The 72,089-nt window shown below is 34.5% G+C and overlaps 2 long non-coding RNA genes, 2 pseudogenes and 1 gene segment (V, D, J or C); 1 reads left to right on the top strand and 4 right to left on the bottom strand.

The window, feature by feature from the left end:
* Positions 1-13,574: 13,574 nt before the first annotated feature.
* On the bottom strand, positions 13,575-21,525 carry LOC125271646. The segment is given in 5 exon segments: positions 13,575-14,385; positions 14,599-14,901; positions 15,174-15,491; positions 15,999-16,301; positions 21,330-21,525. Coding segments are annotated over 5 exon segments (1,371 nt in total).
* A 10,148-nt stretch (positions 21,526-31,673) lies between these two features.
* On the top strand, positions 31,674-32,771 carry LOC125271656. Its single transcript, XR_007185686.1, has 3 exons — positions 31,674-31,738; positions 32,246-32,371; positions 32,485-32,771. It is a non-coding gene; the product is annotated as an uncharacterized LOC125271656 (long non-coding RNA).
* Positions 32,772-36,835: 4,064 nt separating this feature from the next.
* On the bottom strand, positions 36,836-62,835 carry LOC125273092 (annotated as a pseudogene).
* LOC125271654 lies at positions 44,932-46,965 on the bottom strand. 4 transcript variants are annotated; one of them, XR_007185685.1, is made up of 4 exons: positions 46,923-46,965; positions 45,908-45,989; positions 45,673-45,748; positions 44,932-45,533 (listed from the first exon to the last, which is right to left on the bottom strand). It is a non-coding gene; the product is annotated as an uncharacterized LOC125271654 (long non-coding RNA). The 4 variants fall into 4 exon arrangements; XR_007185683.1 differs by lacking the exon at positions 46,923-46,965 and adding an exon at positions 46,149-46,298; XR_007185684.1 differs by lacking the exon at positions 46,923-46,965 and adding an exon at positions 46,153-46,291.
* Positions 62,836-69,222: 6,387 nt separating the features above from the next.
* On the bottom strand, positions 69,223-69,965 carry LOC125271652 (annotated as a pseudogene).
* Between the last annotated feature and the right edge of the window lie 2,124 nt (positions 69,966-72,089).

Genomic DNA, 72,089 nt, shown 5'->3' with positions numbered 1-72,089 from the left:
AACATGCTGTCTTATATCTTTGGTATATTCTGTCAACAGATGCTGTTCTTCTCTGCGGTCATCATTGTGCCATCAGACACAATGAGAAGCTCATCAGAACATGAATATAATGTGTAATTTGTATTTGTGTATAGAGGGTCACCATGGTCCAATATTTTTTTTTTTTTTTTTTTTAATGAAAAACATGGTAAGTTTTGCTGAATCTAAGTTTAAATAAAAACTATTGGATTTGTCAATGAAATATGTCTCTTCATTAGTGATGTTCTTATATTTTATTTATTTTAATGGCCTTGAAAACAAATGCATTCAACTTTGGGAAAATGTGTTAAACTGTATTTAAATAGTAGCACAACTGTATTGTGTGAGATTATGTAATTCAAAGTACAGTAGTCAACATTTGAAGCGGATCAAAAAAGTTAGGACAACTTTGATTAAAGGTTTTGATCCGCTTCAAATGTTGACTATTATACAAAGTATAAGTAATAACAAAGTGTATTGTTATTAACTGCAAAGTGTGTAATGTTTAATATTTGGAATAAGCCAAAGGTACTGAGCATACAGTATATACTATTACCTGTAAAATAATATATTCAGTGTATATTGCTTGTGTTTTCTGAAGACACTCGTAATTATTTTGTAATGTACTTAAATCACAAATAAAGTGTACTTATAACACAAAGTGTACTCATAACAGAAATAAAGTATACTTATAACACAAATAAAAGTATACTTATAACAGAAATAAAGTATACTTATAATACAACGTATATTATAACAAAAATATATACTTTTAACACAAATAAAGTATACTTATAACACAAATTAAGTATCACTAATCAAGCATGTAATTAGTCCCTACACAGACATATACTTAAAGTGTACTAAGTATACTTGAAGTTGTTCCAATTTAGCACACATAAGTATACTAAATATACTTAAAGTTGTATTTTAATACTACTTAATTTCAACTTAAATATACTTAGTACAAAATTAGTTGTTTCAAAATAGCACACTTTAAATGAACTAATCATTAACACACTTGAAATATACTAATAATTAGTCTTGCTGCAAGTATACTTAGTATACTTTTTTTTCACTAGGGCAGTCGGCGATTGGCTCTTATTTAGAAGGCGGGACTTATTCCGCCATATTGCGCGTTACACTTTCTCCCATTCAAAACAATAGGAGTGACACGTCTTGTGTTATTTTATAGTCTTTGGTGAAAATTAGACTGGAAGCCCTAGTGAAAAAAAAAGTATACTTTATTGTATTTTAAATATATTCCCTTTTTCTATAGTACACTGCAAATATACTAACAAAAATGTACTATCATTAAATATATAAAAGTATACTAGTATCATATTTTCACAATGCAACTTTTAACACACTTTAAAATAATTGTACTTTAGTATATTTTCTAAAAAATATATTTTAGAAAAATATACTTTCAGTTTATTTTTTAAAAGTGTATTTATTTGCACTTTATAAAAATATATTTGAGGTATATTTTAACAGTGTGCTGAAAATGATCATTGTAACAATGCACTGAAAGTATATTTAAAAAATACATTATTTAATATCCTGAAGTTGTAGTGTATCTAATGTTAAATTTGAGTATATTTTTTAAGTTTACTTCTTCATCCTTGGAATTCGTATTATTACTTGTGCTATTTATTTCAGTATGAATGCATTACAAGCCCATTTAGTATATGCAGTGTAGCCTATACAATTTTCAAATATGTGTAAATGTTTATTAAGTTTACACTGGCAGAATCATTTTACAATCGTACACACAAATCTATATTAAACAACACACCAGCAGCACAAGTAATGGGAAAAAATATGTCGAGTGGTTAAACTTATCGGAATTCAAATGTCTCTTCAACTTGGTCTGTGACCAATCAGATTTTGTTGCTCACTGCCTTCAGCCAATCAGAGTTGCTGACGTTACGGTCGTCGTCTGAATCCCCTCGCTCACCCAGCTAACACACGACGTAACAGTTACGTAATGTATTCGTACTTTTTGGTAATTTCATGACTTACTAACTGACAGCGTAACTACAACGTCGCATGCCAGTAATTTCATTACCTTCAGATTACCATCTCACAACGTCGTCAGTACGACCCCCTAACGTTATAAGATTACCAAGGACGTTCCAGATACGTACTCTATACGTAATATATTGGTAATTCCATGACTTACCAGTAACGTAACTACAACGTTGTATGCCCGTAATATAATTACCATCAAATTACCATATCACAACGTCATCAGTACGATCTCCTAACGTTATAAGAAAACCAAGGACGTTCCAGATACGTACTCTATTCGTAATATAATGGTCATTCCATGACTTACTGGCAACGTTACAGTAACGTCATGTGCTGGTAATTTCATTACCATCATTTACACGTTCTTTATATGTTATTATTACCAGAATTTGCCATTTAAAATGTGTAATTAAATGTCAGACACAAGACTGAAATGTCCCTTAAAAAAAAAAATGTTTCTTTTCACCAAGTCAGAATATGGATAACTGCTTTTTATATATAGTGACGTGACATACAGCGCGCGCAAATGGAGTGCGTGCACGCCCACAGTATGTTGACAAGAGAGTAAAGTTAATTTTTCTGAGAGAATAATTTATTTTTCCGAGGTGACAACGAATAAATGGCTTTTATAAAAATGTATAAAGTTAACTTTGGAAAGACGCAAAACCTTTTTTTATTGTTATGGTTACATTAGTGCTGGTGGCCGTTAGAGTTGCCATGGCAACCGGGAAAACATTCAAGCTGCTGGAGAGGACAGCGTCGACGTTTCTCCGTGTTTCTCGTCAGTTTTATAGCAATAAAGTTCAACAACTGCGTCAGACTGGTTAAGTAACATTACCCACAGTCTACCTTAAGTACTTTATGTTAATATTTTTACCTCTGTGATTGAACGTCTGAAATATATGTTGGCAAAATGTTACGCTAGCATATGTTTTAATACTGAGTACAAAACGTCTTGAATGCTTTTATTTTATGTTTCGCTGTAGGCGATATGTTTTATAGTTTGGGTGTATTTTATTATTTTTATTTGGATTTTTGTTCATGTTCTGTGTGTTTTTCAAAATAAATGAATTGAATTCATTTTGAGTCTGCATTCATCGTTCACAGCTGTTGGAATAGCCTTTAAATTAGTTTGGGCTAATGAGGACATAAATTAGGTTAAACTACTGCATGTCCGCCCATAGAAAAATAAATAAATATAAAAATTACCAACTGATTACCAACACACAACTATTGATGCACAACGTTGCCACGACGTCGCAGTTACTAACTGGCAACGTCACAAAGTTACGTTGTGGCAACGTATCCGGGAATTTCACTTTTCCGGTTGCCACAACGTAACTAGTTACGTCGCCACGATGAAAGTTTGGTCACCAAATTACGTTACAGTTACGTAACAATCACGTATTTTGGTTAGTCAGTCAGATGAAGCATAATCTCGCAATGTATAATTTATTTAATAAAACACTGAAAGCGCAATACATCGCTCAATCTTGGGGATTCTGACCAGTTCAATCAAGTGACATCGCAGCCTGACCGTGATGGCGACGACAACCGGCTGATCTAATGGCCTACGCGATCCTGAAAGAACCGGAGAAAAGTGCTGCTATTGGGAGGTGAGTTGTTGTCTACCAGTTAACAAACTTTATTTTATTTTCTTTAACAAACGGAGAGCGATATTTCGGCTTGATATCTCCTTTTTGAGTTTTTGTGTGGTGGTTTATGGCACATATTTGTATGCAGCACCAAAACATTCATATGTTTGGTCAATCGGCCCGTATTCTGTACGATATTAATTCATAAAGTGTTTTATGCTTGACTATGTACCGAAAACAATATCGACATGCCATTCTGATACAGTTCCCTGCTGCTAATCCTCATTTACTGTTCAGAAATAGTATTGGTTCAATGTAGGATTTAGACAGATTATTGTAAACGTGAATAAAGAGTTGAACATGCTGTCTTATATCTTTGGTATATTCTGTCAACAGATGCTGTTCTTCACGAGTCTCTGCGGTCATCATTGTGCCATCAGACACAATGAGAAGATCATCAGAAAATGGAATATAATGTGTAATTTGTATTTGTGTATAGAGGGTCACCATGGTCCAATATTTTTTTTTTCTTTAATGAAAAACATGGTAAATTTTGCTGAATCTAAGTTTAAATAAAAACTATTGGATTTGTCAATGAAATATGTCTCTTCATTAGTGATGTTGTTACATTTTATTTATTTTAATGGCCTTGAAAACAAATGCATTCAACTTTGGGAAAATGTGTTAAACTGTATTTAAATAGTAGCACAACTGTATTGTGTGAGATTATGTAATTCAAAGTACAGTAGTCAACATTTGAAGTGGATCAAAAAAGTTAGGACAACTTTGATTAAAGGTTTTGATCCACTTCAAATGTTGACTATATTATACAAAGTATAAGTAATAACAAAGTGTATTGTTATTGACTGCAAAGTGTGTAATGTTTAATATTTGGAATAAGCCAAAGGTACTGAGCATACAGTATATACTATTACCTGTAAAATAATATATTCAGTGTATATTGCTTGTGTTTTCTGAAGACACTCGTAATTATTTTGTAATGTACTTAAATCACAAATAAAGTGTACTTATAACACAAAGTGTACTCATAACAGAAATAAAGTATACTTATAATACAAATAAAAGTATACTTATAACAAAAATAAAGTATACTTATAATACAACGTATGAAGAGTTCAGATGCAAAAGCCTCTAAGTGCCATCTTCAAATTTTCTTCTAAAATGAGCATTTTTATCAAGCTCGTACGTTTAGGTTCAGTAATTTCACTTTAATGTCAATTAATAGGTAATTTTCATTGAAATTAATGTGAATTAACTGAACATAAACATGCAAGCTTGATAAAAATGCTCATTTTAGAAGAAAATTTCAGATGGCACTTAGAGGCTTTTGCATCTGAACTCTTCGTATATTATACCAAAAAATATACTTTTAACACAAATAAAGTATACTTATAACACAAATTAAGTACACTTTAATATCACTAATCAAGCATGTAATTAGTCCCTACACAGACATACTTAAAGTGTACTAAGTATACTTGAAGTTGTTCCAATTTAGCACACATAAGTATACTAAATATACTTAAAGTTGTATTTTAATACTACTTAATTTCAACTTAAATATACTTAGTACAAAATTAGTTGTTTCAAAATAGCACACTTTAAATGAACTAATCATTAACACACTTGAAATATACTAATAATTAGTCTTGCTGCAAGTATACTTAGTATACTTTTTTTTCACTAGGGAGAGATGGAGAAAAGTCCTTTCTGTGCTGGTTTAGAAAGGTATAAACAGAAAATCAAAATATATATTGGACGTGATCTTTATGTTATGAAGATGAGCAACTTTTCCACTGAACTGAAAGACTTTCCTGCCATCGAGGAGGTATGTGAAGCTGCCGTCACGCCGTGTTCAGTTCTAGTCTGGGTTTGTTTATATCGCGCTGCCTTTCTGCTAGTGAAGTTAGAGGAGTATTTTGATTTTCTGATTTGATTGATTTCTGATTTGATTGATTTTTTATTGTGAAAAATATCGCCATTGTAGGTTATTTATGCTGAATCGAGAATTGCAACAGGAGCTCACATCATCGTTTAAAGAAAAAAACTGGACGGTGTAATAGGCTACAATTGTTGCCTTTTATACGTGTAAAAACACACTAAAGGGGGTCGCACACCGGACGCGAAGCTCGGCGCCGCGCCGCGCAGCGCCACGCCGCGTCTAAAGCCGCGCACACACTTAACGATTGTAAGGCGATTATGAATGTAAATTGATACATATGACTGATCGCGCTCAAACGCGTCCAGTCGCGTTCAGTCTGAGATTACAGTCGGTGTTCAAATTCCATGTGTGAGTATTTAAATCGGCTTCAGTCGCAGGAAACAATCGCTTGTATGTTCAGCACAGTCTTAGAATGTTTTAGCTAGTCGTTAAATGTGTGCCCGGCTTAAGGTATCTCACACCGGACGCGCACATTCTATACGCGCGAGCTCAATTTTGAATCGGCTTCTGACAGAAGAGCTGCACGATGAGTTCTTAATTTATTTATTATTTATTTTTTTATTTGTATTGAATAATAGCTGACTTTTGAAGGTTCATTAATGAAGATCACATTATGTCTGTTATTGTTTTGTTGTATCGGTTGTCTAGGCAACTATGTTACATTGTAGCAATATTATTTAACTAACGTTAACTAGCTAGTCCGAGTAAAAACGTTAGCAAAACAAGTTATTTCGGTAACACTTTACAATAAAGTTTCATTTGTTATCATAGTTAATGTATTAGGTTAACTAACATGAACTATGAGCATTTGTTACAGTATTTATTAAGCTTTGTTAACTTAATGTTAGTTAAAAAACAGTTGTTCTTTGTTCATGTTAGTTCAGTGCATTAACTAATGTTAAATACAACTTTGATTTTAATAATGTATTAGTAAATGTTGTAATTAACTTAAACAAGGATTAATAAAGGCTGTATAAGTGCAGTTCATTATTAGTTCATGATAACTAATGTATAATAATATATAATATATTTAATATTTCGTATTTTGTGGGGATTCCACAGTACTAAAGAATATTAACTTCTAAATTATGCAGTATTCAACAGACATAAATACATTATATTATATATTTATCCAATGTAGACTATGAAGGTTTTTGAATGCCCTGTTTTTTATGTCCTCCTCAAACAGATCAAATATTGACGGACAACAAAAAAACTGCTGCACTGCTACTTTTACGTCGAAGACTGAAAAATAGAGGCAATCGAATTTGCCTGTGCTTTGTTATTTCGCATCACTGAGGTTAGTGTATGGAAAAATGGCACAAAAGAGCAAAATAATATATTAGAAAGGGCTACGTTTATTATACATTTTCCCCAAATATGTTTAGACCTTACTCAAGCTGTTGAACTCAGAATGTAAAACAAGTGTATCTTGTAGCACACACTCTTAGCCCGGATTTTATATTTACTTAAAAAATATAATTACAATATACTTAAAATATTTAAGTTTGGTTGCATTACTTATAAAATATAAGTATATTCTACTAATTTGTGGGTGTATTTGAATGTGTTAATAAATGTAAGTTAAATGCACTTAAATTATTAAGTTTTTCTCCTGGCCACCCTAGTGAAAAAAAAGTATACTAAGTATACTTGCAGCAAGACTAATTATTGGTATATTTCAAGTGTGTTAATGATTAGTTCATTTAAAGTGTGCTATTTTGAAACAACTAATTTTGTACTAAGTATATTTAAGTTGAAATTAAGTAGTATTAAAATACAACTTTAAGTATATTTAGTATACTTATGTGTACTAAATTGGAACAACTTCAAGTATACTTAGTACACTTTAAGTATATGTCTGTGTAGGGACTAATTACATGCTTGATTAGTGATATTAAAGTGTACTTAATTTGTGTTATAAGTATACTTCATTTGTGTTAAAAGTATAATTTTTTGTTATAATATACTTTGCATTATAAGTATACTTTATTTGTGTTATAAGTATACTTTTATTTGTGTTATAAGTATACTTTATTTCTGTTATGAGTACACTTTGTGTTATAAGTACACTTTATTTGTGATTTAAGTACATTACAAAACACAAGCAATATACACTGAATATATTATAGTATATACTGTATGCTCAGTACCTTTGGCTTATTCCAAATATTAAACATTACACACTTTGCAGTCAATAACTATACACTTTGTTATTACTTATACTTTGTATAATATAGTCAACATTTGAAGTGGATCAAAACCTTTAATCAAAGTTGTCCTAACTTTTTTGATCCACTTCAAATGTTGACTACTGTACTTTGAATTACATAATCTCACACAATACAGTTGTGCTACTATTTAAATACAGTTTAACACATTTTCCCAAAGTTGAATGCATTTGTTTTCAAGGCCACTAAATTAAATAAAATATAAGAACATAATGAAGAGACATATTTCATTGACAAATCCAATGGTTTTTATTTAAACTTAATATAGATTCAGCAAAACTTACCATGTTTTTCATTAAAGAAAAAAAAATATTGGACCTTGGTGACCCTCTATACACAAATACAAATTACACATTATATTCCATGTTCTGATGAGCTTCTCATTGTGTCTGATGGCACAATGATGACCGCAGAGACTCGTGAAGAACAGCATCTGTTGACAGAATATACCAAAGATATAAGACAGCATGTTCAACACTTTATTCACGTTTACAATAGTCTGTCTAAATCCTACATTGAACCAATACTATTTTTGAACAGTAAATGAGGATTAGCAGCAGGAACTGTATCAGAATGGCATGTCGATGTTGTTTTCGGTACATAGTCAAGCATAAAACACTTTATGAATTAATATCGTACAGAATACGGGCCGATTTGACCAATCATATATGAATGTTTTGGTGCTGCATACAAACATGTGCCATAAACCACCACACAAAAACTCAAAAAGGAGATATCAAGCCGAAATATCGCTCTCCGTTTGTTAAAGAAAATAAAATAAAGTTTGTTAACTGGTAGACTTCAACTCACCTCCCAATAGCAGCACTTTTCTCCGGTTCTTTCAGGATCGCATAGGCCATTAGATTAGCCGGTTGTCGTCGCCATCACGGTCAGTCTGCGATGTCACTTGATTGAACTGGTCAGAATCCCCAAGATTGAGCGATGTATTGCGCTTTCAGTGTTTTATTAAATAAATTATACATTGCGACATTATACTTCACCTGACTGACTGAGCGAGGGGATTCAGACGACGACCGTGACGTCAGCAGCTCTGATTGGCTGAAGGCAGTGAGCAACAAAATCTGATTGGTCACAGACCAAGTTGAAGAGACATTTGAATTCCTATAAGTTTAACCACTCAACATATTTTTTCGCATTACTTGTGCTGCTGGTGTGTTGTTTAATATAGATTTGTGTGTACGACTGTAAAATGATTCTGCCAGTGTAAACTTAATAAACATTTACACATATTTGGAAATTGTATAGGCTACACTGCATATACTAAATGGGCTTTGTAATGCATTAGTCATACTGAAATAAATAGCACAAGTAATATAATGAATTCCAAGGATGAAGAAGTAAACTTAAAAAAAAATATACTCAAATTTAACATTAGATACACTACAACTTCAGGATATTAAATAATGTATTTTTTAAATATACTTTCAGTGCATTGTTACAATGAACATTTTCAGCACACTGTTAAAATATACCTCAAATATATTTTTATAAAGTTCAAATAAATACACTTTTAAAAAATAAACTGAACTTACACTTCAAGTATATTTTTCTAAAATATATTTTTAGAAAATATACTAAAGTACAATTATTTTAAAGTGTGTTAAAAGTTGCATTGTGAAAATATGATACTAATATACTTTTTATATATTTAATGATAGTACATTTTTTGTTAGTATATTTGCAGTGTACTATAGAAAAAGGGAATATATTTAAAATACAATAAAGTATACTTTTTTTTCACTAGGGCACGCCTCCTTCACACTGGTTTGCGGCAGGTAATGACGCCATTTTGTCGTGGTGTGTATGAATTCAAGGAGCTGTTGATGAGCAGTTGGAACATTTGTTTTGGCTGTTCTACAGACATTTTTTCCTAACATTTACCTTATAGTTTTTCACCAAAGGAGAAAATCACAATTTTTAAGTTACCATCATCGAGGGTCAGTGTTTGTTTTAGTTGAGCTCTTGACCCTTGACTTTTTAATATTAGATTTTGTTTGGGCAGTTTTAACTGTATTAAAACCAACCAGACAAGCAAAGTTAAAAGATGATCAGGTGATGTTGGGTATGTTTTCACATAATCATTATTTCATCTGAATCACTAAACTCATTTAGAGCCCAATCTCTGAGTTAGATTTACATTATTGATTACAGCAGCACTGTGATTCTACAGCGGAGGATCAACTTGTACAATACAATTTTTTTTTTAAAGTTGTCCTTATCACAAAAAAAAAAAAAAAAAATATATATATTTTAGGCACACACAGACATCAAGAATCAGCCTGTGAATCTCAACGACGGTGACAAGCAGCATGTTCTGATAAACAGATCAACTCTGAACATTAGAAAACAAGCTACTAAAAAGTCACAGAAAAACAGCAAAATTGAAATAGTGAGAATAAAGAAAATTACTAAGACAATTCAGCTCATAATTTATTCATGCAGCAATGCATGATGGGAGGCATGGATGAATTTTGATTGGTGGCAAGTTAACTTGCTTAGTACATTGAACTTAAATATACTAGTTGTAATAACTACAAAGTAATTAATATTACAAAACATTTTAAGTTAAATGAACTCGAATTATTAAGTTCACATTACTTAATCATTACTTAATTTTTTTAGGGCAACCAGTTTCCTCAAATTTTTTAAGTAAATTCAACTTATCCGGGCTAACAGTGCAGGGTGAAATCAGTATGTACATTGACGATTTGAGGGAAATATAATATAAATTTAATATAAAACCTTGAAATGGCGCTCTGTGGCGCGGCAGGATTTTGAACAACTTCCTGAGTCGTAGCTGGGCGCCGCGGACAGGCGCCGAATGTCGCCGCCGGTGTGCGTACTCTCATAGAAAACAATGTGTTCGAATTTTAAAGACGTGGCGCGGCGCTGCGCGGCGCCGAGCTTCGCGTCCGGTGTGCGACCCCCTTAAGGGAAGCAGGCTGAGGAGGTGACGGGAAGACGCCTTATATCAAATCTAATAATGTCACTGATTCTGATTCCCTATCACTCAATAAAATAATCACATTGCTGACTGTTTTTGAAAGTGTTGTCTTTGTTGTTGAATCGACTTCTGTCAGCTTGGTAAACATTTATTTATTTGGACATTTTCTACCATATGAATTTTGAGTTTTTGATGAGGATATATAGAAACATCACTCCCTGCCCTCCAGACTCATTCACGCTGCTGCTGTGACGTCATGTGCAAACAACCTATTGATAGTATTTTGACAGTCATTGTGCTATTAACTATATTTGGACAGAAAACTAGTGCTGGTGTTTTGAAAGAATTATTGTTAAAAAAACAAAAAACAAAACAAAACAAAAACAAAGGTAAGCAGTGAAAAATAAACCGTGGTATAGAATGAATAAAATAAATATTTAATTGTTGCAGTCTTCAGTTTTAAATTTTAACATTTTGACATTTCCAAGAATTAATAGTCATAAACATGAACGCAGTTTCACTTCAGCAGGTGTGAGGTGAAAAAGAGGAAGAAAGAGAGACCTTGAATACACAGATCTAATTCTGACATTCTGAAATTCCTTTGAGAGAACTTAGTCAAAGTAAACACAAGCCCACCACATTTGCATATAAGCAAAGCAAAATGACTTCAAATAACTGTAAAGGTTTCTTATAACATTTCAAATTCTCAGCAAATGTTTCAAACAGCATAATTTTGAATTGATCACAAAATGTAATTCTAGTAAATCTTAAGTATTAGTAGTAATGTAGGCTACACATAAAGATGTTGGGTAACACTTTATTCTAAGGTGACATATTACACATTACTACATATTACTATGTAATAACAGTAAATTATGCATAATTACAGGTAACTAACCCTAAACCAAACCTTAACCCTAACCATAACTCTATAGTAAGTACATGTAATTAATTAATATTACTCAGTACTTATTTGAGTAGGTACCATGTAACTATGTCACCTTAAAATAAAGTGTAACCAGATGTTGTTACAATTAAATTAATTTTTTAATCAATTTTACAGCATTGCAAATTGTTTTGAATTGTGTAGCTCATCAAGCTTAATTGTTATAAAATGCATATGGTTGTTAAGTTGATTTTTGTTTGGTGATATTAAAACGTTTCCTTGAGTGCTCAACAGTTTGCAGCTGCTCCTCTGCTTTGGTGATTCTCAATCCCCAGAGACAAAATATTCAAATACAACAACCGAAAACTGAGAGAGAAACACATCTCCACTGCAGCAGTACCCTAAATTAAAGCTTTTCTAGGAATATGTCATTTGTGTGTAGTTTAAATCAGTCTTAATTTAAGAACAACTGAAAGAACAGAAATGTTTTAATTAAAAAAATGTAAAAATGTATTACAAATCTTTTGGTGATTACACACACTTTTTGATAAGGAATAAACATATCAACACTTAAGTCATAAAAATGTTTATTTTTTCCCCCTTGCTTTTAAATAATAGGCCTAAGATATGTTTTTCAAGAAAATACTATTTCAGTCTTTCTTCAAATTTCACAATCCGGTTTGTGACTTGCCATTTCTTTGTAATTAATTGTGGAATTTTTTATTAGCAATCTCAGAATGGAAAATGTTTCACCATTTGTTTTTCAGTGTATATATATTTATATTAGTAATACTCTCACATTGTATGTTCTGAAGGACCTATTACTGTAACATCTACTGAAACTGCAAGTCAATGTCAATTGTGAGATTAAATATGTGAAGGAATATAATCTAGATAGCCTGAAAGAGTACACATAATAAGACTTTATTGATGAGTGCAAACATTGAGTATATATTTGTCAATTTCTTCAAAAATGTGTGTATATAGAGACACATTATGTAGATTCGACGTAAGAAACCTTGGAGTTTTCAGAAATTCTTTTGAAAAAATAATCACTGCTTCATCTAGAAAAGAAAAACAATAATATAAAAAGACTTTAATTACATAATACAATCCAAAGTAAAGTTGTTATATATGTAACTATCATCATTTAAATGTCATGTGCTCTATTTATTGATATTTGGGTTACCCTTAAGAGGCTGAGTACAGCGCTGTAGGTCAGAGAAAAGAGGAAGAGGAAGATGAATGAAGTGGCAGTGGACCAGAGACTTCTGAACTCATCCTCCTCCAGAGCATCATTATTACAGTTCAGAGCAAAACCCTTCTCTGGTTCAGGTGGCTCCCCTGGAAAAGAAAACATGTACATGGGGCATATGAACAGTAAGCACATTGTGCAGTCCATATAGATGCAAGCATAAATCACACATGCTGAATTTAAAGTCCAATACTAGGCTTCTAGTTAGTGCATAATTAAGCACATGGTGGCCACATGCATATGTGTGCTCACACACATTCATTTGCACACACAGCTAAGTATGTACACAGAAGAGACAAACATTTAACATTGTTATCTGATACTCATTGTTTTTGCATTATACCATACACTTTATAAAAATATTCTCAAGCACCCCCCCACCCAAGTAACTTCACCTCAGACATTAACTAATACTGATACATATAAAATAGTACACATAAAGTACCCATAAAATATCATACATCCTTACAAAACATCTGAATGCCTTATTGATTGTAAATATCAATATTTACTCTCAATATTACATAAGTAGCTTTACTATATATGTGCAGAGTCAAAATATTCTCATTTATCTAAACACTGTTAAAACAGGACCAGACAGTGAAGCATGCAAAGTTTCTGATTATAATAATGAGAGCTGGACTAAATCATGCAAAATTGCAAACACATAGATTTATTAAATGTCAATCCAAAATTAATTATTTTGGATTTGAAACATAGAACATGAAACTGTTATATCGAACGACATGAAACGACTAACAGCAGTACAGTAAGCACAGGACAAAACATAAATGTGCAATTTTAACAAAAGCATCACACTCACACAGGTCAGATTCATTTTTTTTTTGCTCTTGAATACTATTGATTTTATCACATTATGGTATTACAGTGATTAAGTTTTTGTTCATATTTATTTTCGTGCAATAACAAATTAAGCATAGTTTTGAGTGAAATTTGGCTTTGAAGTTTGACCCATGCAGTAAAGTGATGGAGGCAGAACAATGCACAAAAAAACATCAAAGATACATAATCTGACAAGTGAGCAACAGGGAGCATAAGCATTGGAAAATGTACAAATGAACAGATAAAAGTTAGTTTGTATAATCAGCTGGACGTTCTGGACATTTACTTTGGCTTGTTGAAACTTGTAATGGAGCGCTTATATTCCCCTTCTTGGCGTGTTTGACTGCGCAGGTGATGGTGGTTCGGGGGTCCTCATACTCTTGTTTTGACACTGTTAGGATGCTGAGAACCGATGTGGAGCTCTTTCGATGAATAGGAACACTGGTTGTGGCCTCTTTGTAAGGATTTAGGCCCACTTTCCACATGATATAGACATCGCCAAGTTTAGGGCTTGTGACCTCACACACCAGAGAGACATGATCTGTGTCTTTGTTACTATCAGGTCTGTAAATGGTAACATTGGGTGTCTTTTCATCTGAATTAGAGGAAGTGATAAAAATTCATTAAACAAACAGAAGAATCAAACTACAATGAATAACAATAGTGCATCAAGACGGTCTAAGCATTTTGACAGCGAAAGCATTTCAAATGGGTTTGCAGGCAATAAAATTATTTCCAACCTTTCATCATTCATAAATGCACATTTGAGCCACAAAGTCAGATATTTGAAAGATTTAAACTGAATTACCTCCTTTATTACAATGGATTTCCTGCTTGATGTTTCTGTCACTGATGGTGCAGGTGACAGTTTCACCATTAAACCATTTATTTGTATCAACTATGATTCTGTGGATTTTAATATACTGTGAAATGTCCTGAGAAAAGCTGACACTGCCAGGCCCCAGCGTGACTTCATTATTCTTCACTTTGCACAACACTGAAGCTTCTTTCACTTTTTTTTCATCTCCAGAAACAACAGCTTGCAAGACAACTGTATTATTGACAAATACTTCACTTTCAATTGGTGGCTTCAGTGTCAGTGTTAATTTAGCTACAAGGAAGCAAGAAAGAAAATTGGACTTAATTAGTACATTTGGATCTGTTAATTGGGATCAGCTTAAAAGAATATATCTTTGTGTGAATTTGAAATAGAAGTTCGTTCATTCATTGCATAGGATCTATGTACAAAAGGCAGACTGTAAAACTGACTGCTGCACATCTGTTGCATAGATTTAGGAAGAGAGGTAAACATAAAATTAATAAAGAAATAGAAACAAAAAGAAAGCTTTTCAAAGCATTCACAGTCCTCAAGAGCAAACATACCTGTATATTCGGCCTCTCTCTCTTGTTTTCCCATCTTGTGATCGAACTCGCATTTGATTTTGGCACCTGTCTTCCATTCTTCAGCACTGATTTGCAAAATGCTCGTGGCGCTATAAAAGGTTTCTGAGCCATTCTTCTTACTTGCGTCATAGGTGTTTATTGCATTTGTCACCTGATTTTCATCCTTAAACCACTTAAATGAATATGTTTTAGGCGAAAACTCTTGGGCTAAACACAAGAAGGTTGCTTTCCCATTTTCTAATTCCTTTTTTGTAGGTACTGTTAAGTAGACAGTTGCAGGCAGATCTGGTGGTGGGACTGGCAACATACAGGAGAAAGCAGAGAGGAGAGGACATGAAAAGCACAAGAAAATAGTGCAAAATGCTTTATTAAGCAAAGCACATAGGATGCACCTGTAGTTGAGTTTGAACGTCAATGTTAAATGTTGAAGCCTATTTATATTTAAATCATGTTTTATTTTATTTGATAAAACAGGAAGAAATCTCATATGCTGTTGTATTCCCTGGCATGAGGTCAGAGAAAAAGCATTTCTGAAAACATAAGCCTATTATGTGTTTTTTTTCTGTAGGCTAGTGTAAACATTCACTGTCATCAGATTTTGATAAAGGACAACTATTTGACAAGCACAAAAATATAACAGCAGGTTCATTGGCATTAAACAATTCAACCAAAGAGTGTGATAAAATGTCCATTCAAAAATAGCTTCCACGAAGAAACATCATCGTAATCTTGACCCAGCAGCAAGAGAGACACATGAAGTAGCGACAATGTCCAATGTAAAACGATATCATTTTAGAGACTTACCTGGTCTAGTTATCGTATCTCGTACAGTGCCAATCGAATTTGAAGCTTCACATGTGTAAGAGGTTTGAGGTTTCCATTCGCTTTTTTTCACACGCAGATGGCTAATTTTGGTATAGTCTGGGTCACTCCCGAACGCTGGATAATGCACGAAATCAGTCAGCCCTTTATTAGCGGGATCCTTCCATGTGAAAGTAAGCAAGTCCGCAGGGGAGAAACCTCTTGTCACGCAGCCGATGGTGAGGAACTCAGTATCAGAAGAACACTGAGACAGGGCGAAGATTGACTTCGGCGCAGATGTTTGACCTGTAGAGACATTACATATTTCTCAGACAATATATAGGCTACGACCTATATATGCACTGCTTATTTATTATACAGTTATATTTCAAATGAACTAATAAAATAAAATACATAGGCTATACTATTGATTGAGATGTTGATCAGGGCTGGATTTCCCGAAACCTTCTTAACTCTACGTCGTTCTTAAATTCTACCTTAAGCGGTACCTTAACGTTAATACGTGTTTCCCGAAACGTTCTTAGTTAAGTGTACCTTCTGTAAGTCATACTTTCGTAAGGTTGGTCTGGAGCACTCTTAGCTATACCTTATCACTGTTGGCAGTCAATACAGGGAGTGCAGAATTATTAGGCAAGTTGATTTTCTGATCATATTTTTTTTCCAAGCACATTTTACCATTTCCAATCCACATCAATCTTAATAACTCCTATTAATATTGTTTTTAATCATTTATAAGTGATATTTAATTGTTCATGAAGGCTGGAAATGAAAAATGCCTTATATTCAGGTGTGCAGAATTATTAGGCAAGTTTTCTTTTACAGGCAAAATGAGCCAAAAAAGAGATTTAACTCAGACTGAAAAGTCAAAAATTATTAAATACTCATGAGAAGGACACAATACTAATGCAATACTAGAAATTGCAAAGTTAAAGCATGACCAAAGGACAGTCAAAAATGCTCATTGGGTCAGCGGGGTCATACAAAAACAGGTGGAAAAGAAAAGACACGTTAACAGCAAAATAATTAAGAATTAAGGTGAAGAATTAAGTGTGAAACCATCAGGAACCCTTTAGTCTCCAGTGACACCATTTTCCAGAACTGCAACCTACCTGGAGTCTCCAGAAGTGCAAGGTGTCAGGATCTCAGAGACTTAGGTTAGCTAAAGAATCCTAAAAAATGACCCGCTCTTAATAAGAATCACAAGCTGAAGTGTTATAAAATACATGAAGACTGGGTTTTTATAGGCCTTATAGACACACAGATTTAGAGTGACTCCTGAAGGACCAGCACCACATCCTCTTGTACCACTGTTTGAAGAATTTATCTTCCAGAATCTGGCAGTAAGGTGTGGGAGTTCACCTTTAGTCCATCTCTTATCCTGAAATGTCCATCTTGCAGAGATGGACTAAAAATGATCTTCCAAAACTTATTGCCAGATTCTGGAAGATAAATTCTTCAAACAGTGGTATAAGAGGATGTGGTGCTGGTCCTTCAGGAGTCACTCTCAATCTGTGTGTCTATAAGGCCTATAAAAACCCAGTCTTCATGTATTTTATAACACTTCAGCTTGTGATTCTTATTAAGAGCGGGTCATTTTTTAGGATTCTTTAGCTAACCTAAGTCTCTGAGATCCTAACACCTTGCACTTCTGGAGACTCCAGGTAGGTTGCAGTTCTGGAAAATGGTGTCACTGGAGACTAAAGGGTTCCTGATGGTTTCACACTTAATTCTTCACCTTAATTCTTAATTATTTTGCTGTTAACGTGTCTTTTCTTTTCCACCTGTTTTTGTATGACCCCGCTGACCCAATGAGCATTTTGCTGTCCTTTGGTCATGCTTTAACTTTGCAATTTCTAGTATTGCATTAGTATTGTGTCCTTCTCATGAGTATTTAATAATTTTTGACTTTTCAGTCTGAGTTAAATCTCTTTTTTGGCTCATTTTGCCTGTAAAAGAAAACTTGCCTAATAATTCTGCACACCTGAATATAAGGCATTTTTCATTTCCAGCCTTCATGAACAATTAAATATCACTTATAAATGATTAAAAACAATATTAATAGGAGTTATTAAGATTGATGTGGATTGGAAATGGTAAAATGTGCTTGGAAAAAAAATATGATCAGAAAATCAACTTGCCTAATAATTCTGCACTCCCTGTATGAATATAATTCTGAAGCTGTAATACACCCAGTGTTCGACTGGGATTATGGCAAAGAATAAAATGCAAAAAAAAAAAAACAAAAACAAAAAAAAAACACTGCTAAATTCAAAATGCTTTAGCGCTGATCCAGAGAGAGACTCGCGCTCCGCGCTTGTCATATAGGCTATCACAACTATTCAGTGTTTTTAACCTCATCAGGTTTATTTTATGTTTCAGACATTTAAATACACATTTGAATTAAGTAGGCTACTGCATAAGAAGACATTTATAGTTTGTTAAAATCAAATTCCATACACTGATGTCTACGGAAGCTGCAACAATAACCCTTTCAATTATATAATTTGACGAAGTGTTTTATTAATATCAGATACACATTGTGTATGAAACAATAACGTTTTCACTATTCTTCTACCAGTTCACTGGCCACATACTTTTATGTATTTCGGAGAAGATTTCGTATATCCGACAGCTCTGAATTGCCGTGCAAACTCATCGCGCGACAAAATACATTCACTTCCACATATTTTACAATCAGAATATATAATACAATTCATGATAGGCTATAGTTAACAAGTTTGTGAATATTTTGAATAAAAAAATGAAAAAAAAAAAAAAAAAAAAAAAAACGAAATGCGATACCTACATGCCGCTCCAACACGATCACATGAGAATGCGTATCAATAGTAGGAGTTTGTAATCTCGTAGAATATATAGGCTACGCCAAAATGAGCCATAAAGTGCGTATCATATGCACGCGAAAAACTGCGTACCATAAGCACGCCAAAACTCATTTTGGCGTATATATTCTACGAGATTACAAACTCGTACTATTGATACGCATTTTCATGTGATCGGGCTCGCCTGTCTGCTGCATGACGCGTCTCCAAGGAATTAAAACTTTGTTCTAAATAACGGTCGCCTTAAACTCACGCTGATGGGGTCTCCGCGCCCCCAGAATATAGACAAATTACAATATATATTTAGTTTGCAATTTAAATTAATTTTATAACATCCCATGAGTCCTGATAAATGCAATTTTCTTCTTCTAAAGTGCTTCTTTTTTATAAAGACCACTGATTTCTCACATAACGCAGTGAAGCAGCCCCTGATAGAGTGAATTATCGATTCTCGAGCCATCGATATCAGCCAATTCAGCACCGAATTAAAAAATAATTTGAATGAAAATGCCAACCTTTTGAGAATTTGAATTTGTAGGCTATAGCATTTTATAACATTGAACTATTTCAACTATTTCATTTTATAACATTCAACCAATTCAAAAACAAATAGCGTAAATAAACAATGCAAACAAACACATCTCGCACTGATAAAAAGTTTTTCTTTTATTTTCATTGTAATTGCAATTATTTATTGAATAGTTTCTGCCAAATACCTTCTTTTAAATCTTAAATTGCCCTCTTCAGGCATTGACAACTTTCTAAATCAGTAAGCAACGCCATTTATTATTATTATTATTATTTTAGTAATATTTGGATGCAATCAATAATATAAAATATAATGCGTTATATTAGGCTGTGTGCCGCAAGTTTAAACGCGCCATAGACGTTGCAGACTTTTATTTATGCTCTGGCTGTTTTCAGTGTCTAATATTTGAGCAAATTAAAGCAACACATGCGAGAAGAATGAACAATGAGACAAGTTGTTTAAGAATAACTACTATTATTGATTTTTGTTTGTTTTTAGCAGCTTTATGCCTACAACAAAATTATAAAATTATGTGGTCTTTTAAATTGTCAAGTGAAAATACCATACATTTCACAACAGCTACATTAAGATAGAAAACTCAATTAAAGATATATAATAAATAAATAAATAAATAAAACGCGCGTGAAATTTTGTCTTATTTTACGATAAATGTCCTTGATAAAATAATAAGATTTTTAATGATAAAATCTTACTGTTTGTTACGGTGACTGTGGTGCCGCTTCCCCAGTAGTCGAAAGCCCAGTTACACAATATTCTTTTAATGTTACAGAGCAGTATAAAATGCAACGCTCAGAGTCTGCTGAACGACCTGTAGCCAATTTCTTGTTTTATTTGAATGCACAAATCTAATTATTTAGAATTGTAGTTATTCATAATTAATGTGAATCATAATTGCGTTTCTAACAAAACACTTAAGACCAATGTCCTGACTTTAATTGCTCTAATCGCAGAACAAGAAAATCGCCATTGAAATGTTGCTTTAATGTAAAAACAGTTTTTCGACAAATTAACTTCGCACACATTTATCGTACTTAAATCAGATTTTGATTTGATAGGTGAGTATTTTTCTTACCTGACGAGACAGTGACCATGGTTCCTTTTCCCCAGTAGTCAAAAGCATAATCACACTGACACTTTACCCGGGGATATTGTACAAAAATAGCAACTATGTAACCGCTTAACAAGTCGCTTTCATTTCATTAGGCTATTCTAACTCAGATTCGACCATTTATCCTTTTAATTCAATCAAATGTTTATTATTGTAAAACGGACCAGCGGTCTGTAATTTTACATTTAGCCTACTATTATATTTAAAACGTGCCAACGTTATAGAGTAGAGTAGATTAAATTTATCATCTTACCAGATGTCACTGTGACCGACGTGCCTTTCCCCCAGTAGTCAAAGGCAGCGTCACAGTGAGACTTTTAATTTCTTCAGTGCACAAAAACACAAACGATTTTTACACTAATACAACCTAATTTATGAATTTATTGCCACATTATCCATGATATTTTTTTCTATGACTAAAAGATGTTGTTAATAATAAAAAATTATATGTTGTATTAGTTAATATGTTAATAAAACTATAGGCTACATAACGAATAATTTATTAACGAATCTAACTTCTTACCTGATGTTACAGTCACCGCGGTTCCCTTTCCCCAGTAGTCAAAGCGACTACACAGTGATACTTTTAATTTCTTCAGTGCACAAAAACACAAACGTGTTTTTCCCCACTAATATAAGCGAACCTATAGCTGCAGCATGATTTATTAATTTAGCCTATTGCAACATTATCCATGATATTTTTCTATGACTAAAAAGTGTTGTTAATAGCCTAATAAAAATAATATGCTTTATTAGTTAAAATGTTAATAAAACAATACATAACGAATAATTTATTAACGCATCTAACTTCTTACCTGATGTTACAGTCACCGCGGTTCCCTTTCCCCAGTAGTCAAAGGCACCGTCACAGCCGGAAAGTTTATGATAAGAGCCATACCATAACCACAAATACATTTACACAGGCTATAGGCTGTACTTTGTCTAGATCGACGTTCTCAAAGCGACACGGTTTGATACGTTAGTTCACACTTTCTGTAATCTAAAGGTTTTACGCGTTATGTTTTAAGGTTACCGACGCCTCTTTCCACTGTTAACCAAGGTACAAATTGTAAATACGTCTGAAATTTTGTGCCAAGACTACTTACTTGATCTTCAAAAAGAAATAAAAATAAAATGACAGAAAATTTCAATATCTTACCTGAGGAAACAGTGACTTTGGTTCCTTTCCCCCAGTAGTCAAAGTAGGCATACACAGTGACTGGTGCCTTTGAGTTACTGACCAAAAAGTCCATAAGAAGCTGTTCATGTGATCAAAAGAACTTCAACCTAACATTTGATATTCTACTTTTCGGTCAGGAGTAATGGATGCAGTAAACACTTCTCTCGCCTTTCTACTGTTCTCAATTGTCCTGAGTCAGAAACATGATTTGCAATGACTTGACATTTGACATGACTTGCTAATGTTGCATTTTATCCAAAACAGGAGGACCCTTAAATTAGAAACGAATCCATTTTAGTATAGGCTACATGTAGCTACTGTAAATTCTCAAAACTGTAAAAACTCAAAAAAGTTATTTCTGCTGCTTGTTTAATTTATTTAATGAAGATGAGTTCTTAAACATTTTATCACAACTTCATTGAGTTCATTTCGGCTAAATGTGTAAAAGGAAAGTTTACCTAATCCATGTTTGTTGGAACTACATGTAACATGCCAGTGTGTGCTATAGGTAATAGTTCATCTTAAAAAGATTTGTTGTTGAATCTGACATATCTGAGTCCTGTTGCATGAAGCTAGTTGAACAAACTCTGAGTTTCACAGTATAGGTTTAGAGTTGACAAGTCCATATAAATCCAGGTTCAGCAGCCTCACAACGCTCGGTATATGTTCTCTGTCAAGGTTTGATCCAGGTGTAACTGTGTGTGAGTAAATAAGAATGGGGTACAGGGCAGGGTGTATGTGTTTTTCCCTATAAACAGCCCAAGGTCAGGTATGCATAACTCCCCTGATTCCTCATCCTTTCCTTCCGGTGTTGTGACCCTGAAGCAACATATCAAGTAGGTACACTGAAAAAAAAAAAAAAACAATAAGTAAAATGTACATAATTTTTTTAAGTTTTTGCACACGTTTTTTTTTTTTTTAACTAAATTTCACATATGAAATTAAAGTGATAGTTCACCCAAAAATGAAAATTTGATGTTTATCTGCTTACCCCCAGTGCACCCAAGATGTAGGTGTCTTTGTTTCTTCAGTAGAACACAAATGATGATTTTTAACTCCAACCGTTGCCTGTCAGTCGTATAATCTCCATCTATAAGAGTTAAAAAAACATGCACAGACAAATCCAAATTAAACTCTGTGGCTCGTGACGACACATTGATGTCCTAAGACACGAAACGATCGGTTTGTGCGAGAAACCGAACCGTATTTATGTCTTTTTTTTTAACCTCTAATACACCACTATGTCCAACTGCCTTGAGCATCCGGTGTGTGAGGTCTGATTGCACTCTGATGCCGGAAGTGATCGCTCGCACTCATGGACATATACACGTGAGAGATCATTTCCGGCATCAGAGCGCGCTTTCAGACCTCACACACCGGATGCTCAAGGCAGTTGGACATATGGTGTAAACTGATAGTTTCGTGTCTTAGGACATCAATGTGTCATCACGAGCCTCAGGGTTTAATTTGGATTTGTCTGTGCATGTTTTTTTTATTCTTATAGATGGAATTCCCATTGACATGCATTAGAGACAGACTGCAACGGTTGGAGTTAAAAATCATCATTTGTGTTCTACTGAAGAAACAAAGTCACCTACATCTTGGATGCCCTGGGGGTAAGCAGATAAACATCAAATTTTCATTTTTGTGTAAACTATCCCTTTAAGTACACTCTGCTTAACTAAGTTAAGTAAAATTAACAAAGAAAATAAGTATTTGATTGTGCTAAAATGTAACTATTGCAAGTATACTTTAGGTACACTTTAAATATCTTGCATTTAAATATATTATACATTGAAATATATTATACATTATAAATATAAACATATTATACATTTAAATATATACATACTATCCTTACTAATAGTGATATTAAAACACATTTTAGGCTTAATATCAAGAAATGTGCATTGTGTAATAAAGAAGTACTCCAAATAAAGTGTAATTATAATATTTATACCAGTAAGTCTCAAGCAATATGTGAGTAAATATGTTAACTGATTTGTAGTACAGCCTACTTAGTATGAAATAAATGTTTTTTTAAATACAATTTGGTGTAGGTTTTTTCGCTAGGCCCTGCAGTTTTGCTTATTGCATATTTTTGTTATGTATATTAGTTTTAGTTTCTAGTTTTTTTGTTTTGTGTTAATTTGTTTTTAAGGGGGATTGTCTGTAGTCAGAGACCCCCACGCAGTGATGGACAAGTGTCTTCAAACACTAGTCCACCACTGTGTGTATATGCATTTCAACTGATGTTATGCATTCATTATTTCTGAATTGGCTTCTAATTGTCTAACTGTAATGTAATTGGCATGATATATTTTTACTTGACAAATAAAATGTTATATTTGGTTGATTCTGTATTATTCTTAATTCATTATTTCTAGTAGATCAAAGCGAAGGTATTACATCAAATCTGTGTTCAGGATTGTTCATACGGAAGGTTTAATAGATGGAGCATGGGGCACATCAATTAAGTCCATTTCAATTTCTGACTATCACTGCCTTAAATAAGTTGCAGTTTTCGTAAATATATATAAAACTATGATTTTTGTTACGAGTAAGCAGAGCGCGACCGACTTAAAGGTAGATATTTACCCTGCATCCAATGTTTAAGGTCAGAACTGACGAGTTTGTGTTCGGGAAGAGAACTTAACGGCTGAAGTGACTCTTCTAAAGCGATACTGGGACTGCAGTGAATGAAATAATTGAAACTATAAGGTAATCAGAATAATCAAATATCTAAATTAAGGCATAACTAATGATTAATTTCTAATTGGAAGCACAACCTAAGAATAAGAATCATTTGAAATTGGAGTCAGATTAAACGAGTGAAATTAAATGAACTTCATAGAGACGCTGAAAAGGCATACATGCGTAAACCTTCCCCGTCCTGTGGGAAACTGTCATTGGGCCCATTAGGCAGGCCTTACATCCTCCTGCATGTACACTTGTGGATCTAGAATTGCCTTCTGTCCAGGATTGATGTGATGTGTTTTATTTGGAAATGTGATGTTCCCAGAATGTCCTTGTCAAAAAATTGAATTGAAAATTAGAGCTAAATTGACTAACAAAAGTGTCTGTCCAAACAAAAACTAATGCTTCTTTAATATCTTACAAAAAATGCACTTTACAGGGATTTCCTGGATTATTATTATGAAACCTTTTCTGTAAAATGCAAAACACTTGCAGTAAGCCATTAGCTGACAACAGCACATACATGAGCTAATGTAACTACGGTATCACTGCATCAGCAGCTACCCACGTAGAAGGCAACATTTTATTCAGACAATTCTGTCTGAATAATTTCTGCCCAATGATAAAAACTTTCAAAATAAAGCAGAACAGAATTTTATGTATTTTCATAAAACTACAACATGAAATAAATAAAATGTTCAGAGAGCAGTGAATAAGACCACTGTATGATGAAAAAAAAATCAACAACAACATGCAACCCAACTTTTTTTGTAACAAATGTGCTTTAGAAACACACAGTTATTGAAGAAAAAGTAAACTCAAAACGTCAAGGGACAGGAGCCCAACTAAAGCTAGTGCTTACCTCCGTAAGGGTGACATTTATAAATTGCAGTAACTGTGTAGCTGCTGATGCAGTCATACAGCAGTTACATTAGCTCATGCATGTGCTGTTGTCAGCTAATGACTTACTGCAAGAGATTTGCATTTTAAAGAAAAGGTTTCATAATATTTATGCAGGTATTGCCTGTAAAGAGTTTTTTTTTTTTTAGGCATTTAAGAAAAAAAAAAGTTTTTGTTTGAACAGTCACTTTTGTTAGTCAGTTTAGCTCAAATTTTCAATTCAATTTTTTGACAAGGGCAGCAGGGACGTTCTGAGAACATTTCCAAATAAAACATGGTTCCCTAAACGTTCAGAGAACATCTTGAATGTTCTGTGAAGGTCCGCCAAATAACGTCCCCCAAACCTTAAAAGAACTCCACATCGTGACCATCTCTGAACATACTGGGAACTTTACTAGACAACGTCCTTAACACTAGTGGGGACATTCTGAGAATGTTTTGGGAATGTAAAAATTGGTGTACACAAATAAAGCAACATGCAGCATAACATCAGTGTTTCTGGCTTATCACTCACTGAAGCACAGGATCTGCTCTCTAACACAACGATAACTGCACAAAACTCAGATAACAGAAACAGAACATTAAACATTGACAAATCTCTCTAGATCTCAGAATCTTCACTTATTACAAACCACTCTGACTCTTTTTCTTTCATACAAAACTTCTTAGTGAGGTTTTGATGTTTTATTGAAAATAATAAAGTTCAAAGTCACCGTTATGGAGGTAAGCGCTTGTTTTAGTTGGGCTCCTGACCCTTGACATTTCAACATTAGTTTTTTTTCCAATTGTTGTAACTGTGTGTTTCTAAAAAATATTTGTTAAAAAAATGTGAGAATAGAATCTGATCAGATGAATTTGATTGCTTATTGTTGATGATTTCATTATCATACAGTGGTCTTATTCACTGATCTCCAAATATTGTATTCCTTTCATGTTATTGTAGCTCTATAATACTGCATAAAATCCTGTCCTGCTTTGATGTTTTGAAAGTTTTTATGTCATTATGTAGACATTATTCAGACATGATCATGTAGACTCACAGACATCACATCAACAATGGTGACAAAATGTTCAGAATAACAGATTAACTTTGAGCATCACAAAACAGGCTACTAAAGTCTTTTAAGGTTTGGGGGACGTTACTTGGTGGACCTTCCGGGAATATTCAGGACGTTCTGGGAATGTTTAGGGGACCATTACTATAGGACGTTCTGATAACTTCCCAAATGTCCTCATTGTAACGTTCTTGTGCAACCAAAAAATAAACAAAAGAGAACGTCCCCCTAATGTCATATAAGGAATCTTAACCTGCAGCATTTTCATTACCAAAAGAGGATGTTTTAGGAATGTCCTTAATGTTCTGTAAAGGTTCAAAATTTTCATCACCTATAGGGAACTTTTAGGGAACATTGCGCAAGGTCACAAGAACGTCACCTTCTATGTGGGTTCCTACCTTGGAATGTGTCCTCCGAAGGCAGCATTTTTAAGTTTTTGGATGCAGCCCTAGTTTCCTGGTGTGTGCCAGTTTGTTCCCTTGATTATTATTACATTCACCTGTTGTTCAATTAACTCAATTATTCTGTGTATATTTACTCCCTGTTTAGTTCAGTTCTTTGTCCGGTCTCATCTTGGTTATGTGGATGTGTATTCCCTGTGATTCTTCTATGTATTCTGTGGATTATTGGACCAAAGACTGTTTTAACTGACCTATTTGTCTTTGTGTGCATGCTTATACAGCCACTCGTGACAGTGCTCACTAAAGTTAAAGTACTCCACAATTACTTGCAGAGCAGTTTTTTTAAAAAAAAGTTAATATTATATGCTTGATGCAAAGATATAAATTTATATAAAGGCTATTGTTAAACTCCAAATGTCAGTGAGCATACAGAGAAGAAAAGCATAAGGTTATTTTTAACAGTTCATTCAGGAACTCAGAGGTTTAATTGTGACAGTATCACAGGAAACACCTGCATATTAGTGGGAAGAATCTATCCAATCTGTTAAAAAAATATTTTACATAAACAGCCAGTTAGCCATTTTAGTTTCATTATGGTTCTTATGTCATAGTCGTACATAAAGCATATACAACATAAAGATTGGATTTTAAAAACCAACAGCTCTCAGATTATCAACAGAACAATCTCCTCATTTACTCCAGATAAATTATGTTTCTGCATGATGGTTCTGTGTGCAAAAAATACATTTTGTTTCCTTTTTGCATTGGCTTTTTTGAGTTTTACTTACTCGCAAAAGTTGAGATCACTTTTTTTTTATGTTGCCAGCGTAAAACAATTGGACAAATAATTGGATAAATACAGTAAATGTAAGTTTACTAAATAAATAAATAAAAAGTGTAACAGTGTAATTGTGAATGAAGATGTGAAGGTTTTAGTGAAACTGAAAAAGTTATATAGCATGAAAATAATAATGATGGCATATTAGGGAAAGAGGCATCAAAATACACACTCAATGCAAAAATATTCATGACATGCAGTACATTACACAGAGACGTGTTGCAGAGAACTGTACAAAAAGGAAAATTCAGCACAACACATTCAGCACAGCGAAATGAGTACAGATTATCAGTTCTGGTATGTCACGTCAGTCATGCTCCCATCAGCTGACTCCCAGGTGACTAACATCTACCTATAGGAATACAACGCCTATCGCAGCATCCATATATAAGTTACTCGGTATTATCAGCAGCTATCGCATTTCTCAGGAGCAAATTACCCTCCTCCATCCCCAGCTCCTCCTCTCTTCAGTCAGGATTTGACTTATGATTCCCCTTGAATCAGACTAATTCTTGAAAATGTGTACATGTTAAATTATTGACATTAATAATATCTGCATATGTTGGTTCTGTTCTGTTACCCTAAGGGGGTTTATTGCTCTCCCTGCTCTTATCCATGCTATGCTGCATGAATACACAGGGAGTTCTTGCCCAGAACAGAACAATACTGCCAATACAAACTCTAAGCAATTATCTATTATATTTGACGATATCTATTATATTGTCCTGACAGAAATGGATTGACTAATAGAGATAATTAATTTACAGATGCTTCTGACCTTTTTGTAGTGGACTGAAACACTGTGTACCCCCAGTATACACAGACATACAGTCCATAACAAAAACAAACCTCTCACTGTTCATGTCACATCCTGGCGTTAAAGTCCACATTTACTTGCACAGTGTGGTTTTACACAAAGTAAATATTATATGTTTGATGCAAAATATGTAAAATATCAAGGCTATTGTTAAACACCAAAGGTCAGTGAGTTTAAGTGTTTATAAAATGTGGGTATAACTTCAAAAATGAAACTTCAGGGTTTTTTTTTTCTTAAATAAATAATATAGAATAATAACAATAACAATAATAATAATCTAGACCATAAAGAAAATTCTACATTATAAATGTTTGTTGAGGACTTCTTTAATGAACTCCACTGTAAGGAGTTTATGAAGTGAAATGTTTCACTGTGGCCACTACCACTCCATGCACAGTGACACATGACACCTCAAATACTTCTCATGCAACAGGCTTTACAACAACCTCTTGAACCTCGCACATTTTCCTTTCTTGTATAGTAATTAAAATGTTTAAAGGCATATTTAATATGTGCAATGCCATTATTATGCCATACATTTATTTAACTGGAAATGTATCCAAGATTAAGCTGTGAACCATTAAGAGTTTTTTGACTGGAACTGAAGTTTCTCTTTTCACTGAAAGGTTCTTAAAAGAACCTCTAACAGTTCTTCATGTCACTTTATTAGGTTCTTTGTAGAACCATTCATGAAAATGATATGATCCCATAGTAAACAAACAAAGAAAATTCAGGAATAAGACTAAATTATTATTATTTAAACAATCCTATACATTGCAACAAATATGACTTGATCATTCTGTGTGAGTGCATGTGTGTGTGTGTGTGTGCCAGTGGCTACGTTTACATGCACCAATTTTCGTCAGTCCGAATGAATTGAATCCGATTGCAGATCTGTTTACATGTACTCTATTGTGCCACATTGTGTCCGCTGTTTTGCACAATGATCCAAACCACGTCAAATAGTCTTATGTTTCAATTCCTTTGCTATCTTGAGACTTTTTAAACGTTTCTTCATAAGACTTGAAATGTTTACAAAAGCATAGTCGACTATATAGTAGACTGTATTAACCAGACAAAGAATAAACAACATATAATTAATGAATTCTATTTAACGTTTCTCCAATGACTTCAATACATTTATGTCTGTATTGTATAAGAGGCTAAATATTGCTCCCTGAAAATCAGATTGCTAATAAAGCTATCAGCATGAGTCACACATTCATTGAATACTATAATAAGAAAACTATCTTTTAAACTTTATAAAACTAAAAAGTAAAACCAGCTTAATTCGTCTTGCTCCAGGAATGTTTCTATAGCTTTCGGTTTATGTTACGTCCTTCCTTTGGTTTCCTCTCTGCTTTTTCATTTAGTCTCGGGTCTCCTAGAGTTTATGTACATGTGTAAATCATCATGGTTGTAGTTATCACAGTGGTGTAAAGCCAGACAATAACTAATGTCCCAGTTCTAGTGTTTATAAAGCAGCGCAAGAGAGAATATTCAGACTTTTCAGGAAATTATTGTAAAAGACTTTCAAACAACAAATAATCCAGCATACAAAAAGGAAATATGGAACTTTTATTGAGCAATAAAATTATCAAAAGTTAAATGCAAATAAATAAATAATAGATAGATAGATAGATAGATAGATAGATAAATAAATAAATAAATAAATAAATAAATAAATAAATAAAATGTAGGTACAACCTTTCTAGCCAAAAGATTTTTTTTTTTTTTTTTTTTTTTTTTACAATGTAACATTTGTGGAGATGGGATGCACTTAGTGCAATTATTATAATATTTATGAGTCATGACATGCAGTACATTACATAGAGATGTGTTGCAGAGTGCTGTACAAAAAGGTGCATCTCCATACATAGATCCTAACATATTGAAGTTTGCCCCTTAAAATTGTTGAATAAGATGGAGAAGTTTTGGACCCAAACTCTATTATAAAACTCTTCTTCATTTTTTTTTTTTGTAAAAACAGCAAAATGATTACAGATCTCTTTATTTCTGTTCTAATTTATGTGTCATTTAGGATCTATAATTAACTGAACTGTGATGGCAGTTGGTGTTATTCTGTACATGGTCCCGCAATAACTGAATGAAACAAAAATGAAAAAAGAGCACTCTTTTTAATTTTCCTGTATTCACTGTATTGAAGTCTTACGGTGAAAATTATGGTGGAATAGAGAAAATCTGTTTAAGTTGCACATTATGGATTGACTAATAGTGATAATTAATTTACAGATGCTTCTGATCTTTTTGTAGTGGACTGAAACACTGTGCCCCAGCCCCCGTATACACAGAGAGACGGTCCATAACAAAAACAAACCTCTCACAAAAGAGCTGTTCATATGTCACATCCTGCTGTTACTTGAAAAGTGTGGTTTTTACACAAAGTAAATATTACATGTTTAATGCAAAATATATAAATTATCATGTTAAACACCAAAAGTCAGTGAGCATCTTTAGAGAAGAAAAGCATACCAGCTGGATTCACTATATGATAATTCATTTACATAGCTTTTTGTAGAGGACTGAACTACTGTGCCCCCGTCATACACAGAGAGACGGTCCAATAACAAAAACACACCTCTCACTAGAGAGCTATCCTTACAAAAAAGAAGTTTATTCAAGTGTGCTATTAGTATACTTATTTTAAACTAAAAATAAGAAAGTATACTTTCAGTCTACTTTTTATGTACATCTCAGAAATATACTTAAAATTGCACTTACTTGACTTATACTGACAGAAAAGGCTACTTATACTCAATCTTTTGATTGAGATATACTTAAAAGCATAAGTATTCTAAGTATACTTGTGTTGTAGATGGGTTTAATCTTTTGATTGAGTAGCCTAGCCATTTTGTCCACATAGTTTTACATAAGCTACTGTCTTATAAACTTACATTGTTTGAAAATATTGATTTATAAAGAAAACAGATATGTTCCTAATTCAGAGTATCTGAATTTTTGTGTAGGCTAGTCCACTGGTAGTGAACATAGGAATTTACTTCAAATCTACTTTATACTCTCCGCCATTGACTGAATTTTCTGGCTATCCATGTTTTCACGGTTATATGGTAGGGGGCGCTATTACGCATCTTCTGAAAGAGTACAGGTAAAACACAGATAAAGAATGACTGATTTTTTATTATGTTTGTGCATTTTTGTAGGATGTGAAATGTCCTCGGACTGGTGTGTGCACTGAGGATGGAGAGACACAGCAGATCCTTGAAATGGTGTAGAGTCATGGATGAGACCCTCCATCTCTCCACCTGCCCTTACTGCCTCATCTGACCTGATGTTGATGTGATTTCTTCATCCTCAGTGAGCCCAGAGCCAGCAAGAGCATCTAGACAACGACCAACAGATTGAGGATGTGATTTTGGTCAAGTTTGTTCTGCTGGTTTCTGTTCATACAATGGAGCTTCAAAAGCATCATCAAATAATGTCACATAATGTAATGAAGCTTCTGGAAGTCAGGCTCCATTGACTGATATTGTATGAACAGAAACTAGCAGGAAAAACTTGATCAAAATCACCTTGTGTGTTCAGAAAAAACAAAAAAAAACAAAAAAAAAAAACAGCGTGAAGGCGAGTGAATAATGACTGAATTTATATGTTTGGGTGAACTAACCCTTATGCCCCCAAATAGAAGCTGTATGAAATGTATGTATGCATTTATATTATAGTAGTATCTTGAAAATGTAAACTTTAAGAAATAAACAGCTTTAATTAGCATTTGTGCCCGAGATACTAACAAAAAATCAAATTTACATTTATACTTTTGGCAGATGCTTTCATCCAAAGTGACATACAGTGCTCTTATTACAGGGATGATCCCGCTGGAGTAACCTGGAGTAAAGTGTCTTGATCAAGGACACACTGGAGGAGATGCTGCAGAGATCAAACCAGCAAACCTTCTGCTGACCAGCTCAGTGGTTTAACCACACCACAAAAGTAATGAAGCTACAACAAATTATAATGTAATTGTAAAAATATGAAATGAAATACGGCAAGAAACTGAATGCTGACATGAATAAATTGTAAAATGTTTTAATCTGTTTATTTAGTCACGCTGATGGAGAGCACATGAATGTTTGCAGCAGACACAGCTGCAGCCAGATTGTCCTGCACATGTTCTTCCACTCTTGCTTCAAGGTTGTGTGGTTCAGAGGACCATCATCATGGTCTTCCTCATCCTCTGGATCAATGATGTCCCCATTGAGAAGAGCAGCAGTGAGGGACATGATGGATGAAGGTGTTCATCAGCTGCTTGATCAAAATAAAGCTGCAGAATTGGCACAGCTGTGTTGAGATGGCAGTAGGACTGTAAATACGTGATTGTTAGATCAATAAATTTGAATAAAGCTTTGTGTTGTTGAATTGTATATGCTTTTATTTGTCATTATTATTTTTATTAATTTACTTATTTATTATGCTATTATCAGTAAATTTATATATTGCTTGAATGTAAATTGAGATGTATTCACATCAGCTGTATTTGTCTAGTGTGTATTCATGCACAGCTGTCCTATAACAAAACATTACATTTTGCTTGTTTTACTAAAGAAGTAAAATGAAAAGTAATATAATTACATTTTGGTTTATGGTTAATGTTGGTGTGTGCTAGCAAAGCAATTCATTCTGGGGTAATCTAAATTTTTAAGTAGTTTATGCTTACATTTTTTGAGTATAAAATCAGTCTTCTCCAAAGATAAGATCTTCGAGCAGCTGTCCGACGTCTCCTCTGTGCAGACATTATTAACACTGAGGAAAACTGCACTAGGTAGGGTTGTGCAGTTACCGGTGCTGTGAGGTGTCACTCATATCTTTATTTTTATTGCATCACTCATATCTTTGTCACTCATATCTTTATTTTTATTGCATTTTTGCATTTGCATTATTGCAGGACCTATAATTACATACAAGATCAGGGAAAATACCATAGTTGTATCTTTAACAAGGAACAATAATAATGACAAAAAACAACAACAACAACAACAACAACAAAAACCATAAATATGTGTTTGTATACGTCATAGTTTGAGATTATATACACACATAAAGCATGATGACGAGGTTAAATATTTTGAATACATCATAATGCATAAAAGTATTTATTTTCATTTATTTGTTTATTATTTATAAGCATGAGGGATGAAACTAGAGGTAATCAACAAGAAAAAGAGAGAACAAAGGAGATTTATGACACTTTTGCTTGTGGATGGACATTTTTGCATATAAAATAAAGAAATTAACAACATATTCACGCGAATTTGGGTTTTCGTAACAAAAAATAAACTGTGGGTCACATTAGTAGTTAAATATAAGAACTTAAATTAACCCAAAATATATTAGTCCTACTACAGTCACAATATTACTGGGCAGCTGTTTCTTCAACAAGACCACAAAAAGTTTAATCAATATAGTAGAGAAAAAGATATTTACAGATTAAATTAACACGTCACTCATATATTTTAAGTTGTTGCGCTTGTGATAACGTCGTAGGTCACATGATAACGTCAACATGGCGGATTATATCCGGATCTCATTCATACTCAACGAGATCTGGCTGTTAAGTAGGCTACCCACTCTTTTAGCGCTCGTTAAGTAAGTGCTTATTGAAATTAAGTAGCCTACCTAGGCTACTCATTGAGTAGGCGGATTCGGACGGCAGCCTATTTCTGTGATATCAAAGCTGAATTTTCAGCATCATCACTCAAGTCTTTAGTGACACATGATCCTTCAGAAATCATTCTAAATGCCGATTAGCTGCTCAAGAAACATTTATTATTATTATCGATGTTAAAAACAGATGTGTACATTTTTTCAGGATTAGCCTATTTGATCAATATAAAGTTCAAAAGAACAGCATTTATCTGAAATAGAAAGCTTTCGCAACGTTATAAATTTCTACTGTCACTTTTGATCAGTTTAATGTATCCTTGCTGAATAAAAGAAATAATTTATTTAATTTCTTAAAAAAAAAAAAAAAAACTCTTACTGACCCCAAACTTTTGAACGGTAGTGACAATGTTACAAAAGCTTTCAGATTAACGCTGTTCTTTTGAACTTTGTATTCATCAAATAATCCTGAAAAATAATGTTTGATTTCAACATTGATAATAATAATAATAATAATAAATGTTTCTTGAGCAGCAAATCGGCATATAAAATGATTTCTGAACGATCATGTGTCACTGAAGACTAAAGTAATGATGCTAAAAATTCAGCTTTGACATCACAGGAATCAACCAAGGTGGCAATTGAAGTTCTGCATAGGGGACCCATTTGACCAGTGGCAGCCCTGAAGGAATTCTATTACATTATTTCTACTGTACATTCAATAAAGTAATGACTCCTTCACTTTTAGATAGAGATCTCACACATTCAACACTCAACCAAAAAATGTAGAATGGTTGAAAATAAAAAGGAAAGTGAATTATAAAAAACATTATTGCCTATTGTAAGCAGATGGAACTGAAACATGACAAGTAATGCAGTTTTTCTTTTTAATACCATCAAATTGTTAGTTGGAGTTAGAGTTACACTTAATTTAAATACTTTAAATACTGTACTGTAAATACTATATTGATAGTATTTTGACAGTCATTGTGCTATTTACTATATTTGGACAGAAAACTAGTGCTGGTGTTTTGAAAGAGTTATTGTTCAAAAAAACAAAACAAACAAAACAAAACAAAACAAAGGTAAGCAGTGTAAAATAAACCATGGTATAGAATTAATAAAATAAATATTTAATTGTTGCAGTCTTCGGTTTTAAATTTTAACATTTTGACATTTCCAAGAATTAATAGTCATAAACATGAACGGAGTTTCACTTCAGCAGGTGTGAGGTGAAAAAGAGGAAGAAAGAGAGACCTTGAATACACAGACACTCTCAAAAAGATCTAATTCTGATATTCTGAAATTCCTTTGAGAGAACTTAGTCAAAGTAAACACAAGCCCACCACATTTGCATATAAGCAAAGCAAAATTACTTCAAATAACTGTAAAGGTTTCTTATAACATTTCAAATTCTCAGCAAATGTTTCAAGCAGCATAATTTTGAATTGATCACAAAATGTAATTCTAGTAAATCGTAAGTATTAGTAGTAATGTAGGCTACACATAAAGATGTTGGGTAACACTTTATTTTAAGGTGACATATTACACGTTACTACATATTACTATGTAATAACAGTAAATTATGCATAATTACAGGTAACTAACCCTAAACCAAACCTTAACCCTAACCATAACTCTATAGTAAGTACATGTAATTAATTAATATTACTCAGTACTTATTTGAGTAGGTACCATGTAACTATGTCACCTTAAAATAAAGTGTAACCAGATGTTGTTACAATTAAATTAATTTTTTAATACATTTTACAGCATTGCAAATTGTTTTGAATTGTGTAGCTCATCAAGCTTAATTGTTATAAATTGCATATAGTTGTTAAGTTTATTATTGTTTGGTGATATTAAAACCTTTCCTTGAGTGCTCAACAGTTTGCAGCTGCTCCTCTGCTTTGGTGATTCTCAATCCCCAGAGACAAAATATTCAAATACAACAACCGAAAACTGAGAGAGAAACACATCTCCACTGCAGCAGTACCCTAAATTAAAGCTTTTCTAGGAATATGTCATTTGTGTGCAGTTTAATCAGTCTTAATTTAAGAACAACTGAAAGAACAGAAATGTTTTAATTAAAAAATAAAATAAAACATGTATTACAAATCTTTTGGTGATTACACACACTTTTTGATAAGGAATAAACATATCAACACTTAAGTCATAAAAATGTTTATTTTTCCCCCTTTGCTTTTAAATAATAGGCCTACTAAGATATGTTTTTCAAGAAAATACTATTTCAGTCTTTCTTCAAATTTCACAATTAATCCGGTTTGTGACTTGCCATTTCTTTGTAATTAATTGTGGAATTTTATATTAGCATTCTCAGAATGGAAACTGTTTCACCATTTTATTCAGTGTATGTATATTTATATTAGTAATACTCTCACATTATGTTCTGAAGGACCTATCACTGTAACATCTACTGAAACTGCAAGATCAATGTCAATTGTGAAGATTAAATATTTGAAGGAATATAAATCTAGATAGCCTGAAAGAGTACACATAATAAGACTTTATTGATGAGTGCAAACATTGAGTATATATTTGTCAATTTCTTCAAAAATGTGTGTATATAGAGGACACATTATGTAGATTCAACACCATAAGAAACCTTGGAGTTTTCAGAAATTCTTTTGAAAAAATCATCACTGCTTCATCTAGAAAAGAAAATATTACAATAATATAAAAGGACTTTTTATTACATAATGCACAATATTCAAAGTAAAGTTGTCATATATGTAACTGTAACAGTATCATCATCTTATTTAAATGTCATGTGCTCTATTTATTGATATTTGGGTTACCCTTGAAGAGGCTGAGTACAGCGCTGTAGGTCAGAGAAAAGAGGAAGAGGAAGATGAATGAAGTGGCAGTGGACCAGAGACTTCTGAACTCATCCTCCTCCAGAACATCTTTATTACAGTTCAGAGCAAAACCCTTCTCTGGCTCAGGTGGCTCCCCTGGAAAAGAAAACATGTACATGGGGCATATGAACAGTAAGCACATTGTGCAGTCCATATAGATGCAAGCATAAATCACACAATGCCTGAATTTAAAGTCCAATGAGTCTTACTAGGCTTCTAGCTAGTGCATAATTAAGCACATGGTGGCAACATGCATACTGTACATGCTTCACATACATTCATTTGCACACACAGCTAAATATGTACACAGAAGAGACAAACATGTAACATTGTTATCTGATACTCATTGTTTTTGCATTATACCATACACTTTATAAAAATATTCTCAAGCACCCCCCCACCCAAGTAACTTCACCTCAGACATTAACTAATACTGATACATATAAAATAGTACACATAAAGTACCTATAAAATATCATACATCCTTACAAACAAAACATCTGAATGCCTTATTGATTGTAAATGGTCAATATTTACTGGTCAATATTACATAAGTAGGCTTTACTATATATGTGCAGAGTCAAAATATTCTCATTTATCTAAATACTGTTAAAACAGGACCAGACAGTGAAGCATGCAAAGTTTCTGATTATAATAATGAGAGCTGGACTAAATCATGCAAAATTGCAAACACAGAGATTTATTGCTTAATATTGTAAAACAACATAAATGTCAAACCAAAATGAAATTATTTTGGATTTGAAACATAGAACATGAAACTGTTATATCAAACAACATGAAACGACTAACAGCAGGTACAGTAAGCACAGGGACAAAACATAAATGTGCAATTTTAACAAAAGCATCACACTCACACAGGTCAGATTCATTTTTTTTGCTCTTGAATAACTATTGATTTTATTTTCACATTATGGTATTACTATGGTGATTAAGTTTTTGTTCATATTTATTTTCATGCAATAACAAATTAAGCATACTTTTGAGTGAAATTTGGATTTGAAGTTTGACCCATGCAGTAAAGTGATGGAGGCAGAACAATGCACAAAAAACATCAAACATACATAATCTGACAAGTGAGAAACAGGGAGCATAAGCATTGGTAAATGTACGAATGAACAGATAAAAGTTATCAATAATCTTTGCTACAAACTGGACATTCTGGACACTTCGGTTTACTTTGGCTTGTTGAAACTTGTAATGGAGCGCTTGTATTCTCCATGTTGGGGTGTTTGACTGCGCAGGTGATGGTGGTTCGGGGGTCCTTCATACTCTTGTTTTGACATTGTTAGGATGCTGAGAACCGATGTGGAGCTCTTTCGATGAATAGGAACACTGGTTGTGGCATCTCAGTGTAAGACTCATTTCGCCCACTTTCCACATGATATAGACATCGCCAAGTTTAGGGCTTGTGACCTCACACACCAGAGAGACATGATCTGTGTCTTTGTTACTATCAGGTCTGTAAATGGTAACATTGGGTGTCTTTTCATCTGAATTAGAGGAAGTGATAAAGATTCATTAAACAAACAGAAGAATCAAACTATAATGAATAACAATAGTGCATCAAGACGGTCTAAGCATTTTGACAGCGAAAGCATTTCAAACGGGTTTGCAGGCAATAAAATTATTTCCAACCTTTCAACATTTGAGCCACAAAGTCAGTTATTTGAAAGATTTAAACTGAATTACCTCCTTTATTACAATGGATTTCCTGCTTGATGTCTCTGTCACGGATGGTGCAGGTGACAGTTTCACCATTAAACCATGAATTTGTATCAACTGTGAATCTGTGGATTTTAATATACTGTGAAATGTCCTGAGAAAAGCTGACACTGCCAGGCCCCAGCGTGACTTCATTATTCTTCACTTTGCACAACACTGAAGCTTCTTTCACTTTTTTTTCATCTCCAGAAACAACAGCTTGCAAGACAACTGTATTATTGACAAATACTTCACTTTCAATTGGTGGCTTCAGTGTCAGTGTTAATTTAGCTACAAGGAAGCAAGAAAGAAAATATGACTTAATGTGTACATTTGGATGTGTGAATTGGGATCAGCTTAAAAGAATATATCTTTGTGTAAATTTGAAATAGAAGTTCATTCATTCATTGCATATGTACAAAAGGCAGACTGTACAACTGACTGCACATCTGTTGCATAGATTTAGGAAGAGAGGTAAACATAAAATGAAAAAAGAAATAGGAAAAAAAGAAAGCTTTTCAAAGCATTCACAGTCCTCAAGAGCAAACATACCTGTATATTCGGCCTCTCTCTCTTGTTTTCCCATCTTGTGCTCAAACTCGCATTTGATTTTGGCACCCGTCTTCCATTCTTCAGCACTGATTTGCAAAATGCTTGTGGCGCTATATAAGGTTACTGAGTCGATCTTCTTACTTGTGTCATAGGTGTTTATTGCATTTGTCACCTGATTTTCATCCTTAAACCACTTAAACGAATATGTTTTAGGTGAAAACTGCTGGGCTAAACACAAGAAGGTTGCTTTTCCATTTTCTAAATCCTTTTTTGTAGGTACTGTTAAGAAGACAGTTGCAGGCTGATTTGGCTGTGGGACTGGCAACATACAGGAGAAAGCAGAGAGGAGAGGACATGAAAAGCACAAGAAAATAGAGCAAAATGCTTTATTAAGCAAAGCATATAGGATGCACCTGTAGTTTGAGTTTAAATGTCAATGTTAAATGTTGAAGCCTATTTATATGTAAATCTCTTTTTTATTTGTTTATTTTATAAAGAATCTCATATGCTGTTGTATTCCCTGGCATGAGGTAGGGAAAAAAGTATTTCTGAAAACATAAGCCTATTGTGTGTTTTTCTGTAGTGAAACCATTCACTGTCATCAGATTTTGATAAAGGACAACTGCTTCACAAACACAAAAATATAACAGCAGGTTCATTGGCATTAAACAATTAAACCAAAGAGTGTGCTAAAAGGTCCATTCAAAAATAGCTTCCACGAAGAAACATCATCGTAATCTTGACCCACCAGCAGAGAGACACATGAAGTAGCTACAATGTCCAATGTAAAACGTTAACATTTTAGAGACTTACCTGGTCTAGTTATCTTATCTCGTACAGTGCCCATCGAATTTGAAGCTTCACATGTGTAAGAGGTTTGAGGTTTCCATTCGCTGTTTTTCACACGCAGTTGGCTAAATTTACTATAGCCTCTGTCATTCCCGAACGGTCGATGCTGCACGAAATCAGTCAGCAGTTTATTAGCGGGATCCTTCCATTTGATAGTAAGCGAGTTCCAGGGGAAGAAACCTTTTGTCATGCAGCCGATGGTAAGGAACTCAGGTTTAGAAGAAAACTGAGCCACGCCGGAGATTGACTTCGGCGCAGATGGTTCCGCTGTAGAGACATTACATATTTCTCAGACAATATATAGGCTACGACCTATAACATAATATATGCAACACTGCTTATTTATTAAACAGCTATATTTCAAATTAACTAATAAAATAAAATACATATAATATTGATTGAGATTAAATTATTTTACGTGAGAAGAAATACACCGAGGCGTATCTTTACTTCGCATTAGAGTCCTATATAGGCTACTCTCTCTCTCTCTCTCTCTCTCTCTCTCTCTCGTAAGACTGGTCATAAGTTTTTTAAGTAAGTTATTTTAACAGGGGTCTAATTTGAATCCAAAAGTAAGACCCGTTGGTTAACTGCTTGATCAGACTAAGACAGTCTTAAGAACTAGGCCGCGTAATGAAACATAAAATCTCGCGAATCAGAGGATTTTTTTTTCTTCAGATACAATATGTAAAGGTTTATTAAACTCATTTTAATTTATGGATAATGACATAATGACTTCATTTTGAAACAGTTCTCGTATTGTAAATTAAAAAATAATTTGAATGAAAATTCCAACCTTTTGAGAATTTGAATTTGTAGGCTATAGCATTTTATAACTTTGAACTAATTCAAAAACAAATAGAGTAAATAAACAATGCAAACAAACACCCCTCGCACTGTTAAAGTTTATCTTTTATTTTCATTGTAATTGCAATTATTTATTGAATAATTTCCGCCAAATACCTTCTTTTAAGTCTTAAATTGCCCTCTTCAGGCATTGACAACTTTCTAAATCAGTAAGCAACGCCAATTATTATTATTATTATTATTTTAGTATCTGGATGCAATCAATAATTTAAAATATAACACTTAAAATATAAGCTTAAACGCGCCAGAGACGTTGCAGACTTTTATTTATTCTCTGGCTGTTTTCAGTGTCTAATATTTGAGCAGATTAAAGCAACACATGCGAGAGGAATGAACAATGAAACGAGTCGTTTAAGAATAACTACTATTATTGATTTTTGTTTGTTTTTATCAGCTTTATGCCTACAGCAAAATTATAAAATTATGTGGTCTTTTAAATTGTCTAGTGAAAATACCATTTCACAACAGCTATTAAGATAGAAAACTCACTTAAAGATATATAATAAAAAAAAATAAGAAATAATAAAACACGCGTGAAATTTTGTCTTATTTTACGATAAATGTCCTCGCAATTAATGATAAATTCTTACTGTTTGTTACGGTGACTGTGGTGCCGCTTCCCCAGTAGTCGAAAGCCCAGTTACACAATATTCTTTTAATGTTACAGAGCAGTATAAAAATACAACGCTCAGAGTCTAGTGAACGACCTGTTGCCAATTTCTTGTTTTATTTGAATGCACAAATCTAATTATTTAGAATTGTAGTTATTCATAATTAATGTGAATCATAATTGCGTTTCTAACAAAACACTTAAGGCCAATGTTCTGACTTTAATTGCTCTAATCGCAGAACAAGAAAATCGCCATTAAAATGTTGCTTTAATGTAAAAACAGTTTTTCGACAAATTAACTTAGCACACATTTATCGTACTTAAATCAGATTTTGATTTGATAGGTGAGTATTTTTCTTACCTGACGAGACAGTGACCGTGGTTCCTTTTCCCCAGTAGTCAAAAGCATTGTCACACTGACACTTTACCCGGGGATATTGTACAAAAATAGCTACTATGCAGCGCCGTGCACAGACCTTTTGAGAGGCATGTGCTGAAACTGAAAAAGAGCACCCCCCTCCCCCAAATAAATAACACAAAATAATAGTCTCAAAAGCTTTATAATTTATTCACTATTAACCCTTTGATGCACAACATGGGTCAAAAATGACCCATTTCATTTCGAAAATTTCATTTTCTATATCTTTGCAAGAAATTAATTTCATCATTCAGTATTCCAGGTATTCCTCAATTAACTTCTTTTTGATCATCACAAATCCTCATTTTAATTTTTTTTTTCTTACTTTTTGAATAAAAATCATTTTTGTATCACTACCCTTCTAATGCGCAACATGGGTCAAAAATGACCCGTATTCATTTCCTATGCAATTTCAATCATGGTTGAGTGTTTCTTTGCTAAATCTATAAAAGAAATATATTTTATCATTCATTTATTCCAGGTATTCTTTAAATATCTTGTTTTTGATTGTCAAAAATCATTATGTTCATATTTTCTTTTTTACTTTATAAACAAACACAGTTTTTGTATGTCCACATCAATTTTACACACATGGGTCAAAAATGACCCGTATTCATTTCCTATGTTATTTCAATCATGACTGAGTGTTTCTTTTAAAGAAATGTATTTTATCATTTATTTATTCCAGGTATTCCTTAAATATCTTGTTTTTGATTTTCTACAAATAATTGTTTATTTTTTTCTTTCTTACTTTATAAACAAACACAGTTTCTACATCAATTTTACACACATGGGTCAAAAATGACCCATATAGAAATCTTTAATATTTGCAAATTTTTGCAAGTAGGAACATATTTACTGCAGACAACTGTTCATCTGCCACACATTTCACATCTTAACAAGGCTACTTTTGTATATTTGATGGATACAAGTCTTATTATATTTAATATATTAGGCTATATATTTCATAATTTTTAATTTTTTGTCATAAATCAATGCAATTGGTCATCCTTTATGTCTGTCAGCGTTCCTGAAAAGTAACAGTTTTGGACATATACAACATGGGTCTAAAGTGACCTGAATGAGTTATTTTCTATATTGCATATATTACAATAAATTAATTTCATCATTCATTATTCCAGGTATTACTCAATAAACAAATCCTTATTTAAAATTTTTTTTTGTGTCATTATCTTTCTAAAGGCCAAAGTATACTTCACGTTTTATGTGTACGTGAGGGTCAGCATACAGATTTTTGTAACTTTTTATAATTTCCACCAGATTTCTGTAACTGTGTATGTGCAACCTGCACATACACATTTAAATTGTGTTCGACTGTGCACATGAAAGTATACTTTCAGCTTTTTTTACAGTGATGTCATCATCCACCTCAGTTCTGTTGAGGACCAGCCGCTAACACTCTAGATAAAGAAAATCAAAAGCACAAGAATATTCAAATATTCAAATTCAAATACACTTATTATATATTTTCACTGTTGGACAGAAACCTTGTTCAAAATGTTACTTTTCAGGAACACTGATAGATGTAAAAGGTGACCAGTAGCATTGGTTTATGACAAAAAATAAAGATTATGAAATATAATATATAGCCTATTATATGAAATATAATATGACTTTCATCCATCAAATATACAAAAGCAGCCATGTTGAGACGTGAAATGTGTGGTGAATGAATAGTTGTCTGCAGTAAATATGTTCCTACTTGCGAAAATTTGCAAAGGTTTCTAATATGGGTAATTTTTGACCCATGTGTGTAAAATTGATGTAGAAATACAAACGCTATGATTTGTGAAAATCAAAAACAAGATATTTAAGGAATACCTGGAATAAATAAATGACAAATTACATTTCTTTCAAAGATTCAGCAAAGAAACACTCAGTCATGATTGAAATAACATAGGAAATGAATACGGGTCATTTTTGACCCATGTGTGTAAAATTGATGTAGACAAACAAAAACTGTGTTTGTTTATAAAGTAAGAAAGAAAAAATGAACATAATGATTTTTGACAATCAAAAACAAGATATTTAAGGAATACCTGGAATAAATGAATGATAAAATACATTTCTTTCAAAGATTCAGCGAAGAAACACTCAACCATGATTGAAATTACATAGGAAATGAATACGGGTCATTTTTGACCCATGTTGCGCATTAGAAGGGGTTTTCATAGCTTGCGCATCAAAGGGTTAACGACAGTTTTATATATATATATATATATATATATATATATACATACACACAGGGTTTCAGGGCTTATTTAAAACTAATTATACAGCAATCTTCTGTGAGCCATGTGCTTGAAGATGTTTAGGCTATGACTTCACTGTGATCCACTGAGATGTCCCTCTCAACACACATTAATACACACACATTACTTTCTGCATGATAAAATATAAAGAAGCACAGTGATCTGGTGATTCTATAATGTTTTTAATTTGTACATTACTGTAGTAAAACTATGTTTATACATGTGAAGACGAGCGGGGAGTATACTAGATTAAAAAAATTATCTAGAGTTCAAAAACTTCTAAGAACAAACAATGTCATCTTTGCATTAAAACTGACATAATTGAGCGAATGACACTTAATGACAGTTGTCATAAACATGCATAAAACCTCCTTCATATTCATGACATGTGTCATGTCATGATTATGAAGGTGTCATGTCAGTCTTATGCACACCCCTTCAAGTAAAGTGTTACCCTGTCAGTCAAACCTCTTAAAGGGTTAGTTCACCCAAAAATGAAAATTCTGTCATTAATTACTCACCGTCATGACACATGTCATGAATATGAAGGAGTTTTTATGCATGTTTATGACAACTGTCATTAAGTGTCATTCGCTCAATTATGTCATTTTTAATGCAAAGATGACATTGTTTGAGATGTCTTTGTTATGCCAACTTGACATGAACCAATACATCATAACCTGTCAGTGTCTTTGTCATGACAACTTGACATTACCAAGACATCATATCCTGTCATAAACACACTGTAAAATGTTTATTGTCAAATTAACAGTAACTTACTGGCAACAATTATCCAGTAGTTGCTGTATTTAATACCACAGTAAAATTACCGTAAAAATAACTACAGTATACTAGTTTTACTGTACTGTACTGTAAAATAAAGTATAATGCTGTACTTTATTTTACAGTATGCTTAAAACTACTGTAGTTATTTTCACAGTTAATTTTTATTTATTTTAAGTTAACTGTTATATATTCAATAACACAAATTATTGCTTCAGATCAACTTTATGTAGGTTTCATCTTTTATATTTCTGAACTTCAATACAGAAATTTACCAGCATATTAATTTCATCAATTAACAAAATACAATTAATTCATACCACTAAAATCACATTAACACATTGTGCCAGTGGAAAATAAATGTTGGAAATATAAAAATAAAGTTTGAAGAGTTAAAGTACTTAATTAGTAGCAGTATACAACAATAACCAGTGAATACATCTTACATCTTAAAACCACATGCCATAAAGAAAAGGGTCTTCTTTATTGCGACGACTCTTCCCCCCTGTCTCACGATGGTTCAGCCCGTCTGCCAGCGCCGCTGCAGGAAAAAAATGCTGTCAGCACGGCTTAACTGGGAAATGAGCGCCAGCACCAAAAGTATTTATACCTTGAAGTTGCAAACAACATTGGTACAAAACAAAAAAAAAGTGATTACATGCGTTTTAAAGTTGACCTACCATTTTCACGAATGCTTTTCGTCTTCATAACGACTCTTCCCGCCTGTGACTGTCTCACGTTAGTTCACGTTAGCCGCTGCGGGAGGAAAGAGCTACTTAGTGCGGCTTAACAGGGAAATGAGCACCCGCTTCGATGTTCTTACGGATATTTATAAACTAAAACATATTTATACCTTGCAAACAATATTAGTACAAAACAAAAAAGGCGATTACATGCGTTTTAAAACTGACCTACCAATTTCAGGTAGTAGGCTTTTTGTCTTCACAACGGCTCTTCCCGCCTGTCACGCGATGGTCCAGCCGGTCTGCCAGCGCCGCTGCGGGAGGAAAATTCTAGTTAGTGCGGCTTAAATGGGAAATGCTCACCCGGTCCGATGTTCATACATATATTTATTAACTCAAACGTATTTATACTTTGCAAATAACATTTGTATAAAACAGATAAGGCAATTACATATGTTTTAAAGTATACCCACCTACCAATTTCACGTAGACTACTCCGTCCTCGGACTTTAAAGGGCACTATGCCCCTTTTTACAAGATGTAATATTGGTCTTGGGTGTCCCCAGAATGTATTTGTGAAGTTTCAGCACAAAATACCCCACAGTTAATTTATTATAACCATTTGAAAATGTCATTTTTGGGGCCTGTTTTAAAAAGAGCTGTTTTGGTGTGTACCACCTTAAATATAAATGAGCTGCATATCCCCGCCCTGCCTTTGGATGAGGGCGTAACTTGCATACCTATGGCAATAAACAGTCGTTAGAAGCAGAATGGCTGAGAGTGAGAGACCCGCTGTTTTGAATGGCATTCAGCCGTACATGTTTGAACCGGAATCAGACCCAGATGTTGAAGAGACTCCGGCAGAAGAAACACAATTGAGAATGGAGCCGGACGTCTCTGAATGGTTATTTGATACATTTATGTACTTATAGAGTTTTAATCGCGTCCCCTTTGCAATTATGGATGTGCAACACACACACACACACACTGTGATAACGTTCGCGCAATTTTTTGAAACTACAAACACAAATACTGTGATAACGTTTGCTAAGTGAACATACACAGTTTTTAATACAATATCTTTAAAAAATATATATATACGTGTGGATACACACTATACAAACAAGGTTTAAATTATATACACAGACATTCTACGACGACGACAACAACTTTAGACGCATTTGTTATTGAACTGGCTGACATCGACTGAAATGACTATTTGCTCAAAAAACATTAAATACACTTACTTCTTCTGGAGGTGACGTTGGATCGCGAACAGTAGGCAACGATCCACACTTGAGGATTAACTTTGAAGCAAGACCTGCTTTGAATTGACCCTCGTTCTCAAAACAGTCAGTCAAAAAATGATTCGCGCAAACATAAACGTATTTTGGAATTTTGAGTGGCGCCTTTCTTTCGTAAATAAAATCCATCCACTGCGTTTTCAGTGGCTCTGATGTCGGAAGTAAGTGAAAACTACTATGTTCATTATTACATCCCACAACAGAACACTTATGTTTCTTAGGAGACATTACCGGCTGTCGTTGAAACAATGGAAGATGGTTGACAGATCACCGAGGTCGGGGTCTATGCCAAAACCAGATTGTCAATCAAACCACGTGGGTGGGGCTTAGCGCAATTCTACGTCACAGTGAGAGCAATCTTAGAACAGGGCGTTCTGAGACAGTGCTTATGAATTATTGAGATTGTAAAAAAACCACTGGGTGGATTTTTCTCATTCTAGGGTGGTTTTGCTCACACACTGCCAACACACATTTATGGTCAAACACCATGTAAAAGTGAATTTTGCATAATAGGTGCCCTTTAATCTTCACCACGCTGCAGGAGGAAAATGCCAGAAAATGAACGCTTACTCATGTATTTTTATGGAAATGTATTAACTAAAACGTAGCTTTATATCTTGGAAATAACATCAGAATAAAACATAAAGTGAAAAAAAAGAAAAGTTAACCTACCATACTGTTGTGGGCTTTCATCTTCATGATGAGTCTGTCATGCATGAGGAGGTGTGTGGTTGTTTTTCGCGGTCATTTAGTAGCCTACTGTATTTACATATACAGTAGGCTAATATTTTCCCAGAATGCATTGAAAATCTACAGTAACATACTGTACACAGCTTATACTGTTGGAAACTGTTAAGAATACAGTAACAAGCTGTGAAAACTACAAAATCTACAGTAATATGCTGTACTCAGATTCTACAGTAGGGAACTATTGAGAACACAGTATAATACTGTGAAAACAACGGAAATCGTTTACAGTGCATGACATAGCAGATTAATTATCAAACTTAAAAAACTACTTAGCTTTATGGGTTAACATTACATTACATTATTTTGGTAACACTTCAGTATAGGGAACACATATATAAATGATTACCTATGACTTTTCCCTCAATAAACTCCTAATTTACTGCTTCTAAATATAGTTAATTGTTACGTTTATGTATTGGGTAGGATTAAGAATCTAGAATAAGGTCATGCAGAATAAGGCATTAATATGTGCTTATTAATTACTAATAAATAGACAATATTTTAGTAATATGCATGCTAATAGTAATGAGCAACTAGTTAAAAGACCCTAAAATAAAGTGTTACCATTATTTTATAACAGTGTCATCTTTTTTAAGAAATTTGAAATTGTCTATTATCTGACCTTCTGTTGGAGGAAACTAAAAAAAAAAAAAAAAAAAAACATGAAATGAAAAATATTCATGACGCTGTTATAAAATTATTTGTCATCTTAATGACAAGTTCAATTTGTACTACTGTAGTTGAGGTCAAGATAAATGTTCATGACACTATTATAATGGCCTCATGACAGCCAATGTCAAAACCAACCACATGACAGTTTAATGTAATGTTAACCCATAAAGCTAAATAATGTCAAGTTGTCATGACAAAGACACTGACAGGTTATGATGTGTTGGTTTATGTCAAGTTGTCATAACAAAGACATCTCAAACAATGTCATCTTTGCATTAAAAATGACATAATTGAGCGAATGACACTTAATGACAGTTGTCATAAACATGCATAAAACCTCCTTCATATTCATGACATGTGTCATGTCATGATTATGAAGGTGTCATGTCAGTCTTATGCACACCCCTTCAAGTAAAGTGTTACCGGTAAATTTTGTAAATACGTCTAACGTTTTGTGACAAGACTACTTACCTGATCTTCAAATAAATAAAAACAAAATAACAGAAAATATCAGCAATATCTTACCTGAGGCAACGGTGACTTTGGTTCCTTTCCCCAGTAGTCAAAATAGTCGACACAGTGATGGTGCCTTTGAGTTAAATTTACGGTAAAATACTGGCAGCTGTGGTTCCAGCCATTTACCGCCATTTTACGGTTTCAACACAGTTTTTCCATTTTACAGTTTCAACACCGTTTTTCCATTTTACGGTTTTAATTACGTTTTTCCATTTTACAGCTGCGCTGTAATTTCACAGTAAAATACTGGCAGCTGTGGTTCCAGCCATTTACCGTAATTCTACCATTTTAATACTGTTTTACATTGTACTTGCAGCAATGGTTACAGCTATAATTCTACAATATAGAAAAATGAAAACAATAAACAATACATAATTAACACATCTCTAGTATATCTAGTATATAATGCAAACAGACTATACAACAGTTTACAATGTCAAACTATTTTTCACTAGATGGAGAGAAAATAAATAAAGAAGAAATGGTGCATCATTTGCTATTTATTAAAACAGGCAAAAAATAAGCATTGACAAATTGGCTGAAACTGAACCAAACTGATTATCAGCATAAATACAAACAATAAGTTAAAGGATTAATTCACCCCAAAATTAAAATTCTCTCATTAATTACTCACTCTCATGTCATTCCAAACCAAACCCGTAAGGCTTTCGTTCATCTTCCGAACACAAATTATTATTTCCGTCCATTGACTGCCTTTGTAACTACCACTTTGATGCTTCAAAAACTTCATAAAGAGATCGGAAACCTAATCCATATGAATCGAGTGGTTTAGACCAAATTTTCTGAAGAGACTTGATTGCTTGTTGATGAAAAGATTTAATTTAGGCTTTTACTCGCATGTAAACATTGATCAGCAAACATAAGCAGAAGCTCAACATAACTTGAATAACGCACAAGAACAAAACTCTTCCGGAAGCTCAAACGTGCTGAGTAACCAATGAGGTTCATTCTCGAAGCAGGTTAGGTTGAGCTTCTGCTTATATGTTCTCTGATCAATGTTTACGTGTAAGTAAAAGCCTAATTTTTTTTTAGGCTTTTATGTATCTCCTGATGATCTGGTGCAAATTGATTCACTAGCAAATTGCATCAAAGACATAAATGACTGGATGTCACAAAACTTCTTACAACTCAGCCAAGATAAAACTGAAGTTTTGCTTATTGGATCAAAAGCACAGAGAGAGAAATTGATCCCTAAACGAAATGTACTCGGATTAAACCCAAGCCAAGTGGCAAAAAACTTAGGAGTTGTCTTTGATTCTGATTTTAATTTTAAAGCTTATGTACGTAATATTACCAAAACAGCATTTTATCATCTCAAGAACATTGCTAAAGTAAGATCATTTCTCTCTCTAAGCAACACAGAAAAATTAATGCATGCATTTATAACTAGCAGGCTTGACTATTGTAATGCCCTTCTTACTGGTCTACCAAAGAATACAATTAACCAATTACATTTAATCCAAAATACTGCGGCTCGAATATTGACAAAAGCCAAAAAGAGAGATCATATTACACCAGTATTAAAGTCATTACACTGGTTACCTGTTAGTTTTCGTATTGATTTTAAAAATCTTTTATTAGTTTATAAGGCATTGCACGGACTTGCTCCACTAACTTTGTAACTCGTTACCCCCAACACTGGACATAGACGTATGTAGCCAAGTACGAAGATGTCTGTGGCAGAGACTCAAGAAGAGAATTTGAGCGAAATGTCCCTCCCAACCAAGCACCAGCGAGGAGGTTGGTAGAAACAGGTAGCCTAGTGCATCCCAAATGTTTCAACATTAACATTTTAATATAACATTATAGTCATTATGGCCTTTAGAAAAATGTTTTTTTGAGGAGGTGGGGTAGTGCACAATAGGTCCCTGTGGTGCGGCCAAAGCTTTTGTCCTTAATGGCATTTTTTCCTTACATTACTTTTACTTTTATACTTTAAGTAGTTTTGAAACCAGTACTTTTACTTGAGTAAAAAGCTTGAGTTGATACTTCAACTTCTACATAAGACTTTTTAAACCCTAGTATCTATACTTCTACCTGAGTAATGAATGTGAATACTTTTGACACCAGTGATTATTTTAAATTGAAATATTCTACACTATTGCTGTTTTTGATCAAATAAATGCAGGATGAGCTTAAGAGACTTTTTTCATAATACTGCTTATGTCACAGACACGCCAGGCTCCAGCACCGTCCAATCACAGCGTGCACCATCTCCGGAATACTAATCACCGCCACCTGCACCTCATCAGCACTCTCATCACCAGCACTATTTAAGACACTCACACACACAGTCACATTGTCCAGTCTCGTTTACATCAAAGGACTTACCTGAATGCTTACCTTAAGGACTCCCTTCGCTACTTACCTGTCTTCCTTGTCTCCAAGTTCCCCTCTTCGTCTCCAGTCTGGTGTGAAATGTTGTCTGCAGTCATCGGCTCCATTCAGCAAGTATCACTCTCCATTGTCACCCTGCAACCGCAAAAGGACAGTATCATTCTCCATACTATTCATCTGTCATGAACTTGCATCTGCTTACTCACCTGTTGTCACCAATATCCACTGCTTGTGTTCAATAAACTACCTGTTAACCTATCTCCTGTCTCCTGGCTGGTCCTATTGTAACAGCTTAATTATCAAAAATGGTAATATAATAAATTCTTTTCACGTCACCATTTCGCCAGCCTACAATTCACATAGTAGGCCTGTAGGTGGCACTTGGGCTTCATTGACTATGATACAGTAGCTTCATCAAATAGTAAACAGTAGCAATATGCATAAATGCAGTAAATTAATTCAACACTACTTGCATACCATTAATGCAAATTTTGTTGCTGCATGGTTTTGTGCAGTGCATTGTAGTCAGTTTCATCCATTTTGTCAGTGATGCATTTTGATTTATAAAATGAGAGAAAACGCAGAAATTGTTCCACAAATGCCAACATGTCTGTCCATGTAACTTCTGATTAATGAATTTGAAGGCAAAATTACCGCTCCACTTCACATTGTCCAATGAAATTTGAACTTGTTGTGCCTGATCACGATTGGTTGGTGTATTATACATGACAAACGGGCATTGATGAATTATGTAATTTTTTAAAATATGTAATATATAGATTTTTAATTAAATTGACACACTAGTTTTGATTATTGATGAAAAAAGTTTTAAAAAATGTTTGGTTTGTTGTTTTTTTAAATTAAGATTAGATTTTTGATTAATTAAGTGATGAATGAGCATTACTGATGAACACCTGCTGTTAACAAGCGGAATCACTGAACAAAAGATAATCCTCCTTTGCTAAGATCTTGAGAGATATAATGTCTTTTACCTTCAGGTGATTTCATCTAAGACTGTGGCTGAAGTCAGTTGTAGTTCTTGTATTCCTCTTTTCTTCATTGATTCTGCTTGTTAACAGAAGGTATTCATCACTAAGGCTCAATCATCCCTTAATTAATCGCTTAATTATCTCATTAACTTTAACTCTGCTTCAGTGTTACTTTAACACTATTTAGAGAGGGACGTAAATAAAACGTAAATAAAATAACACTTTCTTTTTTTTTTCTTTTTTTTTTCCAAAGTTGCATTTCTGCATAGAGCAACTTGGAAGTCGAGTCTATGCTGCACAGCTGAGGAATACAAGTACTAAAAAGATTCTACGCTCAAAAGACCACAGCAGAGACAGTGATAGAGTTGGAAGACTACAGATCTGCCCACAGGGTGAGGCTGTAATACTTGGAGTTAGTATTAATGATCCTGTGTCGGACCAGCGTACACCTGAGAAGGATGGTGAGAGTGTATAGATGCTGAAGACCTGGTGCTCATGTGTGGTTTAAGGTAGTGATAGTAGCTTCTCCCATACTTCGGGAGGGGAATTACCAGAGAGTATTGAATTGTATTAGAAGTATTCGAGAAGGGAATTATCTCTACTGTAGTATTGTACTGTATTATATTCGGGATGAGGATTTCCCCGAAGGTACTGTAGTACTGTATTGGTATTGCAGTATTGTATTGTATTATATTCGAGATGGGAATTACCTCCAAGGTACTGTAGTACTGTATTGATATTGTAGTATTTTATTGTATTATATTGACAACTGGAGGTTGTTCGAATTGTCATTGGTAAAGACAGATTAGTATTGGGAATTTCCACGACAAGGTATTTTGAAATATGAAATATAAGTAACAAAGCAACAAAGCAAGTCTAGTTCCAGTGGAAGAGTGACTTCTGACTCGACGTAGGATGTAGGAATAGCGTAAGCTTTGATGCCTCTCGCGGTTCAAAAGAAAAGGGCTGTGCAACAAACTCAAGCTCCTCTTCTCTTATATCAAAATTTTTCAACATTTCTCTTTAAAAATTATCATTTTCCTTTGTGACCACTGTTTTGTTTTGCTCTATCCTCTGCGCTTCCATGTTCATCGTTACATCATATGTCAGGTCAGAGGTCACTTCCTCTTCTGCTTGAACTAGACTCGCGTACGGCCGTTGCTGGAAGCCAGCTATTATAGTTTATAAAGTTTTATATATGGACATTTTTCTTTTTAAAAAAAAACCCTTTTACTTTGCTTTAGAAGGAGCTGTATGCATTACTTTTATGATGGATGGATGCACTTTTTTGGGCTTCAAAATCTTGAGTGCCATTCAGTAATATTATAAAGCTTGGAAGAGCTATAGAGAAGAAAGACATAAACTTATTACTTAATAACAGTTCAGTCAGGAGCTCAGAGGTTTTATTCTGACAATAACACCAGGAAACACCTGCATATTGGTGGAAAGAATCTATCTGATCTGTTAAAAATATATTACATAAACAGCCAGTTCACTGTAAAACTGAACAGTGAAATTAATTAAATGAAATAGGTTTGTTTCACTCAAATAAAAATGAAAGTTCATTGTACTTAATAGAAAAAAGTTGTAACTCAAAATATGATTGTAGTAAGCTGAACTATGATTGAGTTGCAGCAGATTTCTAATTCCCAGTATACTTTGCATCAGACTGTATAAGGAAAATAAATGTTGAAATGAAGTATTATTTTGTGTGTTTTTGCACAAGATTAAGACATAAGTTACTGTTAAATGTTGTGATTTACAGGCAGTTCTGTTATGTTAGTTTTGTAGGGTTACCATTGTGGTGAAGAGTAGAGCCTGTGGTTGGGTTGAGGATGGACTGCAAAACTTTTAAGACCACATATACTGTACGTTGTTTGATTATATACATGAAAATATACAATGACAGTCTCTTTGATAATTATATAGCATGTGTTATTTGCTATCTAACATTTAACCTAGATCTGAATGTGATGTTTATGTAAATTAACTATATGTAATTAATACTAAGAGTGGGGTGAAGCTGAGAACTGTGAGAGCGAAAGGATGCCAGTGATGTGACTGTTAAAGAGAGACACCCCCACACACACACACAAATTTTAAGTTCTACTAACATAAAAAAGTGTGTTTGCTTAAAATGTTTTGAATATTCTGAACTTATTGAGTTTTACAATGCTCCTCTTCTGATATCATTGCTTTGTACCAATGCTAGTTTTTGCTTAGTCTTATGTAACTTTATTACTTCGAACCATTTAAACCATTTACGGCAATCGTTTTCCTCAAACCATTTAAGTAGCTATATAGCGGTTAAGAATTGGTTAGATTTGTTACCTGAATTGAAATTGAATGAGTGGAATAAACTTAAAATCTTTAAGTTGAGTTTACTCTAATGATTGACTAAACCAACACTAAAATACAAGTGAATTTAACTTAATGTATATGAGTTTTCAGTACTCATACTTATTGGTTTTAAAACTTAAATGGTTTACAGCAATTGATTTCCTCAAATGGTTTGAGTTACCGTATAAGGTTTTACAGTGTAGCCATTTTAGTTTAATTTTAGCTCTGATGTTACAAAAACAGTAGATGAAGCATATACAACACTGATACAAGATTTGATTTTAAATACCAACAGCTCTCAGATTATCAACAGAACAATCTCTTCATTTACACAGCTAAATAATGTTTCTGCATGATGGTTCTACATGCAAAAAAATACATTTTGTTTCTTTTTTTTTTGCATGCGCTTCTTTGAGTTTTACTTAGTCGCAATGTGTTGCAGAGTAAAAGGTGCATCTCCATACATAGATCATATTATGTCGAGGTTTGCCCCTTAACACTATTGTACAAGATTGAGAAGATTTGGACCCAAACTCTATTAAAGCCCTTGTTTTGTGTGTGTGTGTTTGTAAGAACAGCTAGATTACAGATCTTTTTTTAAATTTCTGTTCTATTTCCAAATTGATATATCGTTTAGGATCTATATTTGAACTGTGATGCCAGTTGTTATGCTGTATATGACCACCTACAGATTTTTCAAAAACTTAATTTTTGTTTTTTTAATTTTCTTGTAGATTCTCTGTATGAAGCCTTAAGGTAAAAAAAAAAAAAAAACAACAACAACAAACAAACAAACAAACAATATATATATATATATATATATATATATATATATATAAATATATAAGGAATAGAGTAACACATTATGGATTGACTATATAGTGATAATCTGCAGATGCTTCAGACCTTTTTGTAGTGGACTGAACTACTGTGCCCCCGTATACACAGAGAGACGGTCCATAACAAAAACAAACCTCTCACAAAAGAGCTGTTCATACAGTATGTCACATCCTGCTGTTACTTGAAAAGTGTGGTTTTTACACAAAGTAAATATTACGTTTAATGCAAAATATATAAATTATCATGTTAAACACCAAAAGTCAGTGAGCATCTTTAGAGAAGAAAAGCATGACAGCTGGATTCACTATATGATAATTCATTTACAGACCTTTTTGTAGAGGACTGAACTACTGTGCCCCCGTCCATACACAGAGAGACGGTCCATAACAAAAACAAACCTCTCACTAGAGAGCTATTCAGTCAGATCCTGCAGAAAACAGTCTAACTTTAAGATTAGCAATAATTAAATTTTCATGTCAATGCCACTATTTAATAAGCCAAGAAAGTGCTAGTTTAAGTTTAGAACATATGTATAACTGTATAATATGAATAAATGTATAACTTCAAAATTAAAATTTGAGTTTTTTTTTTTTTTTAATAATATAATCTAAAATTGCAACATAAAGAAAATTCTAAATTTGTTGAGGACTGTTTTAAGATCATTGTTAATTGTACAGGGTTTATGAAGTGAAATGTTTCACTGTGGCCACTCCATGCACAGTGACACAGGCCACCTCAAATACTCCTCATGCAACACGCTTTATAACAACATCTTGATGCAGCGCATTTTTCTTTTAGCTGCAGGTTCTTGAAAAGCAATGAAAATTTGTAAAGGCATATTTGAGATGCGCAATGCCAGTATTATGCCATACATTTATTTAAACTAGAAATGTAGCCAAAATTAAGCTGAAATCTACTGTTTTAAACTTTCTTGCTCCAGGAATGTTTCAATAGCTTTCGATTTGTTACGTATTAGCCTATGTACATGTGTAAATCATCGTGGTTGTAGTACTAGTTATCACTGTGGTGTAAAGCCAGACAATAACTAGTTTCAGTTTTTATAAAGCAGCTTAAGAGAGAATATTCAGACTTTTCAGGAAATTAAATTGGTGCTTTTAAAAGCAAAACATATTTTCCATAAAACTTTAATATTTTATTCATTTTGATTAGTATTCCTTAAAATTACATCTGATTACTAGCTATCCTATTTCCAGATGTCCACGATAGTGCGAAACCCTGACTGTTCAAACACACACAAAAAATAAATTAAAATAAATAAATAAAAAGTGCATGTTTGAAGAGGTTTAATAAGAAGAGCCACTGCTAAGAAAAGCAAGTCAAAAAGTTCCATAATTCGACAGTGACTTAGGCTATTAAATTCGTTCATATATAAACAGACCATTCATTTAGTTAAATAACTTAAGCGGGTCTACTGCCCCTATTGGGTAGGTCTACGGGTTGGTGTATGCCGGCCCTTACAGTATATTCAACTGGCGACTATGATAGTCATTGCTTAAACTTCTAACAGTAAAATCTAACAAAGACCTTACAAAGTAACACACAGGTAAAAATCACAAATAATATGTATCAAGACCCCATGAAAACAAACAAAACAGTCTGTAAATAAATATACCGTAGGCTATATATTATTGCTGCCTTTAGGCCAATCTCTCTCTCTCTCTCTCTCTCTCTCTTTTTTTTTTTAAATCAACTGTACATGTCGTGTTGATGTCTCAAGATGTTGCTTTCTCGCCCTCTAGCGTTTATATGCGGGTTTACAGGCTTCTCTGTTTTGACATCACCATTGCTTTGACTTAAAGTAAATTTGCACCCTCAGAGGAACAACTTTCTTGACTTTATATTTCTAGTAGGCTAATATTCCATAATAATAATTTGGTAACATTTTACAATAAAGTTCATTAGTTAAACATTAATGTATTACAGTTTTTCTCAGTCGCTTTGGTGCATTTCTCACATCACTATTTACATTTGCACAACAGTTAATGCAGTTCTCAAAACAATTAGTACAAACTGCAAAACCTAGTTGATAACCTGCAAAAGCGTGTCACTTGCTCAAAATGGATAGGTCATTCCTCAAAAGCAAGTATTCGTGTCAATGAAAGTGTCAGTGTCATCAAGATGAAAAGTCCTGACACCATTGTTTATGAACAAGATAGTCAAATGGCTTTGTCATGTTTTCATTATGACAGTTTACTCTGTCAATGTTTTCCAATGCAAAAAAGTCAGATCTTCGTGACACTACCTGAAAATGCTCAAGACAGCACTATATACTATTTGCACAGCCATTTGAAAAATACAGTAAAGTTACACATTACTGTATTTAGTGAGGTAACTGAGTACAAGACACTGAATATGTATGTTTCACATTTTTACTGCATATGCTCTTTGCAATTCTAATTTGTTCACAGCATTGTGCAAAAGAAAAAATACACCCTTATTTGCAACAAACATAAACTCCCTTTGGGTAGAGCTGTGCACAACTGTAAACAATATTGCAGTACACATGGCAAATCTTTACTGTAACACTACTGTACACTACAATACACTAAATGTGTGATGCAGTAAAGCTGTACGTCTAAATGTAAAATGTACAGTGACAAGTTCTTGTCCCACTGCAAGCTTCATGTATGACACGATGACAGTAGTGCAGTGCAGATTGTTTAGTGCTGAATTACTGTCCATTTATACACACCTGTTCTCCCAACGAAATGTTTGGATAATTGAATTTACAGTGGTTCTCCCAACATTTGGCTGCACCCTTCGACCAGCCTCAGCCATTGTGAGGCCGTGATTGACAACATGATCCACAATTGTAGCCCTGATTTCATCAGGGATCTGCCTATTGGCCTCTTCTTCCTCTTCCCCTGTTTTGTCCCCTTCCCCTTCCTCCCCGCACCCTTACCCCTCTTCCATGAGGCTGACCTTCCACTTCTGTGTCACAGTATTGTAGAAATGGTACAAAATATGTCCTGCTTGGTTTGTATATGCTTGTAAAGTGGGGGTTTATATGATTCAGCTCTGACAGTGATTGTAGAGAAGTGGCTTATCATTGGTTGCAACTAATGCTTCACACACCCCTTCTCATCAGTGAAAGTTGAGATTCACTTGAGAGAAATTGTTCAATTTAGGAGACATTTTCAGGAAAAAAAGATTTTAAAAAATGTTTAAAATTTGCTTGACAGATTTTGACAACTAGTTCAACATTTTTGTATGTAATGACTCAAGCAATGAAATGAGGATTATTAGTTTTATATGGAATGACTATTCAGCATTCACAAGTATAGTTAATTTTGACTGACATGACATAAGCAAATGATAATGTTATAAAACAGCAGAGAGTTGTATGAAAGCAATTGATGCATGTCCAAAAGCATTTGCAATTTGTTCAAAGGAATGAGAAACTGCTACTATGATGTGCACAAATGACTAAATATTGTGGAGGTTGAACTAACTGTTGTGCAAATGTAAATAGTGATGTGAGAAATGCACCAAAGCGACTGAGAAAAACTGTAACTAACATGAACTAACCATGAGCAATACATACTATTTACTAATCTTTGTTAACTTTACTTAACTTTACTTGTTCATTGTTTGTTCATGTTAGTTCACAGTGCATTAACTAATGTTAACAAGATTTTAATGTATTAGTAAATGTTAAAATTAAAACTAACAGGTTAATAAATGCTGTATAAGTGTCACAGATCCCTTGTCTCCCGAACTCCATTTCCCATGATCCTCGTGTTTCCACACCTGCACTCACTTCCCTCGTCATCTCCCCATCATCACAGATCATCCTCACCTGGACCTCCTCGTCAGCACTCCCTATATATATGGACTCACTCCCTTCGCTCCTTGTCCGTTCTCTGTTGTGTTTATGTGTTCTATGGTATTATATTCCTTGATAATCATTAAAGTCTATTATTTGTGGCTCTTAGTGAACGCTTCATCTCTCCAGCACATACACCCGTAACAATAAGTGCAGTTCATAATTCATGTTAACTAATGTAGTTTACTAATGTTAACACTTTACAATAAGGTTAATTATTTATCAATAATTTTAATTGCGTTTCATACGAAATATGTGAAATATTATGAGTAATTATTAATGACACATGCTTTGTTTATATTTATTTCTTGTGTTAAGTAGGTGATGGAAATACAACCCCACCCAAAAAAAAGTAACTATAGTTTTATTCAATAACAGTGATGCTTTTGGCAGATGCTTTTATCCAACGTGGCTTAAACTGCAATCAAGATATACAGTTTTATCATATTTTATCATGCATTCACTGGGAAATAAACCAACTGGCATTGCTATAGCATCATGCTCTATGCCACAGTAAATATTTATTTAGGAAAACATAACTCAGTCTTTTTTTTTTTGAGTCACATCTGAAATATCTTCATATAAACATATTAGACCATATTCCCCAAATGTTAACAATTTAATGGAGTTGTCTTGAACAAACAATATTATATTAAAGAATGATGCTTTTTTTTTTTTTTTTTTAGGGTTTAATGATTTCCCAGCATGCTTAATGGCATTTTGCTTCGGTGACTTTATTCATTTTTATAGCCGCTGTTGTTTTTGTTTGACTGAAGTGTCTTCAATTTTCAGACTGCACATCTGAAGATTCAGCTGGTTCTTGCTATTATCTCTTGAGGTCTTAAATATGATGCAGAATGGGAGAAGTGGAGGTATTTTTGTTTGAATGGATTGTGATGAGAAAAAAAACATACTTGAAGTGCCACCTATATGGCTCAAATATAAAGAGAAAGACAAACCCTCTGTACTACTGCACAGATCACTGAAATGTTCTAATAATATTTTGGCCAATGAAGCTGAAGAGAATCTACAAAGAGAGCAACTCTTTAATTCCCAGGGATGTAAATGTTCTAGTCATGTCTGTCTGCACTTCTGTTTTTGATTGGCGCTGCAGTCTTTTGTCTAACTGTGACTCTTTTGCACAGTAATAAACAGCCGTGTCTTCAGTCTTCAGGCTTTTTATCTCCAAGTACACCATGTTTTTGCTGGTGTCTTTTGTGATGGAGAACTGGCCTTGTAGAGACTGAGCAAAAACAGTGCCAGTGCCACTGTCAATTCGGCCAATCCACTCCAGTCCTCTCCCTGGTTTCTGACGGATCCAGTGCATCCAGCTAAGGGAGAGTCCAGAAACCACACAAGATAGTGTGACTGATTCTCCTGGTTTCTTTACTTCAGAGCCAGAAGAGGTCAGTGATTGACCATGTGCATCTGGAATTAAGACAAAATGTTCACAGAATTAAAACAGCATTGGTTTTAAATATTCATATTTAGAAAGTTGCTTAATGAGATCGATAAGCAGATTTAAACTTACATGAAACCAGTACAAATATAATAATATAACTCAGATTCATCTTCCTCTAAGACCAATGCAGTTCCATGCAAAAACTGTGTTTCTGGTGTGTGAATAAGCTTTTAAAATTGAAGCATTTATTGAACACAGAACAGACGATGTTTCAGACTTCATTTGATTAAGGGAGGGTCTTAATCTGCTGCACTGCCCTCACTGTTAATCAGTGATCAGATGAAGATGGGAAAAACATACGTGTATGTGTGTATATTTTGTATATAATATAATATAATATAATATAATATAAGTTATAAAATACACTTTAATAGATTTTTGAAGTAAATTTTAAATATAGTAAATTTTAACTTTATTATTAGAAGAAAAAATCATTACAAATATATTTAATTATATTATTATACATTAATCTATATTATTATGACTAAAACCCGATAAGTTACGGTAACTCAAACCATTTGAGGAAACCGATTGCCGTAAACCAATAAGCATGAGTACTGTAAACTCATTTACACTGAGTTAAATTCACTTATATTTTAGTGTTGGTTTAGTCAATCATTAGAGTAAAGTCAACTTAATGTTATTTAAAAGTTTATTTTATTAACTCAGTTTGAATTCAGGTAACAAATCTAACTATGAAAAATCTAAGTACATTTGGAAGTACACTTTAACCATATTTCAAAGACAACAGAAGCATTTATGAATGTACTTAAAAAGATTAAAGTCCCACTTAAGTGGGTCAAAAAAATCACTTTTAAATCACTAATTGCATTTAATATAAATTTAAACTCTAATACAATTGAATTAAATTACATATGCATTTAGTTTTCAAAAACATTTAATTAAGTATTTTAAAATATATTATTCGCATAATAAGTACACTTTATAAAAGTATGAAAAAAGTGCACTTCTTTTTCATAAGGGATGTTGTTTGATTAATATTTCAAGCTTAAATTGCGTTAGCTGCTAATACTGTAGATCTGTGTTGTTGTTGGAGGACTGGTGCTTGTATGTGATACCCTGAGGAGGGTCTGGCTAAATGAGGTCCGTGAGGAGGACGGAGGGAGACGTTTTGACATTTCAAGATGTGACTGACAGTGGTGGTTGTTGCACTGATGTGTGACTTTGCTCATTTTTGAGCGTCACTACAGCAATTAAAGCAAGAGTACTGTACATTTGAATGAATTGATCACTTTTTGCCATGGAGTTACAGAGACAATATTGTATCAAATTTTAGAAATTTTACATTGGATGAAAGGAAAATAATTAAAGTTAGAAACAAATAAATATAAATAGTAAGTAAAAATGTGATTTTTTTTTTTTTTTTTCACAGAGTCTGCGTAAATAAGATAATCAGATTCGGAACTTTCACCAGTGTTTACTCTCCCAATCCACTCCAGAGCTTTCCCTGGCTTCTGCCTGATCCAGTGCATGAAGTACTGTGTCATTGTAAAACCAGATATTTTACAGGAGATCTTCACTGTTTCTCCAGGTCTCTTTATCACAGCAGGAGACTGATCTAATCGGATTTCATCACCACTGATACCTGTGGAATAAAAGACATAAATCATATTAACAGTGAGCTTCTATCATAGTGCTGTTTTCCAGAATAACACAAATGTCAAATTTACCTTGTTGAGAAACAATCACCACAAATATGAAATGCCAGATGCTCATTGACACCATTGTTAAAACGTTTGCTAAATGTAAATTCTGCTTCTATTCTTTCAGTGGACAGTGAACAGTGATCTGGATTTGTGTGTTATATAGAGGTAAATCATCACATTTGCATAGTCTGCTTTCACAGGCCTTGTACATGATTATTATTATTAATGAGAGGAGGAGGAGTTACTAAATACAGAATTGTTTATTGTGGACTTCAATTTATCTGTTTCTTCATGTAATTTAAATGTCAGTATGCTGCATGGTTGTTTAGTATAATTTATAATGTAATACAATAATTGTTTGATAATTATTAAGTCTTCAGAAACGGGTCATGTTTAATATTTAAGTTCGTGACTCCCTCTTGTGGAGCTCTGCTGCTATAGTAGACTATATTATATAATACACTGCGTTCCAAATTATTATGCAATTGACATATCAGTAAGATTTCTGTAGAATAGACATTCAGATTTTAGTTTTTCTAAGAAAATGTTTGTTTGTTTATTTATCCATGTCTTTTTAGATAATTGGTATCAATCTCAGACAAAATAATTTGCCAGATCTATGGAAACTCTACTTAGAGGTTGTTCCACATTATTAAGCAAGTCACAGTTCTCATGCAATATGGGGAGGAAGAAAGATCTTTCTGAAGATGAAAAGCATGAAATGGTGCAATGTTGTGCAAAAGGCATGAAAACAACTAATATTGTGTGAAACTGAATGGAGATTATCGAATTATCATAAGATTTGTGAGTGATTTAGAGCACAGCAGAACTCAGTCAGATAAAGGCTTATTAATGAAAGTTCCTGTCAAAAAAAAAAATATTGTATTAAAAGGGCAGCTATAAAAAAAAAAAAAAAGCCAGTGTTGAGCAGCAAACAGGTATTTGAAGCTGCTGGTGTCTCTGGAGTCTTGAGAGCCTCACCATGCAGGCTGGCAGTTGTGTGTAAAGATGCATTTTAGACACCACTAACCAAACCTAACAAAGAGAAACATTTACAGTGGGTGTAAAAATACATTTTCAAACAGTTTTATTGCTGCTGTGTTTTTTGCAGCATGGGATAGTGCATAGTGCATTGTACAATAGTGCATTGTACTATGCACTATCCTCCTTTTTATACCATAGCTGAAAATGGCCAGTTATGAACTCCACATATCTTGCAAAAGTCATTTTAATACCCTCCATCTCACTTCCCAGTATTCCAGCCCAAATCATCACCCGCCAGCTCCTTGCTGACGTCGCAGTCTTGTTGGAACATGGTGGCCATTCACCATCCATCCAGAAATCCATCCATTTAGACCATCCATTGTAGTACGGCATTAGACAGTGAATAAAACTATTTAAAAATGAGTCTTCATGTTGTCGTGGAAATTCTCAATACTAATCCGACTTCGCCACTGACAATTCAAACAACCTCCAGTTGTCAATATAATATATAATACTCAGTACCAATACAGTACTACAGTACCTTCGAGGTAATTCCCATCCCGAATATAATACAATACAATACTACAGTACCTTCGGGGTAATTCCCGTCCCGAATATAATACAATATAATACTACAGTATCTCGAGGTAATTCCCTTCTCGAATACTTCTAATACATTTCCAATATTTCGAGGTAATTCCCTTCCCGAAATAAGGTGACGGCGTCCCGTCAAGAAGCTACTATCACTACCTCAATCACACATGAGCACAGGTCTTTAGCATCTATACACTCTCACCATCCTTCTCAGGTGTACGCTGGTCCGAGACAGGATCATTAATACTAACTCGAGTATTACAGCCTCACCCCGAGTGCGACTCTATAGTCTTCCAACACTATCACTGTCTCTGCTGTGGTCTTTTGAGCGTAGAATCTTTAGTACTTCTATTCCTCAGCTGCGCAGCATATACTTGACACGACTTCCAAGTTGCTCTTTGTAGAAATGAAGTTTTATTTACGGCCGGGAGGTCACTTGTCATAACAACAGAGTGAGTCTCAATGAATAGAAAGATACATGCACATTTAAGTCTTACAGTTGAGTAAAAATCAATGTCTTCATCACTGTGATTTGTTCTGGTGATTGGTTTGTAATGATCTAAGCTAATCATGTGACTGGTCTTTGACCTGAGCAGCCTTAGTCTGCATTTTCTGTACATTTCATGTTGACATAAAATATTTCCATCACAATGTATTTCTAAACCCACTGTAAATGTTTCTCTTTGTGAGGTTTGGTTTGGAATGGCTGAAATGCATCTTTACGCACAACTGCCAGCCTGCATGGAGAGCTTCTTCAGACTCCAGAGGCACCAGAAGCTTCAAATACCTGTTTGCTGCTCAACACTGGCTTTTTTATAGCTGCCCTTTTAATACAATTAATTTTTGACAGGAACTTTCCTCAATAAGCCTTTATCTGACTGAGTTCTGCTGTGCTCTAAATCACTCACAAATCTTATGATAATTCGATAATCTCCATTCAGTTTCACACAATATTAGTTGTTTTCATGCCTTTTGCACAACATTGCACCATTTCATGCTTTTCATCTTCAAAAAGATCTTTCTTCCTCCCCATATTGCATGAGAACTGTGACTTGCTTAATAATGTGGAACAACCTCTAAGTAGAGTTTCCATAGATCTGGCAAATTATTTTGTCTGAGATTGATACCAGTTATCTAAAAAGACATGGATAAATAAATGAACAAACATTTTCTTAGAAAACGTCTCAGGTTACGTATGTAACCATAGTTCCCTGAGAACAGGGAACGAGACTCTGCGTTGAACAGAACGCATTGGGGAACCGTCACGTGACCCAGGTGTCGAAAGCACTATCCAACAACTCCAATTGCTATTGGCCGGCGACAGCCTATGACGTCATACGGCGCGACCCGGATGTATAAAGGGAGCGCCTGGAGAGACAGTCACTATCTTATCGTCTTGAGGGACTGTTCTGAAGGCAGGCAACCTGAAGCATGGCAAAGGAACTTTCTCAGGGAACTATGGTTACATACGTAACCTGAGACGTTCCCTTTCGAAGGGAACTCCACTCTGCGTTGAACAGAACGCATTGGGGAACGATATACCCACGCCGCCATGCTGGAGGGGAGTGCCTGCCAAAAAATATGGCTGAGGCAAAGACCTCAAGGCAGTTCTCAAACTGCCCAGAAACTCCCCCTCGGGTCACACCAGGCTGTCAGTGACAGCATTCCCTTTGGCCAACAGCCCAAGCGAACCTTCCCACAGGCTTCTACCTTTCTCTTTAACAAATAGAGCCTAGAGAAACGCTAAGGCGTCTAGAACCCAGTTTTCTTGTGAGAAAAGTGGTTCCTTCAAGGGAATGTGGCCAAGGAACCAAAGGGAACCTCGGCCAGTCACTCATGAGGGGAGCAAGGTCACCCTCATTGCCACCAGGGAGGCCGACCTGGTCTTCTCAGGGAACAGACTCAGTAGAATAGAAAGCTGCACAGTGCTCTTATGATAATCCACCCAACACAATCCGACGAGCAGTGTACTCAGTAAAAGCACCTTTTACTCTTTAAGCAAGAGGAGTACAGCGTACGCCAACACGTATTAAGGAAGGCCTGGAAGGCCTATAACCTCAACAGACACGTGGCATCAGCTCGTGGCAGTGTTTAGGTCCCAAGCCTGGTAAACAGCCTGCAAAAGAGGGGGTTGAATCTACCACTTGGGCCCCTGGCCAACGAAAGTGTATAGAAATAGTTCTCAGAGAGAAATACACCTAAACAAACACTAGTGTATCCAAAAAGGGCGGCCCGCAGGCCTAGCATCCTTCAGGACACACGGCGTAAGTCTCGTGGCCGTTTCCAGGAGCACAAAGATCCAACCTAAGCGCTAGGTGGCTCTTAGCTCAACTAGAATCATCGACTCAGAGGCAACAATAGGTTAAACCAAACCTCAGTAAGGTTTCACTACTGACATCTCATCCAGAGCCGCACAGAAAAACACAATCTGTGCCAACGTGCAAACTAAAAAGGAGGCCTGAAGTGGCCTGCCGATCCAGTGACACGTGGCTTCAGCTCGTGAATTCCCAGGGAACCAAGCTTACAGGGAACCAGCTCTAACCCACTAACTATGGGAAGCCAACTGCTACCTGTGCTAGGCTACACTTTCCAAACAGGCAAAGTACCCTAAGTTCTTGTGACTAAGGGGAACCAATACAACCAACATGGTCTAAGGGAGGCTAATTAAGCCTACCACCTCAAACAAACATGCTGCAGGGCCTGAAGCAGTGTAATAAACATTCCAACAGGCAATGTACCCTAAACATGTGACTAAAGGGAACCAAACAAAGCCAACGTGGTCTAAGGGAGGCTATAAGGCCTACTAACTCAAACAAACACATGGCAGGGCCTGTGGTAGTGTACATATGTGAGCAAACCATGATCAGTTAATCAGCATGATAACTGCTAACTAGAAGGAGGCTAAATATCATAAAGCCTACAATCCGAGTTATATGCAATATAACCGCTAACAAGATCACCAGGGAGCTAAAAATAGATACCAACTTTCCTCAAAAAGTGGTTCTAACTACCCTGAGTATGCAATCCAACAGGTGATGCACTCAGTGACACAAATACACCTCTTAACTGGGGAATATGTAGTCACCATCCTCTCAAATAGAGGCCGCTTTAAAGCAAAAAGGGGCCTACTATTAAGAGAACAGGTGCTAATCTGTGGCAGCATACGTAAGCTCACATATATATGTAGGGCAAAAATCTAGAACTCAAAAGTAACATAAAACTTTGAAATACATGCCATTTAAAAGGAAAAAACATTCCCATACAGATCCTCAAATCTGTTCCAAGCCTAGAAGACGAAAGGCTAAAAACTAGCATCGTCCAATCAAACTTGATAAATACAAATATCAAGTGGCTCAGAGGAATTCATTTCCCTTAGCACGAAAGTTCTAGGAAGTGGGGCCTAGCAAACCTGCATAACTTATCTACGCAAAGATAAGGGCCTACCACCTGAGAGACAGCATCAGGGAGTCAAAACAGTCTACGACCTAGCTGTTAACCTCACAATTGCGCCTACACAAGCAAGGGGATAATGGCATACGGCCTAACAACTCCCTCGGGAGGAGGCCAGAACTAGGAACTATACAACCTAATTAGGGATAGTAAACATAAGGTTATGTAAATAACAAACCAAACCTAGCTCTAGCCTAGCCGCTAAGCTACGGGCCTTCTTGGAAGGCCACAAGCCTAGTGAAGCCCGGGCTTCACCTCCAAATCTCATGGATAAGAGAAAGAAAGTGAAGCTCACAAGCAAACAATGTCAGGCGGCCGATAAAGGCCGACCTAAACATCTATATATTAGCTGAAGTGACAAGTACTATCAACTTCAGTATGCCAAAAACCCCCTAATTTTCCTGACTACATGCTCAGAAAAATATACAGGAAATAAGGTCTTATTTTAAATGAACAAAATATAGACCCTCCTGCAGCTCAAAAACCAAAAACTCCTAATGCTCCTTTTTACATAAAAGGATGGAATCTAAGGTTCTTTAAGCTAAAAGATCCTCTTACTATCAAACAGAAACAGCGGGCTGATAGAAACAATGACTATGGGGCCCAGCCATCAGTCTGACCATAAGAAGCATCTGAGCATGACATATGCTTATACATATACACACAGGAGGTGGAAGAAGAAGAGGAGAGGGTAGCTATAAAGCGCCCTATCTAGCTGGGAGATTGATCACAAACGCAACAGTGTTTACAATCGATCACCCGTCTCACTCGCTCTTCCTCCCCCTCCCGTCTGTCTGGGTTCAGATACAAATCTGAATGGCTAGGGGTTTTTCCATTCCTCACCGATCTCAAAAGCGGAGATCAGAACGGAATGGAAAGTATGGAAGCTGCCGTATTAATGGACAGAAAGGAACCGCTCGCCGAACCGTCCGCGCGCGGCCCCTTTCTTAACGCGCCCTCCGGCAGCCGCAGCCCGACGAGAAGCGCGTCCCAAACACACAGCAGCTCGCATACACCCGCCAGAGGAGCGCTCGCTGCCGGACGCAATGACGTCAAACACGAACGTCATCGTCATCCGGGTGCTCTCGCCAGCCCCAGGGAAGTTGAGAGAATAAAACTTTCTCAAACTTCCCAACGAGCTCCTCCGCAAGCCCTATGATTGCAGCCACCGCTAAGCCTTAGCACAAACATGGGCCAGAACCATCAGGCAGAGATGCAGACAGCTCTTCCCTCGGGAAGAGTACCAACGAAAACAGAGTAAACAACAGACAGACACACAGCAGTGCCCTCAAACACTGTGTATGCGTGCTCCTCTCCAGACAGAAAACGCTCAGAAAAATATGTATATCATAATATGTAATATGTATATGTATATAAACACACTGTCATGAACGTTTGTAAGGTATATATAGAAAACCCTACCGGAGTCTTATGGTATAGATGCAATCAGACAGAACAGGACCGAAAGACGAAAAAGATAGTGACTGTCTCTCCAGGCGCTCCCTTTATACATCCGGGTCGCGCCGTATGACGTCATAGGCTGTCGCCGGCCAATAGCAATTGGAGTTGTTGGATAGTGCTTTCGACACCTGGGTCACGTGACGGTTCCCCAATGCGTTCTGTTCAACGCAGAGTGGAGTTCCCTTCGAAAGGGAAACTAAAATCTGAATGTTTATTGTACAGAAATCTTACTGATTTGTCTCTTGCATAATAATTTGGAACACAGTGTATATTAGCATTGATACATTTCTACAATACACTTTTATATACAGTTTTTTATTATTCATATAAATTATATTAATATAGGTTATATTTATTGTTAAACCAAAATATAACAACAAATAGTATTTCTTTTCACAGACTCAAAATAATAATCTTAGATGCCTTAACGTTCAGGTCAGTTTAGTGTCTGTGTGTGTTTGTCTGGTAATGTGTTTGAATATGATCATGAACATGAATCAGGCATTGAGTGTGTTGATCTTTGTGTTGATGATCTGCAGATATGTTTTTGTCACTTTCTCACATTGAGCTGAGCCACTGTGTCTGTCTTTGCACAGTAATACACAGCTGTGTCTTCAGTCTGCAGGCTGCTGATGTCTAAGTACAGCTCATTCCGGTCCGTGTCTCTGGAAATCGTGAAGCGACTCTTGAAGGAATTTCCAGAGTCTATCGATCCACCGCCCCATATGATCACGATCCACTCCATGGCTTTTCCAGGAGGCTGCCTGATCCAAACTGTGCCATAGTCTTTGAGGGCATATCCAGAGATCTGACAGGACAACTTCACTGACTTGACCAGGAGCTTTAATCTGTGCAGGAGACGAGGTCAGAGAGATGCCAGAAACATCTGAAAAAGACAAAAACATACTGTGAGAGTCAGTCTCAATTCATCTGCTTTCTATATAAATATTAGAATAATTACAGTCAGCAACAGAAAGATTCACTTTTCTGATGAGACTTGAATGAATCCACTTACATGGCAAAAAAACACATCAAAATGAGTAGAATTTGACTCATGATTGATTTCAGCAGTCAGACAGGACATCCACACAGCTTTTGTCCTAGTGTTAGTGACTGATCCTGTACTCGAGGAAACTGACACTCTTATTCTCTCATGTGGATGGTGAACATTTGCATATTATTAACTGAGTTAAATCAAGGTTAAATCAGGATACTGTTGTGAAGCTTCAGTTCTGTGACCTAAAATGCTTTCATAAAGTGTTTGCATCTTTAGCATTGGCTCACTTTCAGGAATTCACAAAGAGATCAGAGAGTTAAGAACAGCATTATGCAGACAATAACAATACATGAGTCGATATAGTTTACATCCATCTAGTTTTATGACTCATGGCTTAAATTATTTGTTTGGATTAAAACTGGACAAAATAAACTAAAGGAATAGTTTTTATTTTTGGGTCAACTATCATTTTAAGTGTCATATTTCAAGAATCAATAATAAAAAATATCTCTGTATGTATTCTCTTCTCTAGCTTGCTTACTAATCTCAAATAAACCTGCCATTGTATATTACAAATATTGTTGAATCCTTGACGAATTGCTTTGTTCCTCTCTTAAAAGTCACTTTGGATAAAAGCGTCTACTAATAAATGTAAATGTGTAAATGCAATACATGAGTGATAATATAATCATGAATGAGATGTTTCATTTACACATACAGTGGCATGAAAAAGTATGTGAACCACTTGCAGAATCTGTGAAAATGTGAATAATTTTAATAAAATAAGTGAGATCATACAAAATGCATGTTATTTTTATTTAGTACTGAGTCCTGAGTAAGATATTTTACATAAAAGATGTTTACATTTAGTTCACAAGACAAAACAATAGCTGAATTTATTAAAATGGCCCCATTCAAAATGTTTGTGAACCATTGATTCTCAATACTGTGTGTGGTTACCTGGATGATCCACGACTTTTTGTTTGTTTTGTGATGGTTGTTCATGAGACCCTTGTTTGTCCTGAGCAGTTAAACTGAGCTCTGTTCTTCAGAAAAATCCTCCAGGTCCTGCAGATTCATCAGTTTTCCAGCATCTTCTGCGTATTTGAACCCTTTCCAGCAGTGACTGAATGATTTTGAGATCCGTCTTTTCACACTGAGGACAACTGAGAGACTCAAACACAACTATTAAAAAAGGTTCAAACATTCACTGATGCTCCAGAAGAAAACACGATGCATTAAGAGCTGGGGGTGAAAACTTTTGAACAGGATGAAGACGTCACAATTTTTCTTATTATATTTAAATATTGTTGTTTTTCATTTAGTACTGCCCTTCGGAAGCAACAGAAGATACTTGCATGTTTCCTGGAAGAAACATTAAGTACAATTTACCTTGATATTTAAATTCAAAAGTTTTCACCCCCCGGCTCTTAATGCGTCTTGTTTTCTTCTGGAGCATCAATGAATGTTTGAACCTTTTTTAATAGTTGTGTTTGAGTCTCTCAGTTGTCCTCAGTGTGAAAAGATGAATCTCAAAATCATACAGCCACTGCTGGAAAGGGTTCAAATATGCAAAAGATGCTGTAAAACTGATGAATCTGCATGGATCTGGAGGATTTTTCTGAAGAACAGAGCTCAGTTTAACTGCTCAGGACAAACAAGGGACTCATGAATAACCATCACAAAACATAAAAACAGTCGTAGATCATCAGGTAACCACACACAGTATTGAGAATCAATGGTTCACATACTTATGAATGGGGCCATTTTAATAAATTCAGCTATTGTTTTGTCTTGTGAACTAAACACAAACATCTTTTATGTAAAATATCTTACTCAGGACAGTACTAAATAAAAAAATAACATGCATTTTGTATGATCTCACTTATTTTATTAAAATTATTTATTTAAATTAATTTTCACAGATTCTGCAAGTGGTTCACATACTTTTTCATGCCACTGTATAAAGGGTGTTGTTGACTATAGTAGTTCAAGACATGTATGAAAAATATTTTTCTACAGTATTGTTTTGAACTAACAAGTTTACTATAATTGCTCAGATGATATTTGTGATTTGTGAGAATAATTAATGTCATTTTTTTGTTTAATTTTTTTGTTACATTGTAAAGAGCCAGTGGATTATATATAAAATAAATACAGATAAATGTCTTTGTTGTTTTCAG

Source organism: Megalobrama amblycephala, linkage group LG7 (genome assembly GCF_018812025.1).
Source record: "Megalobrama amblycephala isolate DHTTF-2021 linkage group LG7, ASM1881202v1, whole genome shotgun sequence".
NCBI classification, from domain to species: Eukaryota; Metazoa; Chordata; class Actinopteri; order Cypriniformes; family Xenocyprididae; genus Megalobrama; species Megalobrama amblycephala.
The sequence above is the reverse complement of the archived record's forward strand: the minus strand, read 5'-3'. Positions and strand labels throughout refer to the sequence as shown.